Source organism: Leptidea sinapis, chromosome 34, assembly GCF_905404315.1.
Source record: "Leptidea sinapis chromosome 34, ilLepSina1.1, whole genome shotgun sequence".
Classification (NCBI taxonomy): domain Eukaryota; kingdom Metazoa; phylum Arthropoda; class Insecta; order Lepidoptera; family Pieridae; genus Leptidea; species Leptidea sinapis.
In genome coordinates, this window is record NC_066298.1 from 11180062 (window position 1) to 11252150 (window position 72089).

The following is a 72089-nucleotide window of genomic DNA, read 5'->3' on the forward strand; positions in this document are numbered from 1 at the left end:
GACATCGACCTATTGCTTATCCAAGAAACATTCCTTAAACCCGACGCTTCTAAGGGCTTATCGATAACTTCCTACTATCGGCCCAGCCATTTACTACAAGAGATCCCTTCATTGCTCGCATATCACTACTCCAGCGCTTACCAACATGGAAGCAACCATTTGCCAGTTGGGCATGTCAGGACATCCGTCTCTGATCATAGCCTCAATCTACCTCCCTACTCACAAGATACCTCTCCAGAGCGATGTTGAGACTCTTCTCTCACTAGGTGACTCGGTCATCTTGGTTGGAGATTTCAACTCCAAACACACTGACTGGAAGTGCCTATCCACAAACGGGAATGGCATCAAGCTCCGCCGTCTAGTTAGGTCTATGTACTTAGACGTCCTAGGTCCCATCTCTCCAACACACTACCCGGATAACATAGGACACTCTCCCGATATTTTAGACTTCACCTTGGTCAAGGACGATTGAACCACTCGATGACCTGGGCTCTGACCATCGTCCAGTCTTCCTCAAGCTCGGGCCTCATGCCCCCACCCCTACCACTCACCCTAAAACCCTCACCAAGTGGGAAGGTTACAGGGAATCTCTTGCCTCAACGTTTGATGCCCCCAATTCAACGTATGCAATCTCGTCCAACTATTTCGATAGTACGGATAAGATTGACATCACGGTAAAAGCAAACAGTGCAGTCCGCTCTCCATGACAACGAGCGGGTGGTTAAGGTTAACAACCATGAACTCCCGCTTGGCGTCATGAACCTCATTAGAGCCAAGAATGCAGCTCACAGAAGAGCTGCCAAGTTTCTAACGCCCAACTATAGGTCACGCGCTTACTTCCTCCAGCGCTAAGTTAGGTTACGTGTCTCCGAATTGAGGAGTTCTAATTGGGATTCACTCATGGAGAACATTTCCCCCTCACACCAGGCGTATTACAAAGTGGCGAAAGCCCTTCGTACTGACGCAATATTTCACACTCCGCCTTTAATACGCCCTGACGGCAGTACAGCTTTCGAGGACAGGGATAAAGCGGAGTGTTTTGCTGGAAGCATTGCTTTACAATGCTCACCCAGCACTTCTTCTTTTGAACCCCTCCACGTAGCGTCGGTGGAGAATGAGGTCAGTCGTCTGAACTCAATGCCTCTCACTGACGATCCCATTCGAACTACTGTAGAGGAGGTTAAATCCATCTTTTTCGTGCTAAACACTCTTGTCCACAACAAGTCCACCGCATTGTAGAGTTCATCTACAGCGGGTTCTATCCCAAACGTAAGAAGACAATCGCTGTCTTCTTCGACGTCGCCAAGGCTTTTGACAAAGTCTAGGCCTAATATATAAACTCCACGCTCTAGGCCTCCCATCCCAATTAGTCCGCATAGTGGCTTCTTATCTTCACAATCGTACCTTTCGTTTCAGACACGAAGGTGTCCTCTCCTCTCCTCGCTTGCTCACGGCTGGGGTACCACAGGGCTCAGTGCTCTCACCACTTCTATACATATCGTATACCAACGATATTCCCATCCCTAGTAATGCAGTCCAACTCTCTCTCTTCGCTAACAAACTGTCCCAATTAGATAGCACCTTCTGTGCTATATCCCAGCGGAAACTCATTAGGGAGTGCCGCTTGCGCCTCTCCCTCCCCAAGAGAAGGTCGCCTTCGATGTAGGCTTAGAGGGCACCTGCCCAAAGCCAACTGCAGGTGGTGTTCAGTGGGTTTTCACGTGAGTCCCACATAACCAACGCAGACTTAGGCTGCGTTGGTATGCATGAGCATTCACCACCTCCATTCCGTCGTTATCGCGGAAGGTAGCCCTTTCCCTTGTTTGGGCGCAAAAAAAAAAGAAAGTAAAATATATCATCTTCCACATATTCCTCACAGTCAAGCAGTTGTTTTATTCAATCGCCAAACGCTGAGTCTCTAAATATCTATTCACTGAATCGATTCAGTTAGTATCGATTTAAAAAACGATTTATTTGGTCCGCGGAATTGATACTTCGATGAATCTATTTCACATCGCCGTCCCTAAATCATATTAATTTAGTATTTACGCTTCACAGATGACAGAACTTAGAAGAAAAAAATTGGGTTTTTTTTATTCAAATGGACTTCATCTAGAGTTAAAGTGATAATGTGCTTACTTCTTAGTTGATACCTGATTAGTGATAACGATTAGAGTTTGTCCTGAATAGTATTCTCAGACTGAGTGATACCTACTCATTAAAATGCATAACAAAAGGAAGAGGAACCGAGAGCCTAATATAAAACCATTTCCAGCCTCCATTGGCGGTGATCAAAACTATGCGATGCAAGATTACAACTTTCATGATAATTACAACTCGGGCATTAATTCCTTTGGTTTCGGATATGATGCTTATGGATCTGGACACTCTAGGGGACACCCATCCTTTTATCGACAGAACAGTATGATTGTCGAACACCGACAATATTATCCTATTACCACTCGTGAAAAATACAGGTAAATAATAATTGTTACATATTATGTTAAATACCTATAATTTATTCCATAGTGTTTCCCGTTCAAAGTGGTGATTATAGCCTAACATTATCATACTGTACTTGTCCTCAATTGGTCAACACTACTCATCTTGAGAGGGTCAGTGACGTAAAGGCTGGGTTGATGCCTCTTATCTGAGAATTTAGAGACTATTGAACTCCTTGAACTCTTTCAGTGAATTTAAAGGTTGTGCAAGTTCACTAACACACAATGCCAGTGTGATTGGCTCAAAAAATACTGGTTCAAAAGCCTTGGATCTAGCACTCTTTTCACCAAAACAATAGACATCAAGTTGCAGAAAGTTGCCTGCACATACTTAACTACCTATGTACCAATCACTATTTCAAACTATTGATGCAATTACATCACTAAAATTCACATTCTCATTTGCAGTACAAATTGTGATATCTTCAATAGGCTATGTGACTAGTTTCTGAAAACCTTCTCATACTATTAAATAGTGTTTAAGAACCCTCTTAAAATATTTATTTTTGTTTAATTAATTATTAAATCAAATATATATTGTTTCAAGATACACCAAATAATTATGTTGTCAAAAAGCTTGCTCCAACAATATGGTGTCATGTCAATCTCGTGATGTCACATGTTTGTGAACAAACATTGGTGTGCATGGCAAATAGTGTATGTTGTCAACTTTTCCATATTTTGTTGTCAACTCGATCCATATTTTTGCTGGTATGAAAGAACAGGTTTGAATTCTATATGAAATGCCTTTTGATGGTCTCAAATCTTCTGGACTTTTACCATTGTAATGTAATATTTTTTTCTTACACCATTGGAAAGTAGAGATTTCAACAAACAGAAAGTACACCAACTTTGTGAATAAAGCTGATATTTTGATGGATTAATTTTCTATTTAAAAGTAAGGGTTCTTTTTCAATATTAGAGTCAAAATAAGGTTTAAAAAATAAATATTTCAATTCAAATAAATTAGAGTGTATTTGGGATATAAAAAGGTAACTTTTCACCAAGTTTAGTGAAAAGGAAAATTTATTTTGCCATAGATAAAAATAAAAAACTAAAAGCTTAGTTGTTTGAACTTTTCACATACATTTTTGAAGTAATTGTATTTATTCAAACAAAACAAATCCTCTAACTATATTTACAATACTATGACTACATAAAATTGAAACTGTCATTACAAGAAGCATAACAAGATTACTGACAGGATTTCCATGTTGAATAGCTAGGCCGTTGACCGAAAAAGCTGCCAGCACTTGAGTTTCCAGTAGCCTTAGTCAGGCGCTTAGTACTTTGTACATTCTCCTCGCCTCGGGGCCCCATGGGAGAAGTGTCTCAACACCAAACGGCACAAAGATGTATGAGACAACTCACTGAGACCGACATATTTGCGATGTTTGCTGTGGTCGGCAGTTAAAGCAGCAGCCCCAGCACCAACTGACGTAACTTGGACATGAGAAGGAGGCACCAGCGCCTTTCCCCGTGCCCAAGCCACCAGCGTCATTCCATCAGGACGCTAGCCATCGTGGCGGGTAATATTGCCATTTGGCTCTAAAACAGCTGGTAAATTAAGAGTGGAATATACCCTGCCAATGACTTCATTAATGTTTGCGTGACCTGCCAACTTTAGACAGGATAACCCGTGACACTCAAGAGCATCTACCTGAACGCCATATCTACATTGATGTGGTTCATTTGGATATTATAAATTATATATATTCATTCATTCATTCATTTTGAAGTTATGAGAAAATAGTAAAAACATAAGTTGTAGATCTTTTTACTACCTAAAACTTTGCCATTTGACTTTCAAGCTTATGCTGTGGTATTAACACATACAACAACCTTAAAATTTATTTTGGTTTTGTCATCACATCATTATATTACTTATCAATTTTGTTCACAGAAACTTTGGAAAACCTTCCAACAATTCAAGCGGATTTGAAAGTAGTAATTCATCACAATTTCAACACCAAAAACCACATAAAGCCAATAGTGGCTACAGGTAATAATGCTGTACTATTTGGTTACAGGCCTTACTTACGTAAAACTTTGCAGAGTGTGGTAAAATGCAAACTTGACTTTTGGATTAGGCTGTCTTTGCTTAAGCTCAGCATAATTTCATCTGTCACAAAATCAAACATTATTATTATTTATTTTAGACAACAATACGTGCATACATAAATGTTAGTGAAACAGTTAACCTATGTTAGAAAATTCAATAATAAATTACATATAGATGTTAGTAACAAAGTTATTCTATATTAGATGATATAAATAATAAACTTTGAATGTGCTGTCCTGCCTGTCGGCTATTACCTTCAAAATAATATTGGGACTCCTCTCCAACCTATTTTTGACTGAGGCGAATCCTTTCCGTATGATTGAGGAGAAACCATCGACACGGTTCTCCACAAACATACCGGACGCGCTACAATACCGAGGTAGTCCCAACATTATCATGAGGATGTTATTATATTGGACACAGAGAGCATTAACAGATTTTTAGGTTTAGTCAACAAGTGGTCTCTACATCTTTTGTGCATCATGCAAATCTGCGAGCACTCTAAGCGCCAAACCACACCTTCCTTAAGCTAAGCTGAAACTGAGCTAAGTTTTACATGAAAGTCTGTGCAAAGTCTTGGAATAATTTTGGGTTTTTCAAGAATTCGGATTGGAACTACATACATTGTTTAAATGAAATGACTTGAAATAGAAACATTGTAACGGCACTATTTCTCATAAAAAAAAAATTGTTTTTAAATACCTATCGATATTTATAATGATGGTATTGTAAATAATTTGCGTCTGTTCACTTTGTTGTCAAAAGTCTATATTAAAGTTAAAGTTTTGCACTATACCATATTTTTTTAATATAATTTTTGGTTTGGTCAAACACATAATAATATGGAGTTTTGTTTACAGACATTTTGGTAACACTTTCAACAAAAGAGGGCCGGAAAGCAATATAGTATCGCAATTTCAACAACAAAAATCAAGCAATCTTCATACAGGCTCTGGGTAATAACTCTGCATAACATATGTAATTTGTTCCTAATTATAAATTCTTAACATTTTGTTTTATTTTTGATCATACCATCAAATGAGAAATACAGAAAATAAAGGTGGCATTTAAAAAAGTATTTAAATTTTCTATAGTTTTGAAGTTTTTGAAGGATATGATTCTCCGAAATTTATTTTAATATAATAATAATAATAAATCTTACAAAATACTAGGTTACTTGTCATGAGCGGATGGAGGTGGCTCTCTATAAAATGTGTTCATAGCTGACCTCTAGTTGGCGATAGGAATATTTCTACCAAATTTCAAGCCTCTAAGCCTTATAGTTCCAGAGATATTGTGATGAGTCAATACATAGGTGGAAATCTCTTTTGTAACGGGTGATTTTGTAAGAGTTAAGTTTTTTAGGTTGGCAAAACTGGTTGGTAATGGCTCCCAAACGTCATCTGTCAAAGTGAAAAGTTTTCAGTAAACTCCGCCATTTTATCTTGGCAAGACTGCAAATTGTTGAAATTTTTTTTCAAAATTCGTGCTCTGTGAAAAATGTGCATCGTTTGTTATGACCATATTATATTCGTCATAATCGACCTGTTGAATCAACAATTAGTGCTGTTATCACCAAATTTACTTTGTTGGACATTATGGGTTTGAAAGCCTATAAAAATAAACTTCTGCAAGAATTGAAGCCGAATGGCCTACTACCACAACGTCAATTTCTGGTGAATGTTTTATCGAAAAATCGTGTTCAGTGATGAGGCTCATTTCTGGCTCAACGGATACGTAAATAAGCAAAACTGTCGCATCTGGAGTGATGAACAGCCACATGCCATACAAGAATTACCGATGGTGTGGTTTATGGGCTGGTGGTATCATTGATCCATTTTTCTTCAAAGACGACCGTGGAAGAAACATTACGGTCAACGGCGAACGATATCGAGCCATGATACGCGACTCTTTTTTGCCCCAGTTGGCTGAGTTGAACTTGGTTGACATGTGGTTTCAAAAAGATGGTGCCACATGCCTCACAGCTCGTGAGACAATACACATGTTGAAGGATGAATTTGGTGAGCAGCTTATCTCTCGAAATGGCCCTGTGAGTTGGCTGCCAAGATCATGCGATTTAACGCCTCTTGATTATTATATTACTTGTGGGGTTATGTAAAGTCGTTAGTCTATGTGGACAAGCCGAACACGATTGAAGCCTTACAGGATAACATAACATTAATAAATAAAAATAGTGACGCAAAATTGGATCTTCCGAATGGTCCATTTGAAACGGAGCCACGGACAACATTTACATGAAGTTATCTTTAAAACTTAAAATATGGTAAAGGCCAATTTATCGATTTCAATAAAAATTTTGAATTTATGATGCAAATTGAGAGTTTTATTCGATTTAAAAAGAAACTATGCTTAAAAAATCACCCTTTAATAAATAAAGTTTTTGTTTAAATCTTAGTGGATCACTTGTTGTGATAATCCGAGGATTGGCTTAAAACTCCTCAAAATCGGTCCAGTTGTTCTGAGACTTAGAAAAGATACACATAGATTTTTATAATATTATCATGGTATAGTAAAAAGCTCCGCCTGGTTTTCTATTCCCGTGACAGTTGGGTCACGTGATTGGCCTAAGAATACGTCATCAGTTGCGATGATTAAAACAATTTTCAAGTGAAACAACGCTATTCTATTCAATTCTTCCTACTATTGCTCCTGTGGAAGGTATATCACAAGTTTGCCAATGTCACGTTAAAGTAGACCACCAAGCTTAGAGAGTTTTTGTATTCTAATTTGATTGGTGCTAAAGATTGAAACAAGTTTTATTTTCTTATTTTATACCTGAAACAGATATACACGCTGTTAGACTAAAAAGGACATACACGAATATAATTACATAAATTATTGCAAGTATTTAATGATATTTACAACTTAATCCTATTCTTCTTAATATATTTACAAAAGGAGTGAAAACTAGGGAGAGGAGACATTTAAAGGAAGTTGGGCGGGGAATTCTGAAGTTATAATCACTCAATATAACTTGTTTTGGCATACTAAGCACCTTTTATCTGACAAACAACATGGTTTTGTAAGAAAAAGATCTACGACGTCAAACTTGTTAAACTTCACTAATAGAATTATAAATGAAATGAGCAATAATAATGAAGTTGACGTCATTTATACCGACTTCAGTAAAGCATTCGATTAAGTGGACCATTTCCTATTAATAAAGAAACTTAGGGACATCTGTGGCATATAGGAAGAATTACTCATATGGTTAACATCTTATTTGGCTTCCCGACCACTTGTGGTTAATGTTATTCTCCGGATTTTTATCAGCTATCCAGAGTACCACAAGGCTCACACTTGGGCCCCTTATTATTTTTCTTATATATAAATGATATCACAAAATTAATAAAATAAGAATATGAACTATACGCAGATGACCTAAAATTATACAGGACGGTAAAATGTTTTGAGAACCAAAAATGCTTCAAGATGATATCGACTATATTTACTTATGGTGTCAATATAATAGTATGGAATTGAACGAAGGCAAATGCAACTTTTTAAAATTTTCTAGAAAACATATTAAACTTAAAACTAGTTACAAGATAAATGACGTGTTTATTGCTGAAAAAATGGTTTTAAAGATTTAGGCATTATATTAGATAGTGAACTAAAATTCAACAAACATATAGATTACATTGTTCGTAAGAGTTTTAAAATGCTAGGTTTAATATTCCGTAACACGAAAGATTTTAAAAGTATTTTAAACTCAAGATAATTTTCAACTCTGTGGTCAGATCTAATCTACAATATAATTCAGCCGTTTGGTGCCCATATCACGAATAGAATCTGTACAAAAAAAAGTTTCTTTCAAAGTTAAATTTTTTTGCAAATAAATATAGCCGTAATGATAGCTATGAGAATAGATTAAATACATTTCAAATGAGATCTCTGCGAATACGTAGAATGCTTCTCCTTCTGGTATGGACTGTCCTTCGCTTTTATCACAAATCGGTTTACATGTGCCTGCCTTCAATTGTCGGGTTACTACTTTTTCTCCAATGCACATTAAATTCCACCATAGTAATTATGGCTTAAACTCTCCTACAGCTAATGTTACAATTGTATAAAAGTATTTTTAATATAGATGAAAACATTGATATCTTCTTTTCAAATTTTCTAAAAAAAAAAAAATTGTATTGCTCTCCAAAATTTATAGATTTTAGATATTAAAATATCCATGTATTTCGTATAGTAATGTTGTGCCTACCCTTAATTTAAGTACATTTAAACTATTTTATTATATTTATTTAATTCTCAGTGCATAAGTTAATAAATTGTATTTAGTTGGTAAGGCTTTATGAATAAATAAATAAGTAAACTTTTTTTTTTATGAAAATAAGAGACAAGACGAGCAGGACGTTCAGCTGATGGTAATTGATACGCCCTGCCCATTACAATGCAGTGCCGCTCAGGATTCTTGAAACCCCCAAAAATTCTGAGCGGCACTACAATTGCGCTCGTCACCTTGAGACAAGATGTTAAGTCTCATTTGCCCAGTAATTTCACTAGCTACGGCGCCCTTCAGACCGAAACACAGTAATGCTTACACATTACTACTTCACGGCAGAAATAGGCGCCGTTGTGGTACCCATAATCTAGCCGGCATCCTGTGCAAAGGAGCCTCCCACGGGTTCAAACTTCAGCAGGTATAAAATTGTTCAAAGGAGGTGGCATTAAGGGACAATTGAAGAACGGATGATCCACGTTACCCTCGTCTAGGCCACATTCACAAAGGGAATTTTCGCTAATCCTAAGTTTAGCTAAGAAAACTAGGGAACAATGCTATAGGTGTACTGATACGACAATAGCGATTTAATGTCTGTGTGACACTTGTCAATGCCATGTCTTGCCACTGTATGTCATTGATTTACCCGAGCATAACGTGTTTTTTACCTTAATAAAGACATTATGAACTAATAATACAATAAATTAATTTATATCTTAATAGATAAATCACTCTAGGTACTAATTAGCTAAGCTAGTTCGTATTTTATTTTCACTAACTCAATGAGTAGGTACCTAAATTTACTGAAAAGGGCAATCAATGGTAACATTTATCGTGACGTAGTCTTAAGCCATCGTTGGAAGAGAATACTAGGCGGAGTATATTATTATATCACGTATAATATATTGTGTAATGAAAGAAAACATTTTTGACGTGACCAGATACTTCTTTATTTTTATTTTGGTTTTGCCACACGCACATTAACAACATCAACTTTGTTTACAGAAACTTTGGAAGCACTTTTAATAACACAAGAGGACCGGAAAGCAATACAGCAACGCAATTTCAACAGCAAAAATCATTCAATGTCAATAGAGGCGCTGGGTAATAATTATGTACATACGTGTATATTGTTTCTTATCATAAATTCTTAAGATTTCGCTTTGTTTTTATTCTAAAAAAACTATTGCCATTATACGGTATTAGAAGTAGATTTTATCAGCTTTAGACAACACCGAAATTCAACCAATGTCAAATGTTGCACTGGGTAATAATTCTGCACCGTGACATTGGCCAAATTGTGGTGTATCTTCCACAGAAGCCACATTAGTATGTCTATCTCAACTCTCAGGTTGTGGCTCCATCTACAGGGTCTACTTGATAACATGCTCAACCCTAATAATAGCATATTAGGAAATTGACTTGACATGTCGCTCTTTCAAATCCAAACATCTTTTGTGTTATGTTACTTTTACACAACCCGAGAGTTGAACAAGACATACCAAGATTTATGATCGATGCGTGACTTTTCACACATTTCTCATAGAGTTAGTTTTAACTACCTTTGCATATGCTTAACTAGACATGCATACACGGACAGGAAACACGCGAGGAACGCGTAGTTGAAATGTTTATGTACTGTAATTAAATGTTAAACTTTTTTCCCAACCTTACCCATTACGTAATAAAGATCTTTTAATTTTGCATAACGTCATTCAGATATAATAAATAATTAGACTCACAACCGCGCTCAATAATTGTCTGAAAGAAAAAACAAAAGGTTTTGAGACAAAAGTTTTCGTTCAATTGTGTTTCGACTGCGCTTTGAATACAACGACACGCAATTACAAAGTGTTCAGTGAAAAACTGTCCAAATAACAGCATATCCAAACTTAAACAGGATGGAGTGTCGTAGGTAAGTGCCTCTTTAAATTAACAAAATCTAACTTGACGTTTTTAGTCATTTTGCGAACTAATTATATATAAATGTTCTTGGCTCGTGTTTGCGTCCGTCTCGCGCGTAATGTAGTGTTACTACTTTTACTGAGCGTATACAATAGACCTTGAACATTAGTGTCACGAAATAAGGTGTTAATTTGAATGAATGTTATCTGTACAAGTTAATGTATACGTATATACAACGCCGCTCGGAAATTTTTGACGACCTTTTATAGACGATTGGGAGTGAGGGAGTCTAGTTGCTCATAGTATGCGTCCATGCATGACGTAGTAATATTTATATTATTTTGTTCACAGAATCCGTGGAGATACATTCATCAACGGAAAGTTTTTGGAAAATAATAATGCATCACAATTTCAACTCTACAAACCTGATAGTGTGAAAAGTGGTTCCGGGTAATAATTAATACAGCACCTCTTTTTGGTTACAATTGTGATCTTTCAACTATTACCGATATCCTATGTTGGGAGTAGTGTAGTTTATCAGATATCTGAAAATAAAAATAACGGTTACTTAATCTTCCCAAATCGTCATTGCCCCAAGGCACTAGATTTTTTAGACACCAAAACCAAGTGTGCCGTACGACACCCTACTCCCTCACCAAGTTCTAACCCTTATAACATGGTTTATTTTGCATGGTCTTATAGCTTGTTTCAATAGCTTTCTGATACATTCACTCAAATCATTCTAATTATAAGCAATCTATTGCTACACTTAAAATAAAACGCATTGACAGAACGCTGCACGAGCCCTAAAATCACGCCGATCTGAGGCATACCGCGCGATCAGTTTCCCGGAACGGAAAGGTTAAAGTCAGTGTCTGTAAAATTGAAGAGTCCCTTTTACTGGTAGACTTTAATGTTATAGGTGTTTTAGGATTCTTTTATTTCAGAAAATTAAATGGAATTCACCATTGGAAGGCTCCTTTGCGCAAGATGCTGGCTAGATTATAGGTACCACAACGGCGCATTTTTCTGCCGTGAATCAGTCATTTGTAAACATTATTGTGTTTCGGTCTGAAGGGCGCCGTAGCTAGTGAAATTACTGGACAAAACTTAACATCTCATGTCTCGCGCTCGTCCCCGAGCGCAATTGTAGTGGCGCTCAGAATTTGTGGGAGTTTCAACAATCCTGAGCGACTCTGCATCGTAATGGGCAGGGCGTATCAATGACAATCAGTTGAAGGTCCTACTCGTCTCGTTCCTTATAGTCATAAAAAAATTGGAGAAATACGCTTTGGAGCCGGGTCACATCCCTTGTGTGGAGTGAAGTGACACGCACGCACTGTGTAAAACTGTAAAAATGCCAAAACAAATAGAGCCGCATGTAATTGACACAGTCCAAATGCAATAGTTACTTGCGTGACGCATTGTCTGCATGCGTGACGAGTGCTGCACGCTTTGTGACAGAATTTACACGCGCGTGCGCCGCGAATCCGGTCAGAAGCGGCTGCCAATGGGCAATTGCTATAGTCCGACAACTTCATGCGCGACCGTCCCACGGGGTGACTGACGGTGCACTTAGAAGACAGCGGGTAGCAAGAAGCGCAACAAGTTGTCAGACTATATCAAAAGTTTCGGATGGGCGATCCGCCCCAAAGCCAATCTGATCTTTTAAATTTTATTGAAGTTATAATTCTGGTGGCGCATTAGGGGTAAACTATCAGAGTGAATTTAAAATGCTCTCATACTGTCACGCCCTGACGTTAGTTGACCAGCTAGACAATTTGTATCGTACTTCGACTACCATTTAAGCATCTTGTTACTCATATGTGTACCGAACCACAATCAATTGACTAGAATTAAATAAATTTCAATCAAACAAAAATTTCAATTCTTTATATATGTATAAAAATAATTTATTGATATTTAAATAAAAGTTTATTAAGTAAATTACGCGGTAGAATAATATTTTCATTGGTTGCATTTAATACCTTCTTTATTACGATATTGTTCTTTAAAAACGTAAAATAGTATGAGGAATAAGTACCTTGAAGAATTTTTGTTTTGCAATATAACTTCGTGCGTATAAGTACAGACACATTTTTTGAAGTGAAAGTTCTTTAGCGTCGAGTCAGACACCAAAATTTATGAGTTTTAACGTGGGAGAGGGGAGAAAATGAGATAAGAAGCATTATAGTGCGTTGGTACCAGGCGATCATAGTTGAAGAAGATTGTCTTATGTATGACGCGAGTATACCTTAATATATTCCGACCTAATGGGCACAACGTATTTACTAAATAGACACCAGGAGAACATAAATATGGTAGCGATGATAGTAATGTCTTTCATAGCGGTTGAAATCATGTTTCATCCTAGCAACATGCACCAGGACTTCATATGCAGCTTAGAGGTTCATGCACAAAACAGGTTTCACTTCTGAAATGTTTACTTTGTACGCACGCAATTGTTTTTTAGTCAAGCATAATATTATTAATAATATCTATTTTGTTGACAGAATTTTCGGAGATGCCTTCAATAACACAAGACTTTTGGAAAAGAGTAACACATCAATGTCACTATATCAGAAAGCTGATTATGTCAAAACTGGAACCGGGTAATAAGATATCTCAATTTTTTTAAGCTCTTAAATACAAAAAATATATATTCTACTCTTAAATCAATTATACTTCTAGATGACTGTGACAGCTGTGAAAACGACAAAAAACTAACTAACTGGCGCATTGCTCAAAATAGAGGTTCTATTTTGAGCAATGCGCTTATCCACACAAAGTGACATACAAGCAGGCGCGAGCATTGGTTTTGCAGCGCGGTAGGCACTCGAAGTCTAACGAGTTGTATTTGTGATTAATATTTAAAAATTAGTACCTGTTTTATGGATAAACTAGCTATGAATACCCGCTTCGCTGGGTCATTTTTAATTGTATACTTATTTGTTAATGTTAATAATCTATCACTACTTACTTCACAATTTTTTCACATAAAAGACACATTTTCTTTTTTCTTATTAATTTATTGATCTTACTTATTTTTACATTAAAATCTTACGACTAAGTTGACATTAATATCTTTTATCATCTAACATTAACTGATATCCTAAACATTTTTATTGAAATACATTCTTATATACTACGTTTACAGTTTTGCATTCTGATGCATAAACAAATAAATTTTCTTTCTGTCCTACGCGTGAAAAAGCTACATAGAGTTGACCATGTGAAAAACAGGATTCTTTTAAATTAACTCCACAAAATCGGAACGTCTGACCTTGCGCCTTATTGATAGTCATACCATAAGCTAATCGTACAGGAAATTGTAACCGTTTAAAATAGAATGGTAAATCATTCGAAATTATTGGAATTCTTGGTATAAAAACCAAGTTTCCTTTTTCTTTGCCAGTGAGAACTTGCCTCAATGATGTTGTTCAAAATTTGTTTTACGCATAATCTTGTACCATTGCACAATTTTGGCGTATTAAGATTTCGCATTAATATGACTGGTGATCCAATTTTTAGCTTTAATTCATGAGAAGGCATACCAGGTGGGTTTAATGAATTTAAAAATTCCGTTGGAAAGTTTAAACTTTCATCTTGATTCATCATTGTATCTATTGATTTATAGATTTTTTCCTCTCCCGGTATCATTTCCTGTATTTTTTCATTTATTCGTTTTACTGCATCATTTTTTGTAACCAAAATTGTTCGCTCAGACAACCATGTTTTATTTAAATAATTTTGTTGTATGGATGGATAAATTTTGTCTATAAGGTGTTCTTCGGTGTCTACCACATGACATATCTCTTCAGTTAAAATTATTTTACCAGACTGTGGATCTAGTGGGTAGGTGCCATTCCCAATTTTCAAAAGATTGTCGGCAAACTCTTGTGCTTTTGGATCTCCAGTAATTAACGCTCGCATATTTTCTGTCAGTGATAACTTTTCAACATTGTTCCAAAAAATTGATCGCTTTAAACATGCATTTATTTCGTCAGCTGGTGTTGATTTTGGAATAACTGGTAACGTTTGTCTAAAATCCCCTGATAGTAGCAATAAAGCATCTCCCATTAGTTTTGTATTTTTCCGAAGATCCTGTAATGTTCTATCCAGCGCTTCCAGTGATTTTCGATGAGCCATCGTGCACTCATCCTATATTATAAGTTTGCATCTTATTAAAATTTGGCCACGTACAGAAAATTTTGTGATATTACAGACTGGGAATTCTTGTTCAGCTACATTTAATGGCAAATTTAGTGCAGAATGTGCCGTTTTTCCACCTTCCATTAATGTCGCGGCAATTCCAGAGGATGCCAATGCTAATGCTATTTCATTTTTCACCCGAATTGTAGCTAGGACCAAATTAATGAGGAAAGTTTTTCCAGTACCTCCGGGTGCATCTAAAAAGATTATTCCTCTTGCATGCGTCTCAATACGATTTATTATTGTGTTATATACTATTCGTTGTGTTCGTGTTAATTTTGGTTCATTTTCTTCAATGTAACGTTGCAATTCATCTTTATTATAATTAAGTTCTTTTAATAATTCAGAATTAGTCACGCTTAATTCGTTTCTTTTAGGAGATTGCACTCCGAGAGTAACTAAAGTTTGATTACATATTGCGAAACATCGATCTTCTAAAATTATCAAAGCTTCATTATAAATATTATCGTTGAATGTAATATTCATATCTTGATTTTCTCTACGTAGTCTTGCTAGAATATCATCACTCATACTATCACGATATTTCAGCCATAGTCTATTCGGATTTGAAGGATTACACGATGTTAGAATTATAGCAAAGAGTTCTCGCAGTTCATTCGCTGTTGCTGTTTCTGCTGCCTCTTTCATTGCCTGCTCCCATTGATTATCATTTTCTAATAAACCACGACGCTGGCATGCTTCACGATACGTTTCGCAAATGTAACCATCTACTGTTCGAAGATCTTCAAAAGAAGTTGGTCCACGTACTTCATGAAGTAGTAGACGTAAATAGAAACATTCAGCATTCTTTGGATGTACCGTATATACTCGACCAATAGCTTTATCTTTAAAGACACCTTTAAATCCTTCAACCGAAACTCCTTTCTTTCGTCGATTAAATACTTTTCGCGATGAGTCCCATGTGTAATAACTGGGAACATCACCATAAAGAAGAGTTCTAGCAAACAGATCACTTCGACACAATTCGAAAAATGCAGTTAACGTAGTATTAACAGGTTGGTTTGCAACTTTTTGTGCTGTTTGATTAGTAAAATATACCCGTTGCCCATTCTCAAGGTGAACTGCTAAGTGAAAAACAGCTGGATCCCTGCCATGAATCGGAAACCCCAATATACGCCAAGCTGTAAGTAATGAGGCATTACTATTTATATATCGTCCCATTTGATAACTTAAAATTTCATCATATCTATTTTCATTTGTAATTTCAAAGACAGCCATATCACTTCCTTTGTTAATATAGTTACACACATATTTAATTGACTGAACTGAACTGCAATATTCTACATTTATATGTGCATTAAATATTTTCGATAATAACGGATTATAAGGGACAACCCATCGATTATCAATTTCGATTTCTTCACCCCGTACTCTAATTTTTGCTGTAAATCCTCCTTCACTCGGTGGTCGACGTCGGTATTGCGGATATCCATCATCTCCCGTTTGCGTCTCACTCAAAAATGATCTTGGATATCGTTTTGAGCATTTATTATCTTTTATACAGGGTGATTGCATATTAAGTGCCCCGCAAGGTCCATGTATCATTTGTTTCACGATTATTTCATATAGAACAGGATCTTCAACCGGATTTGGGAATTCTGCTTTAATAACGTCATCGATTTGATTTGAGTGAATTTTTTCTTTCAGCCAAATTAAATTGTGTGAGTGTGGCAACCCTCTCTTTTGCCACTCAATGGAGAACATCCAGCTATTAACATTTCCGAAAATACAACTCTTCACAATTGCATTAATGAATTTTACTTGTTTCTGTTTAAACACGCGCGCAATTAAATCATGTCTGTCATGTGACTTTTGTCCAAATTGTAACTCATCTTTAATTTCCTTCCATGACGAATTGCACGTAAACGTTAGAATAAGTCAGGACGACCATATTTTCTCACATACGCCATTGCGTCTTGTGCATATTGAAGCATATGCCTAGGGCTACCAATGAATGTAGAAGGCAAAATTACTAATCGTCCCAAATTTTCAACATCCCCATCATTGGCTACCGCATCTCGTAAGTGAATATATTCATCCGTTCGTAATTTATTTTGATTTAGACGAATAAATAACAATCTTTCTGCTTCTATTTTTGCTTGCATATCAACAATAAACTGTAAAAACAATTTCCGACAATTGAGTATATGATTGTATTTATTCACTCTCTCCATTATCCGATATGCGTAAAATTCCTTGGAAGAAACTTTTTTGTTTGTAGGGCTATTTGTTTGTGGATCAACATGCTGAATATTAAAATGGTAACCGTCTTCACCATGACAAAATATTAGTGGATACTGTAAGGCGTCATACATGTGATGAGTTTCAGCGATGCGTTCCAACTTATTACTTCTTCGTTGTACCACAATATCCCTATAACTACTTTCATTGTCCACCATAACTACGGCTATTTCATTTACTTGAGGTGCATTAAATCGTCTTTCGTGTTCGCCAATTGGCTTTTTATCTGCCCGAATTATTATTTTATAATTATCCGAAACCATTTTTTCCATCGCAGTCTTAAATATCTTTATCAACTCATTATTTTCATGTAGAAAGCGCTGTAAATGAAGAATTATATCTCGACGCAATTCTGTAAAATTTGAAAGCCTTTGATCCAGTTCGTCTTCTTCATTTCCTACAAAGTAAAATTGTAAAAACTTCGGAGTATTATTTGGGAGTGACAATAATGATCCAATTTTATGATATACTTGTCCCTGTATTTTAAATACTGGATTAAATCCTTTTTCTTCAATTACTGCAGTTGCTCCAAATGAAGTCATTTGAAAGCATGCATTGTAATTTCTAATTTGTTGTAAGAATTCTTTAGAATTTTGTGTTTCTCCTTTCATATATTCTAGAAATTCCGGTGGCAGTGATTTTAACTCTGGTAATTTAATTTTGCCACTTGAACAGCATATACTTTGCGTTTCTCCTTTGAATTTTTTAGCTTCACAAAATTTGCATACTTCATTCATTCTTCCGATCACTATACTTGAATGTTCAAAATAATTTCTAGTAGGATTATAATGAAACGCCTCTTGTTCAAGACTGTATTTTTCCCGACGTTTTTGACGAACAGAATATACAGTTGTTTTAGAAACTTGAGCCTCCATTTGTTCATTTTGTCGAAGATCACGCATTCTTATTGCATTTTGTATTCTTCTATCATCTGCCTGTTCATTTGTCTTTCTTTTTTTTTGCAATCTTTTTCTGATTCGGTCCGTTTCTTTAGAATCATTAAGCTGCTCTTCAGTCTGATTATTTCGACTTTGATGATAATTTTCATGAAGTAATGTGAGACGTTGTTCTCTTTCGTCTGTAGTTTCATTTCTCCGTGACATTTTTTGCCTTTTCGATACAATTCGAGAACGTGAGAATACGCATTTACGTTTCGGCATCGTTAGTAATATTTTAATTTTTTTTTTCACCTTTTTCACACTGCACTAAAATAAAAAAACTAAAAAAAAAAGAAACAATATTGTGTATTACACTGCACGTTAAAACTTTTGATTCTTCACTTTAAAAAACACTATACGCTGTTATTTATGATTATTTAATTTTTAATGTTTATTTTTTCGTTATACAATTCTTATAAAAAATCGACTGAAGCACGGGTTTGACATTTCGGCTTATATAGTCGCAAAAATTATCCCCACTACCGACCAAATTTTACGTATTGTTCTAATAATTTCGACTTTTAAATTCTAGAAATTTCTCGGTGAGTCTAGAATTTTTTCGAACATTTCAAATATATTTGATCAATCAGAGCCTTGGAATACATTCCAAAGATATCCAAATTATTCTTGGATGTTCTAGATTATTCGATAAATTTCTAGATCATTCTAGAATTTTCTAAATCATTTTTATTCAATCAGAAACGTAGATTTTAGAACTCTTTATATAATTCTAGAATTTTCCAGATCATTCTAGACATTTCTGGATCATTCTAGAATTTTCTAGAACATTCTCATTCGATTAGAATCTAAATGTAGATTTTAGAACTTCCCAGATCATTTTAGAATTTTCTAGAACATTCTTATTTAATCAGAATCTAAACGTAGATTTTAGAACTCCCTACATCATTCCAGAATTTCCCAGATCATTCTAAACATTTCTGGATCATTCTAGAATTTTCTAGAACATTCTCATTCGATCAGAATCTAAACGTCGATTTTAGAACTTCCCAGATCATTTTGGAATTTTCTAGATCATTCTAGAATTTTCTAGAACATTTTCGATCGATCAGAACATTGGTATACATATTAAAGCTTTCTAGAACATTCCAGAAATTTCCTGAACAATCCAGACCATTTTAGATCAATAATAGTCACATTTTCAAAGTTAACATCTTTCAACCCCCGTATCTTTTACACCCTTATAATTATCGACTTGCAACCACCATAGTGCACAATGGGAACCTTGTACCTATTGCCACATACAAACACTTTTGGTCTGCGATGCGTAGTTTTGGCTGCAAGGTGAAATATAGGGACACACACCTCCAATTTTATATATATCTAGATATAAGTTCACTTACCAACATTTTTCTGCTGTTCTGTCAGATTGATCGTGTTTTTAGCAAGATTTAGTCAAATTATTCAAGTCAACGTAACCAGTATCATTCCACACAGTTTTAGTTGTAGAAAAGAAACAGAAGGGGAAGCAGAACAATAAATTGGAATCCAGCTAGCCAAGTGTATTTTTCGTAATACTTGGTATTGAAATATCTCATAATTTTACCTTTTTGTTGAGTTAAACTAATATTTTTGCATTGGTCTATAAAGAGAAACAATTTTTATTTTATCTACGAACGAAAATTGTGCAAAAGGATACATACCTAATTTATCCCGACACTGGAATTCCTCCATTATATTTTAATTCCTTACTAGTTACACACAAAACACACAGCAACTTCTTTTTTTTTTCAATACAAACACTAAATATAATTAACAATAAACAAATCAACACAAATCAAATAACTAATGTAATTAGTTAGCTTAATTATTCACGCCCGTTTATGTAGATACACGAATGACGGAAACACAACAACTAAAAAATGGCGCTGTCATTGTTGATTAGTGAACAATATATTTTTATTTCCGGAAATGTCATATTTTATATCTCACAATCATGAATCACGTCATGTAAGATGTCAACACTCTTATGAGAGCGCAATAAGGTTGAAACTCGGACACTAATCGAACGAGACACGTTATAATAATAACTCATAAATCATAATGAAGGTATAATTTATTTCATTGGTTTAATTCGTGACAGCTAATTGTCATTTCGAAGTGTCAGAAGCATGCCTACCCCGGATGTGTTAAAGATCTCAAATTGCGATGGTTATATACGGTATGGTCTGCATACCTATGAAATAAATAAAAATATAAGTAATACAAGTCCACAGAACTATCGCAAAATTAATTATTTGGTTAAAAAGTTTAAGTTGAAAAAGTGAAATTTTCAAACAAAATAAATATTTAAATAAATGTAGTAAAATTTAACAGTCTATATAGTCAACTTACCTTGACCCCGGAACGATGTGCGAAGGCGGCAAGTCGTCGGCTTTACCTTTGATTCGTTTGATAATTTGCGACGTAATTTAAATTCACTATGTTCGTTTATACGAACACTTTTTTATTTCGGGATATCTGAACTGAACTTTAAATTAAATATTGCGCATTCCAATAATAATGGAAGCCTAAATTTTTAAAATTTTCAAAATGTCCACCACATTCTTGAACACACAAGTTACATCGCCGTACAATGTTGTCCCGAACCCTGCTGAGCAAATTTCGTTCGGAATCAAGAGCCATGGCTTTTAATTTTTCAAAGGCGGCAACGATATGATTGCATAGTTCAGCTTCAGTTTCAGGGATTCGTGAGTAAACTTCATTTTTAATAAATCCCCATATAAAGAAGTCGAGAGGAGTGAGGTCGGGTGACCGAGCGAGCCATCTGCGGGGGCCATAGCGCCCAATCCATTGTTCGCCGAAAATCGTGTTTAGCCGGTCCCTCACGATGAGCACGGAGTGTGCAGGTGCTCCATCTAACTGGAACCATACCCGCTAATAAGCTGTTACAGACAATTCTTCTAAATATTTGGTTATTGGGCCATTAATGAGTTCTAGAAACGTCTGTGACTTCAGGTTTCCGTTGATAAAAACAGGGCCGATTATTTGGTCTCCGTGAATACCTGCCCAAACATTAACTGAAAAGCGGTATTGATGCGAAGATTCCCTCAATAAATGGGGATTCGTATGGCTCCAGTGACGCATGGTTTGTCGGTTCCACATGCCGTTTCGAGTAAAAGTGTTGGTCGTGAGACATTTTTTCTAGCACCCAGCGGCAGTAGGAATCTCTAATCGGCTTATCACGGGGCAGCAGCGCCTGCACCTTTTGATATTTATAAGGGCGTATTTTGTTCCTTTTCAACACTCGATGTATTGAGGTATGTGTCACTCTAAATATACGCCCAGCTTGTCTAAGGCTGCAAGCTGGATTCTGATAAAAGTGGTCTAAGACCCGTTGTCCAAAAGATTTGGAACTCGACGTGGAGCAACTCCTTCATGAGTGTTGGGCACTATGTGCTGGTTTTCCCTGATTCTTTGGACAGCTCCCAGGATTGTCCGGACATCAGTAGGGCATACGCGAGATGCGCCGTATCTCTCACGATACGTGCAAAGAGTTAAGGCTAACTTTGGCAGCATTCGCCATACAACAATACCATATCGGTGTACTCTGCAGCACTATAAAAATGCTGTTGTCTTGGCATTTTATTTTCAAAAAACTCGTAAAAATACGCAAACGTAAAAGAAAAATAAATGTCAAATTCACCGTAAAAATAATAATAACACTAACTTAAAAACACAATTTACACACACACAAAGTCAAGTACCTAGTTAATAAGTGTCTATTTCACCTTGAAAAAACTAATTGCATTTATTAATTTTACTAGCTAAAAGTTAAATTATCAAATACAATTACTTTTTACTTACTACGCTAGTTATCTAGAACTTCAATTAATAAGTACAATTAATTTTTCAAAGTCAATCGTTTGAGGCAATCGCGCAAAAAGTATGAAATCACTGCGAAATACAAATTAGCCTATTTGCCCAGAAGACTCGCGATAAACTAAAGTGGTGCTCAGTGCTCACTTAAAATAACGAAAAAATAATTCCTTAATAGGGAATTCCTCACAATTATAGTTTATCGACACTTTTTTATACTTATTTAGCAATCATCACCAAATACCTAAACATGGCTACTATTTTTGGGTTTTTCGAATATCTTAATAATTTTATTAAATTATTTATTAGATAATCTTTAAAAAATATTTTTGTACGATCAAAACCTTCGATGTGGGCGAGTGAGAGAGTTGAAACGCCGCTCAATTCTGTCTTCTACCGCATTTATCAAGGGCAGAGTTCGGAAGAAGCCGCTGGTTTCCACCATCGCACGACACGCCACAAATTAGGATGTCATCCCCACCATCGGGGTGTCTATCATTACTTTACAATACGGCTGGCAGGCTGTGGAATGAACGTCCTTGTGCGGTGTATCGTGGACAAATGTGAAAAAAAGTATGTACACATTTCTAAAGGTCTAGCAAAGCTCATTTCTCCATAAAAAAATCCTGAGTATCAAACGGGCAAGTTGGTATGATTTTTAACAATTAGATTGCTTTGTATTACGTAAGATGGAAGGCCTACCTACCCCACAATTCTATTTTATCGATACTTTAATACACATACACCAACAAGATAAACGAAGCCTACAAACTATAACGTAAAAAAGAAATTATTTTCGTAAGTTCAACTTACAAAACCACTGTTTTCTGAGTGATTTTTTGAGCAGGAAATAGGTAAGTTGGTACGATTTTTGTTTAGGTTGCTTTTAAATTACGTAACATGTGAAACAAGTAATAAATCGTTATTGTTAAGTTCTTCCTTATTCACAATAATTATCTCTCAACTCCTTTATAATTTATAAAAACAAAAGAAGCTGTTTAGTTTTAAATACCTAGGGTGTAGTGTATTTTTACAACAATTATTACAGAACAATTTTAAAATAAACTTAAACAACTTATTGTTTATCGATTACAACTCCCTTTGAAGAAAGCTAATTATCGATAGATGTCTTTACCCTACCCCGCCCGTACGAATTTCGAGCTTGCTTTGAATCGCGCCGCCCGCGACCATCAAAGAGACACCGCCGGGCGCCGGCACGTGTACGCTGTCAAAGAAAACCGCCACTGGCGGCAAATCCGTCTTATGACACTATTGAAATATTCAAGTTCATTGAACCATTGACCCAGATAACTAATACTACACAGTACGTATAAATTTGTGCAAAATGAAAAGTCTACTTTTTGACAAAACCAATGCACGGATTTCGTTAATTTTTGGTATATCGTCAGCAAATATGCTAACAAGTATGTACCTAAATTTAATTCATAGAAGTTAGTTCCATATTGTATAAGAACGATATACATAGTAACCTTGACAAATAAATTTTGTTATAGAAATTGAACGTATTCTACTAGCCTTTAGTAAGCATTATCGGAACTGCTTATTTAAGGTATTTAGTATATTATCGCGTAACGAAAAACTTACTGGTTGGGTGTTCAATAGAAGTTCGATTATACAATAAAAGAACTAAATTTATCTGAAGTAACCTGGAATCTAGTGTAGGTATATTATTCAGAATCTAAATATGGTAGGTAGGCTATCCTTATTGGCATATATGGAATGCACGACCCTGCATACAAGTAAGACATTTCTTGTCACGCACACTCGTTTAATAAACCTGGCCTGTTTTCATCGGTTGTCTGTTGTTGTGTCAGTTGCCTCAGCAAGAGGCTCTATCTCGTCGTATAAATAGGGTATATCCATGAATTGCCTATAAATTCGTAATACAACTAATTCAGTCCATGACATTTCATTACATATTATATTGATAATTCATACAATAAGCGGGCGCGGGGTGTTGTCGGGTCAGCACTTGTCATGTGTAAACAAATTTGTAATAATTCTGGTGAAATGTATAAAATTTTATTAAATTTTGTGATTTATTAAATTATTGATATGCATTTCTAGTAAAAAAAAAGAGGATCTAAATAATTAATCACCAACATAGTATATACTAAAATCTTCTCCGAAACACGCTGCATTTAATGGTACAAGAATTATTCTGATCGGTTCAGTAGTTTAAATAAAAAAAAAACTATTTAAGATAAAATAAATAATATAATGATTAGAAAAAATTATATTTCAACTAAATAATATAAGTTACATGCATATACCCTATTACCTAAGATTCTATTGATCATAAATGCTTTAATATTTTCATGACATTTCTGATCTTGACTTGAAAGTATTTTTTTTAAATACTCTTTGTCAGATGACTTTTTTGTATTTATTAAGGTTACACACCCATTATTATACAAAATAATACATTTTGTACACAGAAACTTTGAGAATGATTTCAAGAACACAAGAGATTTGGAAAGCAAGAAAGAAGCGTCGCCAGTTCAACAACCAAGAGCTGATAATGTCAAAACTAGCAAAGGGACTTATAATAAAAACGATAGAAAACAAAAAGCGAAACCTAATACTGTCGAGAAGAGGCTGAACGAAATGTTAGCTGCTCCTGTAGACATGACAAAAGGAGCGAGGTAAGTTATTTCATCACCACGCCATTCAAATTCAAATATTTTTATTCAAAATAGGATACGATCACTTATTGAAAGTCAAAAACTACCCATTCGAAAAAGTATGCATCAGACCTGAGAATAGAAGGGCGCAAGAAAATCAGCGGGCTTCTTTATCTTTTCAAAAAAATTATGGTTACAAGAATTCTAAAGAAATAAATTTTTAGAAAATGTGTACCTATTATGCATTTTTGTGCATTATTATTAATTATTCTATCAATATTCATTCTATATACAAAGGTCCGGCTGTAGGTTAATAGATTTTTGAAAAATCCTAAATACTTTATTATCATTTTTCTTTTGCAGTATGTTGCAAAAGATGGGATGGACTGGTGGTGGATTGGGGAGATCTGGGGAAGGTATTGTAGAACCCATAGCCCCAAATGCCGCATATGTAAGTACTCTTTATTCTTCATATGCCGCTTTTTAAGACATTGAAACAAAATGTCATCAATGCATTGACGTACCATAAATTACTAGAGTCCCAATCGCCTATTAAAAGATTGTCAAAAATGTCCGAGTGGCGTTCTTTATACGTATAGTAAAAGTTCTAAAAGTTTTGCGTAACTTAAAAAAACCACATGTTATAATCAAAAAATTTCGTTTATTGCTTTTCAAAATACTCTCCTTTACATTTCAAAAATTTTTTCATGCGATCGAAACATTTTTTAAAACAGGAGGACCACAGATCTGAAGGCATGGCCTCTTCGGAATGGGTAAAAGTGAAACCTCTCATCAAATCTTTGATTTTGGGGAAAATACAGAAATCACAGGGTGCCAGGTTGGGGCTATGTGCAGGATGAGTGACGAGTTGTACTTTTTCGGAAGCTAAAAATGACTTAGTTTTGTTGGCCGTGTGTGAAAAAGCGTTGTCATGATGAGAACGCGGCTTTTTGATCGTCTTTCGCGAACCCTTTCGACACCCTGGGTAAACAAATGGTAGAATGCCGGGAGAAACTTGTGTCTTCTATCGAGTCCTCTCTCGAGAAGGTCGCGGAATGGGGTAAATTGAACCTTGTCCAATTTAACCCCCAGAAGACTCAAGTTTGCGCGTTTACCACTAAAAAAAACCCCATTTGTCGTATCTTCGAGAACACTTCTCTTAAAGCCGCGCCTAGTTTCCGATACTAGGGTCTCGAAATCTCGAGCGATTGCCAATTCCGTGGCCATCTGGAGGGCAAAGCCAAATTGGCTTCGAAGAAGCTGGGCGTCATCAATAGAGCACGGCAATACTTCAAGCCGGCCCACATTCTAGCGCTCTACAAAGCGCAGGTCCGGCCACACATGGAGTATTGCTGTCATCTCTGGTCTGGCGCACCCCAGTATCTGCTCGATCCATTTGACCGCGTGCAACGTAGAGCAGCTCGAATTGTCGGGACTCAGTGCTCTGTGAACGGCTGGATCTCTTGGCGTTGCGTAGAGACGTCGCATCATTGTGTGTCTTCTACCGCATTTATCACGGGGAGTGTTCCGAAGAGCTGTTTAACCTGATTCCTGCCGCCGAATTCCACCTTCGCACGACACGCCACAAGTTAGGATTTCATCCCTACCATCTGGATGTGTGGCGGTCCTCCACAGTGCGGTTTTCAAGGAGCTTTCTCCCTCGTACTACAAAGCTATGGAATGAGCTTCCTTGTGCGGTGTTTCCGGGACAATATGACATGGGTACCTTCAAAAAAAGCGCGTACACCTTCCTTAAAGGCCGGCAACGCTCTTGTGATTCCTCTGGTGTTGCAAGAGAATGTGGGCGGCGGTGATCACTTAACTCCAAGTGACCCGTACGCTCGTTAGTCCTCCTATTCCATAAAAAAAAAAGAATACCACTTGGCATTAACACTCTTTTGATCTTCAAGTGGAATTGTGATTGCTAAGAAAAAAAATGCGGCCTTTATTTTACCATAATTTCTCGCCTGCCTCACTTTTCTTAGCCTGTTCTCATTTTTAAAGAGCCATTCACAAGATTGTTTTTTTCGGGTTCGAAACAATAAATTCACGTTTCGTCTCCTGTGACAATGTCATACTTCATTAGCATGTGTGAGCACCATTACACGCGAGCCCGTTAATGCTCCGCTGTCAGTTCGTGAGGGATCCAACGACATTAAAGTTTCCGAACTTTCAATTCTTCTTGTAAAATTTTCTGTATTTGGCTCATACCAATCCCCAATAGTCCTCGAATTGTCTAATAGGTAATCCGCGGGTTTTCTTCAATTAGCCGGTTAACAGTAGCCACATTATTTTCTTTGACGGCATAGACGAAATTCGTCATGTAAAGAAACCCGACCTCTCTCAAATTCAGCAAACCATCGACTCACGGTGCTCAAGCAAGGTGCTTCTCTCCCAAAAGCATTTTGAAGACAAGCGGCACAGTCTTGCGGAGAGAGAGAACTTTTAAAATTATAAAAAATCATCACTCTAAAATCTTTTCTACTTAATTCCATTTTCGTTGCGTACGTAGAACTTTGATGCGTGATAAAAACCAATCGACAAATAATTTCCCGCCAATTGTTTTATTTAATTACTAAGAATGTTGCAACGTTTCAATAAATATAACATTCGAAATTCAAATAGTTCCGATTAGCTAGAAGTGCAAAACTTTTAATGTGCCCCATGTACATTAACTTATACAGATAACAAAAAAAAAAAAAAAATTTATTGAATAAGGCGTTACTTTGCGGAAATCCATAATTATACAAATTATTTAAGTTTTCTTTAGTGTTAATTCCGCCAATATTTGTCTTTAAAACAATTCGACACGTGTTTCGCCTCTACACGAGGCATCCTCAGGACGTGTTGTCTCGCCAAAGTCTCGTGCCAGATTTAAAACTTAAATAAAACTTAAATAATTTGTATTATACAGATAACATTAAAACATTCATTCAAAAAAACACCTTATTTCGTTCCAGTAATGTTTAAAGTCAATGTTTTAGACTTTGGAAATGTATTATATATATTCTTTAGCAAAATTATTAAAAACGTTAAGTTAGTTACACAATTTTTTTATTTTAAAGAAGCATTTACCTGAAACACGGCACTCTATCCTTTTTAAGTTTGGATATGCTGTTATTCGGACAGATTTTTCACTGAACACTTTGTGGCGTTGTGTTCTTTAGTGTGTATATAGAAACACAACTAAACGAAAACTCTGCCTAATAGACGCGTAGGCAAAGTTTTGAAGCGTTGGCATAGATAGTTCTCTGGCCACCAGGATGTACCAGAGTCGACCTGAGTACGCTGAGTCCGCTGAGCGGAGTAGCAGCGGCCATTTAGCTGTTTTTTATTCCATTTCTAATGTCCTCCAATTTTCATGTAGAATAAAAATTATGGTAATATCACATACATAAATTGTTTTATTTCATTTCAAAGTCCGAACGATTTTAATGAAAAACTCTTTACTTACAGGTAACCGGAAAAGGATTTGGAACTGACACTCCGACACCAAAAAAAAATCGAAACCGACAAAAAGTAAAACTTCCAAGCAACCTAACCAAACAAGAAAGGAGAAAAATACACAAACAGAGAGAATCGGAACTAAGGGTAAAACAAAAAGCCGAGGCAGTAACGGTGCGGCGACTGTTTAAACAGGAAGTATTAGAGAAAATACTTGAATTCGTTCAAAGAGATGATCAGATTGAATTGTTCTTTGAAGAAAAGTTAAGTAAGAATGAAAGGAAGATCATCCATAAATTGGTTGAAGACATGAGAGAGTATGGTGAGATAATAGCTCAAGAAGAAGATGATGTTACTATGATGGATACAACGCAGAAAATTGTCCACGCTAATGATTATGTGTTGCAAACGCAAAGCGAGGGAGAGGTCCCGAATAGGTAACTATTATGTTTTTTGGTGCATGATATTTTCCATTCCAATCTAGGTCTAGATAAGAGAAAGCTAAGTTCTAGGGTCTGGGGTGTTTTTCTCTCTATAGTATAGTCATAGACAATTTCTGCCATGAAAGCCACCGCCAGTTATGGCGTGCTTCAATGAAATTGAGCTCCATATACGCGAAATTGTTGTCCGGAAATTGTTTCACCAAGATAATAAATTATATTCGATACCAAAAGTCATAGAATGTCCCTTTTAATTTATTATTGGAAGAGCTAGGTCTAAGAGTAAGCTAAGAGTCTGGAGTACGTTTCGGTTTATTAAATAACAGTAATTTTTTAACTTGGGAAATATCTATCTATGAGTACCTCAAGGACGACAAAGATATTGAACGGGAGAGACATGCTTTGTCTGTTAGGTGTAATATGCTGTCGCGTCGCTTTGCTAAGTGTACTGACCCAGTAAAGGTGACGCTGTTTAGAGCTTACTGTCTAAGCTTCTATATCGAGAAATATGTCCTGCCCATTGCCACTTAAGCTTCAGGGCTCGTGTCAGTGCTCAGTTACTTTTGTTTTTTGTCGTATGGACTCATTTTTAATTTCTTGTTTTTTGTTTATTTTGAGAATGCTTCTTTTCATTGCTCTGGGTAGAAAGTAACCTCTGTTTCACTTTATTTGCGTATATCCATGTTTGACACCCATATAGTAAACTCGGCAGGGGGAAGGTATACATTACAGTTCTCTTTATGTTTATACAAAATTTTTCCTTTACAATTTCTTTAAATGATCAAATCTTTTTCCATGTAATATTTATTCTTCTTTCTACCTCTTCTTCTTTGTTTGTTTTTAAAAACGCTATTTGATTTCCTAAATAGATATAGTTAGTTACATACCATAAAGTTATTATTTATCTTGATAGGTATTTTGAGGCTGTTAGTCATTGTTTTTGTTTTAGTTTTATTCATTTGTAGGCCTACTTTTTGACTTTCTTGATCTAGTGTACACAGCATAGCCTGTAGTTGTTTGGATATTTCAGCAAATGTAATTATGTCATCTGCGAACCTGAGGTGACTCAATCGACGTCCATCTATATTGATTCCAAATTTTTCCCAAAGTAAGCTTTTGAAAATACTTTTCAATACAGCTATGATAAGTTATGGTGATAAAGGGTCGCCTTGTCTAACTCCCCTTTCTATTTTTATCAGTTCACCTCTTCTTTCAAGTTTAACCCTGCTCGTATTGTTTATAGTATATTTGTTTTATATTATTAATGTATTTATTATCTATGTTTGTTTTTAATGCGCTCCAGATGGAGCTGTGACTGATGCTGTCAAAAGCTTTGCTATCAATAAAGGCAACATATAGGTGCCTTGCCCTGTACTTTCCCCTGGGCGTAAAAAGCATAGGGGAGTCCCAGGCCCATGGGTGTCGTAAGAGGCGACTAAGGGCTTTTTAGAAGTGGGAGAGTCACGCTGCCGTCTTATGACGTCAGCACCATCGGGCCAGACTCGTCCGGGTTAATTACCACACTCGCACAGAATACCGGCGTGAAGTAGCGGCCTAGTGCCGCTATGTTTCGCATAGGTTAGTGTCGAGGACCGGAGGCCATCCCTTCACCGTACGGTTCGTAAAAAGATATTACCCCAGGAGGGTACCGGCTCTACCAGAGCCGGAGAATCCCTCCCCGAGCACTCTCGCTCGGGCCGCCCTTCGTATTCTGGGGTGGGCACAGAACCGCGCATGACCGAGGACAAACGAGGCAGTAACACCACGGCACCCCGCTCCACCTCAACGTGGACTTTTGCAATATCAGGGGAATTCACTCCAATTTAAACGCCGTCCACCACCACCTTGAGACGGCGCAGCCGGCCTTGTGTTTCCTTACGGAGACGCAGATATCTCGACCTAGCGATACGTCATATTTAACGTACCCCGGTTACAAAATTGAGCACAACTTTTTGCCTCATGCCGGGGTATGTGTGTACGTTAGGGAGGATATCTGCTGTCGCCGTCTCGGCAATTTTGAGGGTAGGGACCTGTCTACTCTCTGGCTCCGCGTAGATTTAGACGACCGCGTCCGTATCTATGCGTGTGTCTACAGGTCCCATAGTGGTAACGCAGAAACCGATCATCTCATGGGCTGCGTTCAAGCGGCAATTGACGTCGTGCTTGCACAGCTCCCCTCCGCTGAAATCGTAGTCTTGGGTGATTTCAACGGGCACAATTCCGAATGGCTTGGATCACGTACCACAGACTACGCAGGGCGATCTGTGCATAATTTTGCATTGGCGTATGGTCTGTCCCAATTGGTTGAGTCGCCAACGCGGCTCCCGGATGTGGATAGCCACATGCCGTCCTTATTAGATCTTCTGCTGACTACACATCCCGATGGTTACCAGGTCTTTGTCGACGCCCCTCTCGGAACGTCCGACCATTGCCTGGTCAGGAGTGTAGTGCCTATCTGACGCCAACGTCGCAGACCACCAGCGACCCGCCGCGTTTGGCACTACAAGTCAGCAGATTGGGATAGGATGCGTTCCTTTTTTGCATCCTACCCTTGGGGCAAGGTTTGTTTCCCTTCGGATGATCCTAGTGCCTGCGCCATTCCAGAAGCCGATGTGATACTGCTGGGCATGGATATTTTTATACCAAGCTCTGTAGTACCGATCGGTGGCAGATCACAGCCCTGGTTCGATGCGTCAGTTAAAGCAGCATCTGACTGCAAAAAACAGGCGTATCGAACTTGGGTTGCGGCGCTGGGCACAAAGGATCCGAACTGCAAAGTTCTTAAGAGGAAATATAACGCCCGTGCGAAGTCTAAGCACGTTGTCAAAATCGGCGAGCAGCTTTCCAGTTACCCGAAAGTCGAAGTTACCGAACAGTTACCGAAGGTCGTTGTCGAAAGCTGCTCTTGGTAACTTCAACCAGCCGTCCATGCCGCTGTTGCACATGAGGAATGACACCCTGGCCCATACGGCAAAAGAGAAAGCCGAGCTCCTGTGCGCTCTTTTCGCCTCCAACTCGACTCTTGACGACAACGGAAAAACACCGCCGACCATCCTGCGGTGTCTGAGCTCTATGCCTGAAGTACAGTTCCGACAGAAGACTGTTAGGCGAGCTCTGTTTTCGTTGGACGTCAGAAAGTCGAGCGGGCCGGATGGCATTTCTACAATCGTGCTTAGAACGTGTGCCCCTGAGTTGACGCCGGTGCTAACGCGTTTATTCCGGCACTCTTATTCCAAAGGCGTAGTCCCTGACTCATGGAAGGAAGTAAGCCCTTGTCCATCCGATCCAAAAAAAAGGAGACAGTTCGGATCCGGCGAACTACAGGCCTATTGCTATCACTACCATGCTCTCCAAAATCATGGAGAGCATAATTAGCCGCCAGCTTTTAGTATACCTAGAGGGTCACCAGTTGATCAACGACCGACAGTACGGCTTTCGCCATGGACGGTCGGCAGGTGATCTTCTGGTATACCTAACACGTAAATGGGCGGCGGCTATTGAAAGCAACGGGGAAGGCCTGGCAGTTAGCCTGGATATAGCGAAGGTCTTTGATAGTGTATGGCACAAGGCGCTCCTCTCAAAACTTCCATCATTTGGGCTTCCCGAGAGCTTGTGCAAGTGGACCTCCAGCTTCCTCACTGGGCGTAGCATACAGGTCGTTGTCGAGGGATATTGCTCGAACCCGAAGCCCGTGAATGCTGGAGTGCCCCAAGGCTGTGTGCTATCTCCTACGCTGTTTCTTCTGCATATCAATGATATGTTGGACACCTCCAACATGCATTGCTATGCAGATGACAGCACTGGTGATGCCGTATACACGGGCCATGCAGGTCTCTCTCGGGAAATCGTCGACCAGTGCCGGGAGAAACTTGTGTCTTCTATCGAGTCCTCTCTCGAGAAGGTCGCGGAATGGGGTAAATTAAACCTTGTCCAATTTAACCCCCAGAAGACTCAAGTTTGCGCGTTTACCACTAAAAAAACCCCATTTGTCGTATCACCGCTCTTCGAGAACACTTCTCTTAAAGCCGCGCCTAGTATCGGAATACTGGGTCTCGAAATCTCGAGCGATTGCCAATTCCGTGGCTATCTGGAGGGCAAAGCCAAATTGGCTTCGAAGAAGCTGGGCGTCATCAATAGAGCACGGCAATACTTCAAGCCGGCCCACATTCTAGCGCTCTACAAAGCGCAGGTCCGGCCACACATGGAGTATTGCTGTCATCTCTAGTCTGGTGCACCCCAGTATCTGCTCGATCCATTTGACCGCGTGCAACGTAGAGCAGCTCGAATTGTCGGGGACTCAGTGCTCTGTGAACGGCTGGATCACTTGGTGTTGCGTAGAGTGTTCCGAAGAGCTGTTTAACCTAATTCCTGCCGCCGAATTTCACCTTCACACGACACGCCACAAGTTAGGATATCATCCCCACCATCTGGATGTGTGGCGGTCCTCCACAGTGCGGTTTTCAAGGAGCTTTCTTCCATGCCAGTAAGCTGATTGGTCTGTAGTTCTCAATGCTTAAAGGATTCCCTTTTTTGTATATCAGTATTATATCAGATGAACACCATTGCTTAGGTACTGTTTCAGTGTCGAGTACCATGTTGAAGAGTAGTGTTAAGTATTTGAGTATAATAGGGGCTCCTACTTTAAGAGATTCGTTTGTTATGCCATCTGGTCCTGGGCTCTTTTCATTTTTAAGCACCTTTATGTGTGAGTACACCTCGTCTTCTTCTATTAGTTTGAATGTGGTGGACTTATTGATCTCGATGTTATATTCACTCTGTAGGTTGTCATTTCTTTTTTGCTGTACAGTTTTCTATAAAAATTGGTCGCATGATCTATTACATCCCTTCTTGTCCTTGTTTCGCTAGAGCTGCTTTCTAGTTTTTGTATCCATTTCTTTTGTAGTGTCATTTCCTTATACACTCTTTTAGCACTTTTATTGTTGTTAAGATTTCTGTTTATAATATCTTTGTATTTTTCGTAATCGAGTTTTATCTATTAATTAGTTGTTTTGAATAATTTGGTCAGTTCGTGTTTCTGTACATTAGTTCTGGTTTTAGTGTGTATTAATTCTGACCTCTTCTTTATTATGTTCGCTAAGTTATGTATGTATCTTATTTTGAATGGCCTCTTTGCTTTGTGAACTGCAGAGTATGTTTTCTGACAATATGTCATAGTAAGTTTGAACATTTTTTAGCAAACTGATTCTCAAGTCTTCAAGATTGGCTTTTAAATAATTGAGGTAATTTTATAATTTCTTCAGGGTTTTAGGGATAAGAGTTATGGTTTTGAAATTTTCCTGCTTTTACTTTGCTGACCAATGATGATTGTTGCTCTTACTAATCTATGATCTGAAGGGAAGTTGACTTGGTTTAGAACTTCAGTGTTGCTCACCATATGTGGGTCATTTATCATGATAAAATCGATTTCATTTTTGATTTTTTGATTAGTGGATATCCAAGTCCATCTTTTTGCTTTTTTCTTGAATACTGTATTCATTTTTACGTAACTTGTGTTCTAGGGAATAATCTATTAGTTTTTGGCCTCTTTTATTTCGATCTCCATAACCATAGCTCCCTGTGCATAAATTTATTCTTCTTTCTTGGGGTGCCCTATTTTTGCGTTGAAATCTCCCATTACTATTAGTTTCTTATCAGCTAAGCGATATGCTTTCTCTATATCATTGTAGAATGCATCGATTTCATCTTCTTGTGATGTTTCAGTTTGGGCATATTTCCTTTTTTCTTGAACCTCTTTGGGGTAATCTTCAGAAACAAAAGTATTTTTAAACTTTTTCTTGTGCCTGAGTATTTCACTTTTTTTCCAAGCGTTCACGAAACAATCAAGTATTAGTCTGTTTGTGCTATTATTGGTAGTTTTTCTACCGATTCGACGTGTTTCATTGATATCTCTAATATCAAGGGAAATATTTAGATTAGTATTGATTTTTTTGTCGTCATTTTCATAAGCTGTAGTGCTTAGTTTCTTCTTATCTTCTTAAATTGCAGTGGTGCCCCCATATTGAAGGATTGGCGAATAGTCTTAGTTCTGCAGCATATGCGGTTAAGAAAATTAGACGGTTAACTGACACAGATACGGCGAGATTAGAATACTTTAGTTATTTTCATAGTTTTATGTCCTATGGTATATTGTTATGGGGCAGTGCGGCCGATATTAATACCATCTTTGTGCTGCAGAAGAGGGCTTTTAGCGCGATTTATAACCTAGGTCCTAAAGAATCATTAAGAGAAAAATTTAAAGAAATAAACATTTTGACTGTTGCTTCTCAATACATTTTTGATAATGTTCTGTATGTTCATAAGCACATAGAGGAATTTTCTAGAAACTGTGACATTCATAATGTTAACAGAAGAACAAACATAAACTTGTTATGCCTACTACTCTGTTGGGTCGAGTTAGTAAGTCTTTTGTTGGGCGATGTGTATGCTTCTAAAATATGATCCCAGAAAATGTACAAAACAAATGTGTTACGAAATTTAAAAGAATTGTTAAAAAACGTTTGTGTGGGAAAGGTTATTATAGCATAAACGATTTTCTTAATGACACCACAGACTGGGATTAAAGCGATCACCCTCAGGCTCTTTAATTATAAATGTTTATTGTATGTTGTTTCGCGTGAAAATGGAGCCAATTTTTCGTCCATTCTCGAGATGTCTTCGGTTTGTTTAGACATTTCCAATTTTATGCGTTCGAAAAAGATTTCTATATTATCCATTGTAGTGTTTTAATGTGTGTAAAGGGTTAGCAGCACTAGTTTGTAAATGTCAACACTTGGTATGTATTAATAAGAAGTAACACGTAACACCGAGATGGAGTTGGCAGTTCATTTTTGCGCTGGCGACACCGACAGTACGTTGTTTTGACGTTTATTGATTAATACGGCATATAGTCTATGGTCATCAGTACAATATAATAGGCTGTATGGCTACTGACCTTTGCCTGTCCCGGAAGGGACGAATGGAATAGCAATAACAAAGTCTGTGGTCTCTTCTGTCCAGATGGACGAACAGAACCAAAAAAAAAAGTCTGTGGTCTGTTGACACTGTTTTTAAATAATATTATAGGTTATAATCTTACTTATTGATCACTTTAATCACGTTAGTTTTTATATTAAATATTAAATTAATAGTTACACGTAATGTCAAACACTTGTGCTGCTTTTCAAAAGTTGTTCACTTTCACTGTTTACTTCACTTCAAAGTTCGGCACAATATAACACACAGAGTTGCACTTCCAATTTTCGTATTGAACCCAGTTATCGTGTTATCAAGAATTATTGGAAAACAACAAATATTGTTGTAGTGCAGATTTAATAAAGCGGTAACATTCAGCGGTTGGTCTTATAATTTAAAAAGAGATATTTTTACGGAGGCTGTTATTGACACCGGTCGCCATGTATAGCGGAAGCCCTCGTCGTAAAATTGTCTTAAGATTCATTAATAATAAATACGAAATGACAATTAATCTACAAATATTGTATTGTTATGTTTTTCGCAAGACATTCTAAAACCTCAATACTGAGTGTGCTAATATTTTAAGGAGTCTATTTTTAACAAAAAATAATCACTAGAAAACTTAAAAACACGGTTTCCCCCATACTTTTCGTTCTTCAATCGCCCAATTGATTCTAAAATCGCTGTAAATAGCATCTCAAAGTAGTTTTTAAAAATAGACAGTATTTCAATCATATTCATTTCAAACCATTCGTGATTCTATATTAACTTTCAGACGGATTTGTATATTTAAAGAAGCACCTGATCATGTGTATCTGGTTACACCAGACGATTTAAGATATGATGAGACCAGCCCAAATGCATGTGAACAGAAAAAAATGGATATAAAAAGAAACAACAAGGATATCAAATGTGCCAATAAACTTAAGCCTAGAAAGATTAAAAAAAGTAAATTAAAAAAAATTGAAAAATTACTAACAGAAAAAAATATTTCTGAAGAAAATTTACCGAAAGAAAAAGGATCTCATAATGAAAATCAGACCATAAATATAATAACAAATGTTAGTGAAAATTCTAAATCTCCTGAGAAAACTGAAAGTGACGACAAAATATTTTCTGTACCTCAAACAAGACTGGATGTAACTGATGTAAAGAAAAGTATTTTAAAAGAAAATCCAACACAAGACGGTATTGAAACATTAGAAAATAACTTTTTCTTAGCTAATATTTGTGAAAATCAAGATAAAGAAGTATTAAATGTGAATGAACAACATATTGACAATGTAGTTGAGGAAAATCTCGAACCAGTTGATGAACAACGTTGTGATATAGGTTCCAATGATTTAAAACAAAATGATGAAATAGACGAGGCTATTAATTTAGTCGAAGATTACATATCTTACGATAAACTAACAGAAGAAGAGTCAAATAGCAACACACAATACCAAAATAACGAAATGGTTGACGATAATGAAAATCAATCAACTGGAACAATTGAATCATTTGAAAATCTGGATTATATTGATATTACTCCTGAAGCAGATGCAACAGAAAATATTAAAGCTGAAAATACAGTTGTACTCACAGAAAATATGGTAGTTACAAGAATGGTGGAGTTTTTTATAGATTTCGATAATTCTGAAGAGCACACAGAATTTAGAATACTAGGAAAATTTAATGAAGTTGAATTTAACGGTTTGATAAAATTCTTCGCATTCTGTGCTCAAAGCGAGATACCATATTGTGAGGAAAGGAGGAAAATAGAAGAGGTGTGGAATAATGATAAGCATTATTTCGAGTTGAGGAATAATCGTAATGACACTATTGTGTAAGTATTTTATAATTACTAAATAAATAAATATAACTCTTACGCTATATTAGGAGATAAGCGTAGCAAGCGGTCACTTGATGGTTAATGATCACTGCTGCCCATATTTTCTTGCAGGAATGTTTCATACGGGTTTGAAGGTAAATTATGTCATATCTACTTTGAAAAACGTGCGCGGTGAATGCTTCATTGGTCAGGTAACAATTACAACATATTGTATTGATACCGAAAAATATATATCAATAATATATATTTTTCTAATTTGGTATATAGCATTGCCGTCTACATGTGTAATATAACGAACCGACGTCTATAAGGTATTGTCAAACATGGAAGTGCGAACCGAAGCGGAGACGTCGACCTAAAAAGCAGGCACAGCAGTATTCTGAATTTAAAACTTTTTAAACATTCAAACACAACGGTCGCGCTTCGCGTCTCGTATTCGCTCACTTTTGTTTGTATGCGCGTCAGCGTCACTTCACAACAGCTGCGTCTCTCGTACCTCATTACTCAGTGATTAGCGATATTTGATGGCCCTCGGACTTCACAGACATAACAGCTTCTTATTATTTTGCTATAAATGTATTTGATTGTCGTGGTCGCTATCCGTGCTGCGAAACACGGTGCCCACTGAAAATCAGTGTCAAGCCTCAGACGGCTCGTATCGACGTATACTGAGTGGACCTCCGATTGGTAACACTAAAGTGATTGCACTGGTCCCTAATGTTATTGTTTTCATATTCCTTTTTAAATTCCACTTGGTCTGTATTAATTATTCTTTATTATTGTTACACATTATGTTGAAATAACTTATTTTGTTAAAGGTTCCTTTATTTAATGATGTAAATTTCGACCTCAAATGTCCTGCAGTGTAATAATGTTGCTAATAAAGTTTATTATTTATTTATCTTAAGAACAAGCCAAATTTTAGTAAAAATATAATTTTGAATAATACATTTAGGACATTTTCTACATTTGGATGTCTACTGCGTGCCTATTTTGCGTAAAAACCCAAGAGCTTATAGCCCTTTAAAACCGAGTGCGAGTTGGTTAACTTCACACTTACCTCCATCTTAACAGGTGTGTTTAGATTTCATCACGATGTATTTTTTTTCCTAAATGATGAATTTGAAAAGCCTTTGCGTGACTACTCTCATAAATTTGAATATGGAGTAAATCCCAGAAGTGAGAGTAATTACTTAATATAATAACCATCGACTAAAATAGATCCGACCCCAGACTTAGAATATATTATATTATATGCAGAAGACCTTTTACAGCCCGATAAAGAGTAACCAATTTTGATTTTGTCAATTTCCTAATATGCAAATATTGGGGTTGAGCAGGTCAACTGTAAAGTAGATCCTGTAATGTGGATGTAACAACCTGAGAGTTGAACAAGACTTCAAGATTTATGAACATGACGTCACTCGAACGGTTGGCTAGGTGGAAGTGCGCTCGCATGGAACGCGACAGATCGCGGATCGAGTCCCGCATCGTTCATAAAAATGGTTTTAAATTTAATTTATGTAAACAGTAATATTTGTAATCCATACCACATTTTTAATGGTCTTATTTAATTTCAGGATATACAAAATAGCGAAAAATACTGTACAAGAAACTGATCCAAGCTAAAAGGGTTTTCGTTATTTCTATTTTAGGTCATGATTGGTTCTCTTCTATCTATCTCTATAAAAATCTATTCAACGAGACTGAAGAAAATATTAAATTAATTAAGTCAAGTTGGTTTTAAAATCAATCAATTTTGTTAGCAGTGGAATGGATTCGGGTCAAGGGTAACGTTGGGCTTCACAACAGTTGAGTCCCTCGTATCACATTATTCAGTTAGCGACGCACGGACCTCAGAGATAATGATCCTCAATGATCGTTTCCCAATCCACATCATCTCTCCATCTTTCAGAGCAAAAATTCTTTACATTTTCATAAGTTTCATTCATAGTTGCATGCATTGAGTGTTTAGGACATTCTTTATATAAAATTGACATCCATGAGTCAAGCAGTGTTAGCAGACATTAATTGTTTATAAGATCAGCCCGCTGACATATGGTTCTCCATGGACCCTTATGGTAGAAAACCGTTTTTGTTCTACAATTAATAATATAATCCCGGTAGGTGCAATCATTTATATGATGAATATGGATGTTTGTTTCCGAGTCATGGATGTTTATTTGTATTTATGTATGTTTAAGTAAGTATATTGTACGTATTAAATATATCCTTGTCTTGCACTATACCTAGTTTGGAGCAAGATAATTTGTGTAGGAGTGCGTCAATATTATTATTTGATCGCGAGCTAATACGAAGGCGTTTGTCTAAGGTCTAGTCACATAAGTTTATTTATTTTAAATTGTATATATTGTTTTTATAAAGATAATAAAAAATGGAGAATGAACATGAGTTTTATTTCATAATAATTAAAATTTTTAGCTTTATTTGAATTGCAGCATTGAAAACATAGACTTCAAAGAATAAAGTCCAAACCTAAAGTGTTTGGATACAGACACATTGACTGCCTTTCGAACTTTGTCGACGTCGATCGCCCGTTTACAGAGGAGTTCACATCCTTATGCTCCGTCGGAGGCATTCGTATCCGTACGCAGCTGTATGGAGGCGTATGCATTCGTACAGCTCCGGGAGACTCGTCACAAACAGCATGCGTTGTATACTGTTGTTGCCTCTTGAGCATGATGGACAGTTTAATTATCAAAGCAGTAATTTTTAATGGTAATTTGCAAGCAATTAACACATTGGGTGCTGAAATACAACAACTGAGGTTTATCGACTTTCAGTGTGGGGCGTTGTTTACACAACTGTTGCGTTAACAAAAAGGTCTAGGCACTCGTGCTTTTTAACACGCTCCATGCGTTGTTTGGGATAGCGAGGTCGTTATATAGCATGTCGCAAATTGCTCATTGCGGTATTTTGCAGTCTAGATAACATTAACATTTGAGATTTTTGACCCATATTATACTGTGAAGTGATTATCCTTGGAATTGAATTCACGCAAATTTATATACAAACACACTGCAAATAAATTATAACTAAGATATTTCGTTTTATTATAAATACCTACAAAAATTAATTTGATTCTTAAATTTTAAAAAAGGAAAGAAAATAATTATTGTTTCTTTATTTATATTATTCCTTTCTTCTTCCCCTTCCGCTTGGATTCACTCTATCGTCCAATTTTCATTTCCTATTCCTTTATCTAAAAGAAACTTCATATTAATATATCAAAAAAGATGCACTTTTACACAAAGTTAGGAACGCAACGATATTTTACAATACAAAGTACTAACTACAATTATAACTAACAATAAAACGATATAATTGGACACCTGGACTCAATAATATTAAAGCTTCAGATATTTAAATTGTAGATAACGATATATCTGTAGCAATAGCTCATTTAATTAATCAGATCGTAAAAACAGGACTGTATCCCGACGAATTAAAAGTTGGATGTGTCAGACCGGTTTACAAAAAGGGATCACGAAGTATCATTTGTAATTATCGTCCATTTACACTACTTTCTTGTATTGATAAAATTGTAGAAAAATGTATTAGTGATCAAATACATACTTTCTATGGAAAACAGAACGTGATTTACCCAAATCAGTTTGGATTTCAGGCTGGTAAAGGCGCATCTGATCTTCTGTCAAAATTTACAAATGAAGTCAACGATCATCTGAATAAGAAAGAACATGTGCTGGCTTTATTTATTGACTTTTCGCGTGCTTAAGAGATTTTGAAGCATAAACACCGGGTAGAGAAGCGTAATTGTGGTGTTCATGGACCTTTATTAAAATGGTGCGAAAATTACCTCCATAGTAGAACTTTTACAGTTAAGATCGATACTGCATATAGTAGGCATGTATCATCTACAGAAGGTACAGCGCAGGGATCAGTGCTGGGCCCTCTTCATTTTCTCTCATATATAAATGATTTGCATAAATTACTGCATGTGTTATCAAATTGCAGATGATACATGCCTTCTGATCGCTGATAAAGATCTTAAAAATGCTCGCGGCCACCTGCAGTCTGATTTTAATACATTGAATAAGTGGTGTCACGATGCTGGTTTGGTAATTAACCAAGGTAAAACTAAGCTAATAATCATAAGATCACCAAACCTCGCAAAACGCCCAATGGATGACATTCTTGCCCACGACCATAGTTGTTTGCACTCAAATAACAGCATTTGTAAATGCCCCGCTATTGAAGTAGTCGACTCTGTTACATATTTAGGCCTACATATAGATAGTAAATTTAATTGGAATAACCATATTGAATACGTCTGCAATAAGCTTAGGCAATTTTAGCTAATATGACGATTTTAAGAAATACTATTCCATTTAATGTTATACAATTCTCTAGCTCATTCTTATATACAATATGGTTTGAGTAGTTACGGACTTACATCTAACTCCTATTTGAATGAAATATTTAAGATGCAAAAAAGAATATTAAAACTTTTGCCTAGCAAAAATCATAGTGACTATTCCGAAACTGAACTTTTTAAACATTGCAAAATTTTACCGGTGCAGGTACTGATGAAATATTCAATGTTAAAAGAAAACTTTTTCAATACTTAATACTGGGATAAAGTACATCATGTATGCACTCGGGGCCGTTTATGCGCTCCGAGCGCGCTTAATAGATATGGCGAACGAACGCTTGCGTATGGAACTGTATAAATCCTCGTAAAATTAAGAAAAAACTGAAATCATACTTTTTAAGTCACTTAAAATAAATATATTAACACAACTAGCTGACCCGACAGACGTTGTTCTGTATATAATAAATAAAATAATGTTTTATGTGAATTTGTCAATAATATATCATAACAACAAAAATTACTTCGTAAAATATGCACCCTGCTGTCGTAATGAAATTGTTTCACAGCAGAACTGTCAAACCGTGCGTCAATAAATTCTCTCATAGAAATTATTATGGACACATCAAAGGAAAAACAAATTTGTTGTTTTTATTTAATTTAGCAGCATTTTCCTATTTATTCACCTTTTAAACCTTCTCTGGACTTCCACAAATAATTCAAGACCAAAATTAGCTAAATCGATCCAGCCGTTCTCGAGTTTTAGTGAGAGTAACGAACAGCAATTCATTTTTATATATATAGATTTATCTAACTGGCACTAATGTTCTGTAGTTAATGTATGTAGATTTAACTCTTTGTTAGCATGACCCCGTGTGGTTTTCTGATGCTAGCTTTAAGTATTTTCTTTTGTAAACTTTAATGTAAATAAATAAAATAAAAAAACAACTCAACAATTGAATGAAATCGTTTTAACATTGGTAGTAAATATAGCTGACGTAAAATTACCTTAAAAAGTTAATTTGTGCTTATTAATTATAGGTATGGGGTATATAGACATTTTCGTCAGTCCCTTTATGTTTTTGTCTGAATTTAAAATAGTTTCTCGTCAAAAGTAACATTTTTTATGACAATGAGGAACGAAACGGGCGTTCAGCTGGTGGTAATTGATACGCCATGCCCAATACAATTCAGTGCCGCGCAGGATTCATGAAAAATCCAAAAAATCTGAGTGGCACTATAAATGCGCTCGTCACCTTGAGACAAGATGATTGAAGGACTACGGCGCTCTTCACACCGAAACAATATTAGTTACACATTAGTGCTGCACAGCAGAGAAACTCCGTTGTGGTACCCATAATCTAGCCGGCATGCTGTGCAAAGGAGCCCCCCACTCCCCTAAACTAGCCAGTGTTGAAATAAAAAACTTATTACAAAGACCATATTTTATTGAATCACTTCATTACAATCATGTGGGCTAAGTTCCAATCATGTTTCAATTCGACAGGAGCGTCGATAGTGACACCTGCCTCAGTGACAACACCCAACTGGTAGCGAGGGAAGGACCGTGCGTCGCGGTAGAACAGTACTTCCATACATTTGCGAACAAGGGCTCTGAAAAACAAAGTAGTGTTTGATTACCAGGAGTATGAAATTATTACTTTTTAAATTTGTAACCAAAATGTATGAACAATGCGAGACTCGAATCGAGCGCTCTTCTAACTGACCTAACCGTTCGAGTGACGTATGGTTCGTAAATTTTGGTATGTCTCAGGTGGCTCCATCTACAGGATCTACTTTACAGTTGATAACATGCTCAACCCCAATAATTGCATATTAGGAAATTGATTTGAGATGTCGCTCTTTCAAACCTAAAGAACTAACACAGGGCTCGCATCGTAAAAATTCACACTGATAATTTTTCCCTATCGCGCCAAAAGAAGTATAAATTCAATAAGTACAAAGAGCACATAACTGAATATAACTTACTTGGCTTTCTCTTCATCAAGCGGGCCCTGTTCCAGAGCATCTCTTATCAGGGGTGTTGCCATGTAAGCACCAAGACCTGTAGCAATAGCTGCATCTTCATAAGCTGTACCAAGTTTATCAACTGCTCCGAGGAACGGTTCGCCATCCTGAAAAATATAACCATTTGTACATTGTTTAATTACTGTCAATAACTGGACACTATGGTCTTCTTTGATATCATGGAGATAAAGAGCTTCTGTGGCAGTTCCGCTCAGCTCTGGGGAAGATACAGTGAGGAAGATTAGAGAGTACACAAATGTTGCTACTGCTAGATTAATGTACATCAGTAATTTTCATAGCATCACGACATACAGTACTTTGCTGTGGGGTCATGCTGCTGACATTAATATATAGTATTTGCTCACTCAAAGAAAAATTTAAAGAAATAAATATTAAAAGGCATTTCTTTTCTCAAAATTGTTTCCCTTAGAATTCTTTTTGATGTAATTTCTAACATAACCACCGTTTCGGAGAAAAATGGCGCTCTGAGAGAGAAGAAGCAGCGCAAAAAAATTAAAATTATGACTGTTCATTGTGACAATTTAATATACGTTTACAAAAGACCCTCACCCTTTTGCTCTAAATAGTTATTTTTCATTATTATAACACTAGAAATAAGTGATGTCTTGTAACTAATTCTAGTAGGCTTCATAAAATACATAATAACTTCAAGGTTATATGTATACACTTTTATAATATGATCAGGCATTATCATTATTATTAAATGTTTTATTTAAAATGGCTCTATTGTAAGTCCCACTACTCCTCAGCTGAATATGTTAGTGATCGGACAGCCTGTGACTAGATTATTTTATAGCAATAACAATGACAGTACAATATTGTATATTTTATTTAAAAGAGCGCAGTAAAAGAATGCTGCGAGTTTCTTGCGCCGCTTCTTCTCCCACATAGTACCATTTGTTTTCGAAACGGTGGTAGTGCTAGAAATGACATCAAAAAGAATTCTAAAGGAATTAATTTTGAGAAAATAAGTTTTAGGCCTTTTAGCCAAATATGCATTTGTGTAACGGTGGTGTTCCTCAGGGATGTTGTGAAGAAAATTCAAATATTTTTATTCAATATAGGATATAATATCACTTAGTTTACGACTTTTAATGTAGTGATATATCTTATGTCGAATAAAAATATTTGATTTGAAAAAAAAAATAGGAATTTCAAAGTGAAGACCTAACAATGGCTTTATTTAGATGTCAAATCGAGCGCTCTTCCAACTCGGCCCACCCTTCGAGTGACATATACGTATGTATATACGAATATATTAAGTTTTGTTGTACACAGAATCTGTATACTATATAATCTGTATTACAGATTATTTGAATCTTGATTTCTACCTAGTGTTTGCTCATATAAATTGTTCCAATGACTTGAATGCTATTTATTAGTTAGTAGCCAGGTAGTCCATATGAAGTGATGCTATTAAAAAATGTATCCAGTGAGATCATTATTTGGAGATACACAGCAATAGCTTGTTTCTTTATGGAAATGGGGGACAGCCTATTCAATAATGCCTTGTCGTCGAGTAGTTTATCGTTTTCTTTTGACTACATCAACAGTGTTAACATACCTGTATCCCAGCTACAACATAGTTATTCCACAATGGATCCATCTTGCTCCTCTTATTGTACAGTACACGGGTCAGCCAACAGTGGAGAGACCGAGGTTTAAGGAGAAGGCCATCACCCATACATTGCTCATCAATACTGAAAACATTACAATAACCGTAACAACTGTTTCTCAACAATAAATTTGGCAAAATTTATTATACTATTGACAAGATTTGTAAATTATTAAATAAGGTCAGCTAAAGTCCACATCACAAATGATACCCATGACAATAGCTACATGTAACACTTTACTGACACCGGTAACATAATTCATAGAGGTGGGCGTTATAACACACAACACATTATATATTACAATATATTTTTACAACAGTATACCACGTTATAAAATTTGCCACTAGACTGTTATAATATAATTTATTTCCATTCTATTAAAATTCATTTGAAATTTAATTACAGTTTACATTACACATTTGAAAATTATTATTATCATTTTGAAGTAAAACGTTTGTAAAAACTATAGTAGGAATAGTAAATTAAATGGATATGTGTAATATATAATATGTCTTGAGGCATTTTTATTTTTTTATGTAAATAGAGAAGTGTTAGTGTAAAAATAAAAGTTTTGTGAATAGTGTAAATATATGTTTAGTTAATACTTAATAGTTTCTTTAACTCATTAGTCGAAAAGATTGTTCTGTACACACATACAAAAAAGCTTTCTAAAAAGTACAACAAAAAAAATACCATATACCTAGTACTTAGTGTTAAAGTAATTATTCCTCTTCAAATATGTTATATTATAACACTAAATAACTTCAAACCGCAACAACAACTATCAGCGTAAATAATTTCAATTAAAATTTATAACATCTTATTTATAACATTTTTTTTTTTTTTTTTTTTTATTTATTATTGAACCAACAGCACACAAAAATTAAACTAATAACAAAAATATTATGCGATGGCCGACTGCCAATTACAGGTTCACACTATATATGGTATAACATTTAACGCTCTAATTAAACTATGATTAAATCGCTATATCTATTTGTGATATTGATAGGTTATTCAAAAATATGTTTGTCTTTGTCCGCAGTCCTCTTACATTTTGATAGATTAAGTTTAAACTTTAATCCTATATTTTGCCTATTCAGTGTGGAAGACATAATGAATAAATAAATAAGTAATTATTTTAAGCATTGTCACGTAAAAGTTAATGATAAATTGAATAGAAACTAATGATTTAAATTTTATTTGTAATTTTATGTAATTATTAGTTGATTGTAACCGAGAGTTATCAGCACTAACTAATATGTGACGGGAATATACAGTATCTACTATCAGGAAAATAAGTATAAAAAATATAGATACAAAACTTTTTGCAAGTGTTTGGAAATACATTATTATTTTTGAAAATTGAAATTACTGTAAAAGAAATTGTTTTGTGAAAGAGTTGTGATGTATTATGTGTGTAAAACAGTTTTTTAGTGTGAATGTGAGCTATTACTAAGTTGTGTAGGTATTCTTTCGTATAGTTATTGTATGTGTTGTTGTTGTGATAAAAACGAGTAACAAATTAAAACTAAACAACTGTACATATAAACTAATTAGCATATTTTGATTAAATCCCCCGAGGTCATAATAGAGATAGGTGGCGAGGTTTCGTTGCGACGTACAAAAATTCGGCAGTTTATTGTCCAAATAAATTTAAAATTCATATCTTTACATTTTTGTTTGCATTCTCTGAACAGTGTACGGTTATTCTTAGTAAGATGTTCATTTATGTAAATTTTGGTATTATCTAATGTACTAACCTCGCCACGTATTCCAACATCAGACGGTTTAACATTCCGGTTTTTACGGGATGCTGCTATGATCGCGTCCTTAGTACGACGATGACGGAAACGAGCAATGATGGTGCGACCCTTAGCGGCACTACTTGTTCGACGGGCCTGGACTCGGTGCGCAAATCTTTTCAGCCAGTTTAAGCACTATGTCAGTAGTATCTTCATCTTTCGATTCTGGTACACCCACCACCTCAATATTCTGCAAACGACTCCACTGTTGTTGGCTTGCATTTTCTTCCTCCAAACGTTTTATACGCGTGGTATGCGTGTCGACATCTGCTCGTAGCCGTTCGTTCTCTTCTCTCAGGCGTTTTAATTCAGCAGAAGTGGTGCTCAGATTTTTTATCAAATCGTCATATTGATTACTTATGTAAGTGAGAGTTGATTCTATAGATGAAATTTGGCTTTTAACCGACGACAGTTCACTTTTTATAGCATTAGAAATTAATAAAGGTAGCTCGTCTTTTAGCGCACTCGGGCTGCCCAAACTATATTGTATTCCGTGGACTGAGCAGTTGATGGATTAGCCTTCCTGGTTGTGATATACGATACATCCTCGAGACATTTTACCGGGGTATCTGTGTTGTCACCAGCTCTGGGCAGTTTGCTCACACATAATGGACACCGTCCACGAAGGTATTTTCTTAGCATTGTCTAAACTCAATCCGACGCATTGGTAGTGATAAGATCTCGTACAATTAGGACGACAGCAGATGATTTTCTCAGATTGGCGCACTGATTTTTTACATGCGTTGCAATTAGACATTTCAATAGAAATCAAGTGTAGCAAGCAGTATTAAAAAACTGACGGTAGGCGTCAACCGGTTTGTCCGCTAATGCGCAACGTGCTCACTGCTATTCACACAATGATTCTTATATTCACGAAACTTTGCAATTGTTTATTTATTACAACATCATTGTTTGAATTGTATTATCTATAATTAATTTTATTAACTAATTAACAATTGAACTGTGTACAATTTGACCACAACAAAACATTTGAAACCACTTATTAATAATTTAAATTAGGAGATACCGAAAGAGCGTCTTATCTAATCCGCGACGGTAAGCGATGATATATTATAACAGTTTACAACAACAGTTAGAAAAAAAACACAACAGTATAATTCATTGAAAAATTATAACAGTTTAGCCCACCTCTAATAATTTATACGAGTGTTCCTGTTTACTTTTACTATTAAAAATATTGTAATATATGAGAATAAATTTAAGTTTAAAAAAATGATTGCAAATTAATGTAAGTTTACTAACTACTATGGTTTATGAGATACTGCCCGGCTGCATAGCCTTTGCAATAGGTTTTAAATTGTTTCCTCAAAATCTAATAATCACAAACTTGTAGTATGCTATATTTAGTTTTAAATGTAATGTGTCCACACACATTAAATAATAATGTAGTATGTGCGTAAAACCACATGACAATAAAGCACTTACATTTTCTGCTCTATTATGTCTTTTAAGTATTGGAAGTCTGCATAATCTCCACCGGAACCAAGCATAATCAGATGGTTCACTTTCATGACCCTGGGGCAATCTCTGAATCTTGCCAATGATCCATATGATCCAAGTGTATCGGCAGCTATCACACATCCCTTATCAAATTTCACTGCTATTACTGATGTGGTGGTTGTAATTGGTGCTGCAGAACTGAAACAATGTAATTTTGTCACTCATATATAAGTAGTGGAGTTTTTTGAAGTTATACTTCTTTTGGTGCGGCAAAATAATCAGTGTGAATTATAACGATGTGTGCACACCTTCAAGCAAATTGGACACCCTGATGTTACCTGGTGAACTAGATCATTTGTATGATACTTCGCCTTCCAAACCTCTTGTAACTCATATGCCTACTGAACTACAACCAATGGATGAGATTTAAATATATTTCAATGCATAATATCAATTTATATACAGTTTTAAAATAAAAAAATATTTTTCTCTAATTGTATAAAAATAATTTAATGATATTTAATTACATGTTGTTTCACTAAATAATGTGGTATTATACAATTTTTTTGGTGATATTTAATACTTTGTTAATTATAACTTTTCTACAAACATGAAATAGCATAAGGAATAAAGTTTTTATGGATTTTGTCTTTAATTATTATGTCAAAGAAGAATAACTTCTTGCATGCATATTTATTTTTTGAAGTTCAAGCCTATAGTTATTAGTCAATAATTTAGTATGTTTATGATTGTGAATGATTTATTAATTTATACATATAACATTTATTTACAGTAACAACATGATTTAACATCATAAGATATAGTGAATTCAAGTAAATACCTAACAGGTATAATCAAAGGTGTTAGTTTTTGGAGATTTTAAGTCTTTGGGATACTTGAAGCAATAATCATGTCACCAGACTTATGATTGGCTGTAATAAGATTCATAATGTTCAATTAGGTTACTGAGTTTCTAGTGTTACTCTTCAATGATCCTTGTACTTATAGTTTCATATTTGACATTTTTGATGTTGTTTCATATTTAACCTATTTGATGTTTGAGTATGTTTGTTTTATCACTTTACATATTATATTGTATTTGAAATGATTAGTAAAACGATGAAACTTGTAAGTCATGCTTTAAAAGAGTGGCAATGAGATTCTTGCTACTTCTTCTCATTAGCTCAACCCTTTACAAAGTAGCAGTAGATTCAATAAGAAAAAAAATTCTTATTTTTTTGACATTCATAGGTGTAATTTCCGTGACCTATATGAATAAAATGATTTTAATTTGATTTATTCTATTATTTCAATTGTGGCTTTTGTTCTAGGGTCACAACAATGCCAATGACAAGCTCAAAACTTTAAGTTAAATTTTAAGAATGTCTTACTGAAATTAATACATTCTTACATGTCATTACTCCAGAAGTACTACCCCACACTTGATGTGATGTAAAAAATAAATAAACCACCGGAAATTAATTAGTCTTTAATGAAGATTTGAAACCTGCTAGAAAATTAAAGCAAATGGCTCAATTAGGCTGTGTTGTGTCTACTCATTTTTATATTCACACTTAGCTTTATTTATAGCTATATATTGATTTGGAGTTAGTTTGAGATATTTTAATAAAAGCTTTTGCAAGTTTGTGAGGATGTACTTGGGAGATGTTGGTAGGGAAGGTAGTGTGTCCTCATGAAGATAAAACAAATAAAAGATAGATTTAGTGCACAAAGTTATAGTCAGAAGGGGTGGATGAAAGAACAGTTTGTCCAAGATGTAGGTACATTTCTTAATAAGTCACCTTTATGTACAAATATAACATTGCTATGTATTGTTGCATTTTATTTTCAGATTTTGCATAATATCTGTTAATATAGTACCCAGTAAGGGAACGAGCGAATTAATATAGGACTTGAATAGAATTGTCGATCATGACGCTCTGTTCGGAGCGGTGATGAGGATAACGAAAGCAACACTTAAATAAAAAAAAGGTTGATTGTAAGCGTGCCGGCCTAAGAAAATCCGTTAAAAAAATAAATTTCTTAAACTTACTGGGTTCTACAATCTTGAACAGGCCGCGAGGCAGGACTAAAATTTGATTGATTTGCTGGGAAGTTATAAAATGATCCTGGAGACGGTCCATTGTGCCAAAGAGGAGCTGGGCTCATCATGTCTCCCATAAAAGCCATTTTCATCAAAGTTATCACAACAATTTGAAAATACAAATGATATTTTAAATTGAAACTCCAATGACAAAACACTTTTCCAATATTTATACAGAACACAGATAAATAAATATTATTTGATTCAGATTATAGAGCCACAGATGACAGAATAATAATAGACATAGTTTTGATATGAGTAGCTTAAGCCGGGTTCCCACTATGCCGGACCGGCAGATTTACCGGCTCGGTAAAACTGCCGGAAGAGCTAATGGCTAAAGAATATATATGAAGCAGTTCACATTAGGCCGGATACGGAAAAAATACCGAGCTTATCATTTCTACCGTGCGTTTAGTCACTGCGAAGTGCCGGTAAAACCAACAGACCGGAGTAATGTGAAATTTTGCGCCGGTATCTGTCCCCCGCTCGCCCCGTCCGCGCTCCCCTCACGTCATTCGGCTCGCATTTTCTGATAAAAGTAGACAAGTTTGGACATTCAAACGGAAACTTTAATTACGCTTGTCCAAGAGAGACCTGTTCTGTGGGATAAGACCGAAGTAGATCCGGGATCCGGTGTAATGTGAACATTCTGTACGGTGTCTGTTTTCCGTCAGATCTACCGGTCCATGCTCCAGCATGGTCACGGTCCACCGTGGTCCACGGTCCACCGTGCGAACAAGAACTAAAATTACCCAGGTCACGGAAGTAACATATGGTAGGACACAATGTCACATGTGTCGTACCTTATTTATTAATTGTTTTTATATTAATTGTTGGTGAATCATTTGGCTGACATTAGGTTAGACTTGTGACCAGTGAAAGTACGTATTTTTGAAGTGAAACTTCTTTAGAATCGTTCTGATTTGAAACTCCATGAAACGAAAAAGCGAGACGATAGAGACACAAATAGGAAAATGTATACGTGGTCTCCTCTTTGTGTGACACTTCGTAGCACTTTCGTCAACTAAGTAGTATTTTTTTTTAATTGTTTTCAATAATCATAATTCTTTTATTATGTATCTAAAAATATACAGCTGAAATGAAGTGACATTTTGTAAATATTTATTTAATGAAAAAAAATGATTGGAGATGTTCATTCGTAAGTCTTGTGCTATGTTTATTCTCATTTATTTTCATAACGGAACATTAACTTATGTTAGCAGATGTTCCGTTATATGTGCTACCAAACATGCAAAGAATGCATGCTGCATGTCGGTGCTAATTCCGGGCTACTATCCAATCTCTTGAAATATTGTGTATAAAATGTAAGAGCTTTTATCTCATTATATTTATTCTTTCAAAATACTCTCCGATTGAATTACTATCAACTCCATTTGCAAATGAACTGGTGCCTGTGAAGCAAAATTGTATGGATTGCTGAAAATCGAGAATTCCATTTCATTCATTTTGTGAAAGTATTCAAATGATTGTAAAATTCCGTAGTCAAATTTTGCAGAAGTTGAGAATATGCATCAATTTTTTTTTGGTTCACTGTGCCAATGAATTTTATTTTTCTGCTTTTCCACAGCCTCGACTTTGTTTCAAATGTTTGAATATATGACTACATTTAAGTGACAATCAGAGTTTTATCCTGTAACTTTACATTCAGATCAGTCAAGTGTTTATTCATATCTACAAAAAAGGCACAATCAATCTACCAGTCATTCTTATATTCAAATTCAAATTCTAGTAGTAATCTTTAATTCGGGTATAGAAAATTTTGGATAATTTAGCTCTCGGATACTTATAAGGGGCCTTAAGTGCAACGCGACTGAGCAGGTACTCACAATTTACTTTATGGTTAATAGTGTTATAAAGAAAAACCGATGAATATTACTCGTAACAATAATATAATACGTACAAATTATTTGTGTTATTTTCTAGTACTACCCTTTCCGCATCGGCGCGCTCCGGATCTCGCTGTACACTGTAGATCGGCAAGCTTCCGGCATTTTCGCGGCATTTTCCCCGTGTGTATTATTTTACGTGTAGTTATAAAATGCTTATAACTAGGGTGATTTGAGTGACTGTCACTGAAAGCTATTGAAACAAGCTATAAGACCATGTATAAATTATTCATATTGTCTTTCTTTTTTATTTCACAAAGACTTTTGATTCGAAAAAAAGTGTAAAAATAGGTATATTTTAAAATAAATATTGTAATTATTGTTAATTACTTGTTTTATTTATTTCCTTTTATGTTTTTGTAATGAATAGTATATGTTAATTATAAAATTAAGCTTAAATCTCCACAAAGAACGATCTTCGTGTAAAGTCTTGATAACGACCGCTCGCTGCGCCGGCCGGGAACAAGTGGACACATAAGTGCTTTGTCCGTAAAGCTATGACGTCGAATATTGGTGGCCTTGAATCGTAACGGATCGAAATGTGTTTGGGAATTCACTCGTTCATAACTGCGTAGGCAAATAAACCATCTTGTACACCTAATAAGGGTGAAAACTGGATGAGGTAAAAGAGTGCCCCGCGGCACAGCCGCTCTCATTGTATTTTGAATTACCAGTGCCCGCGGGCACGGCTGATGCGGAAAGGCTACATCACCATACCTCAACTTGACCTGCAAAATTATGATGGCCCTTACGTAGGTAAAGCATAGAAAAAATACAAAGAATAGAGTAGACAAGAATATGACATTTGACTTTTGAGTATGACATTACTTTGATGTAAACTATACGGAAACCTTTCTAGCTCCTTTTCCCAAAATTATCACAACAAAATGTCCAAGAGAGGTTCGTGAATTAAATAAATCCGTTTTAATCCAAATTGAATCAACTTAAATATGGCATTTCGATGCACACATATCATCCCGCTTATATTTAAAGTGAAAATTTTAATTAATTTTATATTACTTTCATGAATTTGTTTCATGTTAAGTGTTAGTGAAAATATGTTTTCAAAATGTGTATTTTAAATTTTAAGGACGTGGAGGTTCCGCGGGAGCGAAGTTTCGCATCTCACTGGGTCTGCCAGTAGGAGCAGTAATAAACTGCGCAGATAATACTGGTAAGATATTAAAAATGTAACCTATAATTCCATATTATTTTGAAGTAGGATAACCTACAATTTAATTACTTGGAACACCATGATGTTTTGATTATAAATACTTTTATTTGCTTGTCTATTGTGATGTACATATAACTTTATACACAATTATTGTTAAAATTTGCCATGATAATATGGTCACATTTGGCTGTTTTTATTGAGTTCTCAATTCAGAATATCTCAAACTGGTGTTAGGTTAGTGATATATCGCTAATGTTTGTTAAAAATACTTTTCTAATATACAGTTCACTACATTACATTGTTAACATGTGTTTTCACAATTTCCTATTTAATTTTCAGGAGCAAAGAACTTGTATGTCATAGCTGTCCAGGGTATCAAAGGACGCTTGAACAGACTGCCTGCTGCTGGATCTGGTGACATGATTGTTGCTACTGTTAAGAAGGGTAAACCAGAACTCAGGAAAAAGGTTTGTACCATTTAAATATCAAATGACAAGTAAACATAGTTCTGTAACAAGCATTTGTTTGATGAAGAAGTGTAGTTTTAATTGCAATGATGATACACCAAGGGTTTCGCTAATATATTCTCCAGAGCTGTTTAAAAACAGAATGTTGATATACTTGGCTGACTGAGCAATTGGACTACACTACACCATGGTTGAGTCAGAGATAAATAAACCATAATTTCTGACTATATATATGACATAATATGACCACTTCTTTGTCAGATTGTTAACCTTCCGAAATTGGCAGTGCCCCATTGCAATAGATGCACCAAAACTGAGAGTGCTGTAAGGCAAACTATTCCTTCACCAGTGTTCTATCCATTATTTAATTTATAAGATGGTTTATTTTGCATGGCATTATATATCATTCACTCATAAGCTATCTATTAATTCATATAAAATAATAGGCATTGACAGAACACTGCCTGCGCCAAAAAGTTGCTGATCTGAGGCATGTGTGCATTATCAGAGTTTCCCGGAACACAAAGGTTAATTCAAATAACCTTAAAGATTTACTCTTAAGCAAAAATAATCAAATTACTTAATAGTATTTCTTATTTTGCTAGAAGTGTCATGTCAACTTTGTGTGTATTTTTATGTATTTCCCTCTTTCACTGTACCTGTAACACTGATTATGATTTATTTTATTATTATTAATAAGATTATTAATATATACTTACCTTACTGTTGAGCTACATATATCTTGTAGTTGTGGATATCTAAAGGTGTTTAGTAGGTATTTTAATACTTCAAGCTATAAAAATATTGACCTATTAACTAGTTATTATAATTTGGGAACTGAAAGCTATTCTCTCAGAATGCTTAATGTACTTCAATGAATTCAACTGTCGTGCTGGCTATGCGTTCGAGTTGATAAGAGAAGTTACTTTCCCCCTTTTTCCTAGAGAGTAATTCCACATGCAACAGCAATCTGTAATTAATTGAATTTAAATAATACTTAATGGTTTATTCTTAAACATAATTGTGTTTCACATAATTTTTCTCAAACGGTTAATTAATGATGTGTGAATAATAATCATAAACAATTAATTAAGCAACACAGATCTTGTTTGTTTACATAACCACATGGTATAATATTATTGTGGCTAGTTTTTTATGCAGACAAAACTGAACTAAATTATTTTAATTTTAGAGATAAAACTAGCCATTGAAAAGTCTTGCAGTGTAACAATAACATATTATATACAATCAATTTATTTATATGTGTATGTTATTAAATTTTTATTGGTAAGTTGGTAGATAAGCACACAGTCCTTCATTTAATTATAATAAAAAAGTCTTTCAAGTTATTTCTCATTCAACTTGTATTTAAAATCTGTGCAATTTGCTTAGTAATAATAACCATAACAATTATAGTACCCATACTGTTGCTATTAAAATAGGTAAAAAAATGTAAACAGTTTAGTTATCTATAGTAGGTTTAATGTAACTATAATATATAACTGTGGCAGTATATCATAAGATATACCGCCACACCCATAGGTGTTTCTTTTGGAATTGCAGGAAAGTTCATAATAGTCTGAAAACAACAAATAAAATAAACTGACTGATTATTTTTACAATGACAATAGTCCATGCAGTCTAAGAGTTGTATCAGTGTCTTGATTGTTGTGATTTTGTGTTTTTGAAATAAGTTTTTCGTGAAATTCATTACAAAAGATAAGATATGCTTATAAAGCTCGAGCAAGACAACATGGCAGCCTGTTTAAAACAGGAGGTGGACCTTCTTCAGTACCTCCACAGACACCACAACAGAGATATTTATTACAGAAATATACATGTTAATCTCAAAATTTACCCTTAAAACCATATCAACTTCAATGAGTGCTGGGGCCCTAGGCTGGATCTTCCCTTTAGGCTCTTGGAGAATATGGATGTAGTGTTTTGAACAACTGACCTAGGGCAAACATTTTACAATAAAATTGAGGATGTACTGAGAAGGCCTAGTCTGGACTAGAAATTGTGTGAAAGGATTTATGCAAGAGGAATAAGCTAAGGAACAAGTGACTAACTTAGCTCTGTAATTTGTGTGTAATCTGACTGCCCCTGTGAAGGAAATATTTGAATTTTTTATTGTTTTGATACACAACAAAGTGGGCTTAAAATTGTGTGAACAATTATGACACAAAAGCATAGAAATCACGACAACACATCTCTTATTGGGACAACTTCACAGCTCACCATGTTAGAAAATGATAACTTATAAAATTATAATTTTACATATTGTTACTAGGTAATGCCAGCAGTGGTAATCAGGCAACGAAAACCATTCAGAAGGCGGGATGGAGTGTTCATATACTTTGAGGACAATGCAGGTGTTATAGTGAACAATAAGGGAGAAATGAAGGGATCTGCTATCACAGGACCTGTAGCAAAGGAATGTGCCGATCTCTGGCCCCGTATCGCGTCTAACGCGAGTTCTATAGCCTGAATATATGTTAAGAATTAAAATTGTTTTTTATTTTATGTCATGATATACTAACAGATTTAATAACCAACTGAGTTTCTAAAAGTAAACAATAAACTGTTTTTGTATGTAAGAAGAGGATAATTAGAAAGGAGTACGCGTTTTTTTGAACGTATGTACTTATGTTGTATCGTCCTAGAAACACGGCACAAGGAAGCTCATTCAACACATGGACGAGTAAAAAAATAAGGAGTCAGAAGAATCATCTCGTGCCAGATTTTAGCGAGACAACACTTCCTGAAGATGCCTCGTGTAGAGGCGAAACACGTGTCGAATTGTTTTAAAAACAAATATTGGCGGAATTAACACTAAAGAAAACTTAAATCATTTGTATAATTATGGATTTCCGCAAAGTAACGCCTAATTCAATAAATGTTCTTAAATCGATACCTGTTTCAATTTATGATAACATAACATATTATGTTATCATAAATTACTGCATCTTCAATGACATATCATTATTCATATTTTTTTTAAAGTATTGTCGAACACTACTTCAATACAAATATCGTTCTCATCTTTGATCTGGTACATTGGGATGCCCAGTATCACTACTAAACATTAAAATCGTGGCAACGCAGAGGAACTCGAATTGTGGAGGACCCAGTACTCTGTCAAAATTTCCATCACTTGTGTATTTACCTAGCAATCAAATCACTATAAAGCACATAGTTATAAACAGCTTTTTGGCGATTTTCTTCGAAAATATAATTTTTAGCGAAAAAACATTCAAACAAAATCGATAGATAATAAAAGAATCTACATATATGTTTATTATCACTTTCCTCGTAAATGCAATAGAAAAAGAGATATTTGCATCTAAAACTTTGGGACTCGGAATAATAATTCATCTCTGTCACTCCTATTATGCATAAACTGTCTCTGTTACTCCTACAGCAGTTGTATTGGACTGATGCGCGGAAATGCTGCGCGTTGATCGGACTGTTTTGGGCATTGTACATTTGTGTATGTTTTTACACTCTATTGTTGACTATAACCACGTTTTTTTTATAATATTGCTGATATCGTGTTGTTATTCTTGTTAACTATGAACTCCAAAAAATATTGTAATAACGCAGTCAAGTAATTATATATTTCGTATAGGTACTTGTAAGTTATTTATTTGATTTTTGAAATGTGTGTTATTGAAACATAAAATGGAAACTGAGGATCATGTTGATTTATTTTGTAATTAAGAAATTTTATTTTTTATTAATAAAAAAATTTCAAAAGATCAAATAATACTTTGTACTCAAAGGTGGAAAATAAACGGTTTAAGAAATACATACTCTGCGCATGCATTTCCAGGCTGCGACACCCGTCACCACTAGTGCTATTTTCGGGAAAGGTAAAAAAGCTATTATTAAATTATTAGAAAAGAATGAAGACTTAAGAATAACTGCGAAAGAATTCTGCAACTTCGATGTTAGTACTAAAAATTTAGAAGAAGCTGCAAAGAAAATAATTTTGAAATTATATGGGATAAATGATGATGACATGGATATGGGTAATATTCGTTATAGACGTGTTGTTGCTTTATCAGCTCAATCACAAGCTGAAATTCGACTTTCAAGCTTACCTCCAACTACTTCAGCTTTAACTCAACACGCAAAAAGAGTTTATTATCAAATGCAATTATGGTTAGGTAATAATTTACAACCACAAGAATGGGGTTGGAAACGGCTCAACATAATGATGGTTCCAGTCATGACCACTGATGATGCGGCTCCGAAGGAATTATTGAATCAGGTAAAAATAAAATTTCAATAATTTATCATTTTCTTTTGTACTAAAATTGCATTTATTAACGAAATTTTATTTTCAGATGTTCTGTGGCTGCACCGGTAATTGTACAAACAAGCGTTGTACATGTCAAGAAGCTCGTATACGCCGTTCCAATTAATTATGAAAATAAAATTATAAATAATCCAACTAAGTTGCTACTATTTTTAATAATTATTTTATAAATACAGTCATTCAAAGTCAAAGTCAAAATGTGAAAAATAAAAAACCTGCATATAAATTAAAACATAACAATTCATATATTTTCTTAATGCCAACTGATGAAATGGAGATAATAACCGTTATTAAGTCACTTAATAATTCAAATTCCACGGGCTGCGATGAAATTGCAACAAAGGTAATAAAGGAATGTGCATAGGAACTAGCTCCAGTCCTAGCCTACTTAATAAATCTATCTTTTGAAGAAGGTAAGTTCCCATCAAATTTAAAAAAGTCAAAAGTAACACCTTTACTCAAAGCGGGTGATAAAAAGGATGTTAACAACTATCGACCAATCACACTCATTCCTGTTATCTCAAAAATTTTTGAAAAGATACTGCACAAGCGATTAACATCTTTTTTAACAAAACATAATATTATTTTGGAGGAACAAAATGGTTCCCAAAAAGGAAAATCAACAACTTTAGCGTGTGTTTCGCTAATAAAAAAATATCTGAATGCATGGACACAAAAATTCCAATAACATCAGTATTTATTGATATGAGCAAAGCTTTTGACAATGTTTATCATGAAAAACTATTAGATAAATGCGCTCAATATGGTATTCGAGGTCTAGCAAACGACTTAAAAGTTATCTTTCAAACCGTACTCGATACGTTGAAATTGCTAAATTAAATAATAAACAAGAAGTAATACCTTATCGATCAGAACTTAGACTTATAACAAAAGGTGTACCACAAGGAAGTATATTGGGTCCACTTCTATTCATAATCTACATAAACGACTTACCTAGCATTACTACTTTTAGCTGTACTCTTTTTGCTGATGACATCTCTATTGTAATTAAATGTAACAATGAATTGACATATGATATAGAAATTAATAAAACAATAAAGGACACAATTGAATGGCTTACTGAAAATAACCTGACTGTAAATATAAAAAAAACAATGTATATGCAGTATTATAATAAGAATGGGAAAGGAAAAGATATTAATGTAAATTATCATAATGAGAATATTAAAGTAGCACAACTTGTCAATTTTCTTGGTATTTCTTTAGACAGCAACTTGTCCTTCAAGTCACATGTTGACAAAATTAGCAAAAAAAATTAACCAACATGTATTTGCCCTTAACGCGTATCAAAAACGATAGGTAAAAAAACAGCGCTAATGGCATTGTTGTTGTCGTGCGATGTCAACAAGTACTTAGTTAACGTTAAGATAAATATTTAACTAATGATATTCATGTGAAAGTCTTACCTTAAATTTTAATCGATAGTACAGTCATCCTAGTGCATTAATTATTATTTTTAACTTATAGTTTTTTAGTTAAATACAACATAATCCAATTAATACTGTGGCACTGTTTGTTATTAGAAAATCAAACATATTAAATTCAGTGATCGTGCTCAAGTTACACTTCAAAATATCATTATATTGTTTTCCACACTTATAATTATAATTCATAGCGTAATGATTAACATTAAAATACAATAAAAGTGAAGTGTCTAAAATATACAACATAAATAAAATCTGGTGCAAGAAAGTGAAAAGTAAAGTGGGTACTTACAAAATAGTAATCAGCTGACAGAATAATAAGTGGTGACCGTAATAAATTATCGTTTGCCCATTATTCCAATGTAAAATTTCAAACAGAACTGTATGTTGTGAATAGCCTATTCACTAACATTGCGTGTCGTCTACTATACTTCATGGGATACGAGTTCGAATACCAGAATTTTCAATTTTTTTTCTGTGTTACTTTTTTATTATTATAATCATTTTTAATTTAATTTATAAAAAATATTTTAAATTAATATAATTTTAATGTTATTACTATTCTCTACTCAATCTAGATATTGAACACTTAAAATCTCACTCATTGCCGTTTATGTACCTGGCTTCCCCAATATATTTTATTTCTGTTGATGCAATTTATTCATAAAGTATATACTTAGTAAGATGTCTAATGAATGTAATGTTTGCAAAATTAACGTGCTCGTTACACAAAAAAGGATTAAATGCGTCAAATGTCAATCGCTATATCACTTTGAATGCATTGTGCCATCTGGGTCTAAATCGCCTGTGACTCGAGGGCAGTGGATTTGCCCGACCTGTCAAAGTAAATTGCCCTCGACAACACTTGAAAGCATAAATATTAGCGAAGGCGCGGTGGATTCTAACGACTGGTTATTGGCGATAAGAAAAGAAGTGAAGGAAGTTATTTCTCTAACGGTCAGTGTTGAATTAAGGAAAATTCGCGAAGAATTAAGCGGTTTACAAAACATTAAGGCATCCCTAGATTATCTGTCAAGTCATTTTGATACAATAAAACAGGAGCTAGAGGAAGCAAAGAAGGAGATTGTATCATTAAAAAAAGACAATAGTGAACTCAGGGAACTTGTAAAAAGCCATACTAATACAATTAATATACTCGATAAAGAGGCTAGAGCAGGAAACATTGAGTTGCATTGTATTCCGGAGTTTAGAGGAGAAAACTTAGTCAAGGCTGTGCAACAGATTGGGAAGGTTATAAACACTCCATTAACGGAAGAAAGTCTCATAAAGTGCACGCGTGTCGCTAAGCTGAACAAAGATTCCTCCCGCCCAAGGTCTGTTATTGTCAAATTTAGTTCTCAACTACTGCGTGATAAGTTTTTGGCTGGTGTAATTAATTTTAACAAAGCAAATAAAGAAAATAAATTAAATACAACTCATTTTGGAATATCTGGTGATAAGAAGCCTGTATACATATCAGAGCATTTGTCATCCACAGCAAAGGATATCTATGCAGCAGCACGTTTATTTGCAAAAGAAAAGCAATATCTAGTGACGTTATATTGGTGAAATCGAAGAAATTCCTAGCCACATTAACCTAAAGACATTATTATACACAAGATTATTTATAATCTATATCCCTGTGTCCATAGTAAATAAACTCTATTATTTTTCATGGTAAAACATTTAAAACTATTCTATCAAAATGTAAGAGGAGTACGTACAAAAACGAATGATATTTATCTTGCAATTCTTAACTCTGGACTTTGACATCATTATATTTACTGAAACCTGGCTCAACAATGGCGTTTCAAATCATGAGTTCATTGACGATAGGTATAATGTATTTCGTCGCGATCGTGACACCACCACTACAAGTAAATTGGATGGTGGAGGGGTTTTAATTGTGGTATTGAAAAAATATAAATGTTACAGAGTTCATTCTTGGGAAACTAAATTTGAAGATCTCTGGGTAAACTTAATAGTAAACTCAAACACAATTTCTATATGTGCTGTATATATTCCCTCGCCACTTAAGTATGACACTCTTCTAAGCTTTGTACAGAATGTCGAAACGATATTAGTAAATAAGCAACTACAAACTGTAGTAATTGGTGACTTTAATATACCATCAATTAAGTGGGATAATGTAGAAGATTGTCAAAAAAGAAATATTCAGATTAATAATGGCCCAGCAGCTGTTCTTATAAATGATTTCATGGCACTGACTAATTTATCTCAATTTAATGGGATAAGTAATGCGTATGGCAAAATCCTAGATCTTGTTTTTAGTACATTAAACAACATTACTGTAGAAAATAGTGATTTTAGTGCTTGCTCTATAGATAAATATCACCCACCACTTGAAATTAACTTTGAAATTGATTATAAAGATTCATTGTTTATATCTAATGTAATAATGAAACACAATTTTAGAAATGCTGACTATGAGGTTATTAATAGAGAGCTTGCTGAAATCAAATGGGAGATTCTTTTTAGTAGTTTTGATGACGTAAATGAATTGACGGAAATATTTTATACTGAGTTATATAAAGTTATTGAAAGTGTATTCCAAAAAAAAGGGTGCTAAACAAAACTCGTTATCCAGTGTGGTATTCTAAAAACTTGATTGGCAGAAAAGAACAAATATAGAATATTATTTAAAAAAATACCGTAATCCGCTAGATGAAATAGAATTTAAATTATTAAGAGATAGATGTGAAATTATTATAAATATGGACTATAAAAGTTACCTAGAAATGGTGGAGAGTAGCATAAAAATTAATCCTAAATATTTTTTCACGTATTTGAAAAAAAAGCGTAGAATAAATGCGATTATCCAGCTTTAATGACGCTGAATGATTGTTCGTTTTCAAATGGTTCAGATAGTTGTAACCAGTTTGGTATTCATTTTTCTAGTGTGTATACATCACCCCAAAGATCTGTATTGCAAACAACTACAAACATTAATTATTTTCCCATTTGTTATTTGGATAGTATAGCTATAAAGGAAGAAGATGTAAAAAAACAACTGAGCAGCCTCGACATTAATAAAGGGCCGGGCCCTGATGATATACCAGCTTTATTTATTAAGCAATGCGCGGCTCTGTTAGCAAGGCCATTAACGTTGATATTTAATAAATCATTAGCAGAAGGCGAATTTCCTAAAATATGGAAAAAGGCTAGAGTAGTCCCTGTGTTTAAGAGTGGTGACAGAAAAGATATAACTAAGTATAGGCACATTTGTATATTATCAGTATTTTCAAAGGTATTTGAATCATTAATCTGTCCGATATTATCATGGCACTTAAGATGATACAGAACCAGCATGGCTTTCTTAAAAAGAGGTCTACTATATCTAATTTAGCATTGTTTGTCGATGATTTATCAGTTGCCATAGATAGTTCAAATCAAATTGACTGTGTTTACACAGATTTAGCAAAAGCATTTGATGTCGTTGATCACCGCATTTTGTTGGCAAAACTTGGGGCATACGGTATTTGTGGGAATCTTATTCAATGGATGGGCTCATTTTTAAAAAACCGTGAGATGAGTGTTGTTATTGGAGGGTACCAGTCAAATACTTTTATTGCGACATCTGGTGTTCCGCAGGGTTCCAATCTGGGCCCCACGTTGTTTGGTATTTTCATTAATGACATAGTCAAATGTTTTAAGTTTTGCCAATTCCATCTTTATGCAGATGACCTCAAGATGTATACTGAAATAAATAATATTGAAGACTCGATTAATATGCAACAGGATTTAGATAGACTTTCGGTTTGGTGCAATGAAAATAATCTAAAATTAAATCATTTGAAATGTTACAGTATCACCTTCAGCAGAAAAATAAGAAATATTAATTTTGATTACAGTATAAATGGCAACATATTAGAAACGGTCAATCAAATAAATGATCTCGGGATCATTCTAGATTGTAAGTTGAGTTTCATACCACACATTGATAATCTGGTGAGTAATGCTCTTAAACTTTTAGGTTTCATAACAAGAAGTACAAAAGAATTTAAAAGATCATCCACAAAATTAACGCTGTTTAATTCAATGATTAGAAGTAAACTTGAATATTGCTCTGTTGTATGGAATCCTAACTATCAAGTGCATAAAGACAGAATAGAAAGAGTACAAAAAAAATTCTTACGACACTTAGCCTACAAGAACAGTATATTAAAAGAAATTAATAATACCAACGATCTCTTAAAACATTATAAAACTATATCACTATGCAATCGTAGAAACTCAATAGATCTCTGTTTTTTGCATAAAATTGTAAATGGAGCTATTGATAGCCCGAACTTATTAAACAGAATAAGGTTAGCAGTTCCAAGACAAAATGCACGGTCACATATTAAAAATAAAATTACTTTTATGCCAATAATTACAAAGAGTAACCTAGGTAGGGCCGCTCCTATTAACAGAATTGTAATGTCCTATATCAATATATTTAAAATAGCAGAGTTGGACATATTTTGGAACTCTGCATCGATTTTCAAGCGCAAAATTAAAAATCATTTAATTAAATAATATCATCCGTTTTTTTTTTCGTATTTAATAATAGTTGCTGTATTTTAAATTTAGTTTATATAAAATTTAGTTTTTTTTTTGTTTAGAGTGATAAGTTTTTTATATTTTTGTTTAGGTAACCAATTTATTGAGTAAATTAGATAATTAGTAAGTAAACGAAGAAATTGTCATATTATGTTAATAATGTTTTTGAGTACTTGTAATTTAATTAAGTAATTAATTGCATGTCGAGTTAGCCCGTAAATGGGGTATACGATGTTAAATAATATAAGTAATTAATGTGTAAAATACTATAAGGTAATACATTGTATGCAACGTGGGCTTCCTATTAAATAAATAAAAATAAATAAAATCATGCATTCGTGGTTTCAGCTTTAAGATATGGATTGGTCATATGGGGCAACTCGGTGAGCATAAGGCATTTATTTATTGGACAGAAGAAGTGTATCACGGCGGTTTGTGGAGCCGGCCCCCTAGATTCTTGTCGACCGCTATTTAAAAAATTGAAAATTCTATCGCTGCCATGCCTATACATTTATGAAATAAGCCTATTTGTTCAAAAACATATGTGTGATTTCTATACAAAAAAAAGCCAGAAGGTTTTAAATACAAGGTATCCAAATAAACTCATAATGCCCTTCTGTAGAAATGCATCTTTTAGTAGAAATTGTTACAGCATGTCTGTGAAAATAAATAATAAACTGCCCAATGAATTGAAAGATTTACCGTTCAAAGTTTTTAAAAGAAGACTGCATCAGTGTTTAACAAATAAGTGCTTCTATAGTTTAAATGATTTTTTCAATACAAAATGAATTAGTCGATTTGATAATAATATATGTAAATTAATATACTTTTATGACATTGAATTTGTTAATATTATACATAGGTACTAAATGAATTATTAAGTTATTTACGTCTCATATTATAATATCTTAAAATTTCATTTTATAAATATTATTAATATCATTGTGAAATCCGACATGTTTCGGTATAACAGTACGAGTAGTGTTTAGACAATTTTGTAACATATTTTGCATGTCAATTGACGAAACATATTGGATTATCCATTATATTGTTAACATCTTAAGTACAATGTTTCCTACAAATAAAATTTCATTTCATTTCACTGTCGTAATTGTAATGGAATCACTTGTAGCCATGCATCGGACATTTCTAAGCAGTCTAATGCAGAAGATCATGAGCATGTTCCTGTTGAAACTCTTCATAATGAAGAAACTTCTGATCTTCCTATTGAAGATGATAGTGATAAGCTTCAAGCAAGCGATAATCCAAATGAAAATGAAGATAATTTTGATTACCACAGCGACAATGATTTCAGTTCAGATAGTGATGATGAGTTTTGGGAGCGCGAACGATTACAACGAGAGAGAAGATACATGAAGATCCGTTAAATGTTATTTAATGATGATTCCGAAGAAGAACTAGAAGATATTGATGGTACCCAACTTGATTTCAACAGTTTTAGATTTTTCAAAGAATGAAGTAGACTCAAATAGAAGTCCATGTAACATTCTTATTACTTCTTTTACTATAAATAAATTTATATGTATTTTAATAGAATAGATCATATCCTTGTTTTGTTTATCTGATAAGAAATTTTTGTAAAAAATAAATTAATAAGTAGACGTATTATTAACATTCAACTTTTGGTGATATAGTGTAAATTTAGTTTATAATATCAGTACCAACATGCTCTACTTAATTAATCATGATTTTATTATAAAAATAATCATGATTTTCTCAAAAAAAATGTATGATGTATGAATACTAAAACTTTAATTTTTTTATTCAAAAAAAAAAAAAATTCTTAATTACAAAATAAATCAACATGATCCTCAGTTTCCATTTTATGTTTCAACTAGCTATGAATACCCGCTTCGCTGGGTCATTTTTAATTGTATACTTATTTGTTAATGTTAATAATTTATCACTACTTACTTCACAATTTTTTCACATAAAAGACACATTTTCTCTTTTCTTATTAATTTATTGATCTTACTTATTTTTACATTAAAATCTTACGACTAAGTTGACATTAATATCTTTTATCATCTAACATTAACTGATATCCTAAACATTTTTATTGAAATACATTCTTATATACTACGTTTACAGTTTTGCATTCTGGTGCATAAACAAATAAATTTTCTTTCTGTCCTACGCGTGAAAAAGCTACATAGAGTTGACCATGTGAAAAACAGGATTCTTTTAAATTAACTCCACAAAATCGGAACGTCTGACCTTGCGCCTTATTGATAGTCATACCATAAGCTAATCGTACAGGAAATTGTAACCGTTTAAAATAGAATGGTAAATCATTCGAAATTATTGGAATTCTTGGTATAAAAACCAAGTTTCCTTTTTCTTTGCCAGTGAGAACTTGCCTCAATGATGTTGTTCAAAATTTGTTTTACGCATAATCTTGTACCATTGCACAATTTTGGCGTATTAAGATTTCGCATTAATATGACTGGTGATCCAATTTTTAGCTTTAATTCATGAGAAGGCATACCAGGTGGGTTTAATGAATTTAAAAATTCCGTTGGAAAGTTTAAACTTTCATCTTGATTTATCATTGTATCTATTGATTTATAGATTTTTTCCTCTCCCGGTATCATTTCCTGTATTTTTTCATTTATTCGTTTTACTGCATCATTTTTTGTAACCAAAATTGTTCGCTCAGACAACCATGTTTTATTTAAATAATTTTGTTGTATGGATGGATAAATTTTGTCTATAAGGTGTTCTTCGGTGTCTACCACATGACATATCTCTTCAGTTAAAATTATTTTACCAGACTGTGGATCTAGTGGGTAGGTGCCATTCCCAATTTTCAAAAGATTGTCGGCAAACTCTTGTGCTTTTGGATCTCCAGTAATTAACGCTCGCATATTTTCTGTCAGTGATAACTTTTCAACATTGTTCCAAAAAATTGATCGCTTTAAACATGCATTTATTTCGTCAGCTGGTGTTGATTTTGGAATAACTGGTAACGTTTGTCTAAAATCCCCTGATAGTAGCAATAAAGCATCTCCCATTAGTTTTGTATTTTTCCGAAGATCCTGTAATGTTCTATCCAGCGCTTCCAGTGATTTTCGATGAGCCATCGTGCACTCATCCTATATTATAAGTTTGCATCTTATTAAAATTTGGCCACGTACAGAAAATTTTGTGATATTACAGACTGGGAATTCTTGTTCAGCTACATTTAATGGCAAATTTAGTGCAGAATGTGCCGTTTTTCCACCTTCCATTAATGTCGCGGCAATTCCAGAGGATGCCAATGCTAATGCTATTTCATTTTTCACCCGAATTGTAGCTAGGACCAAATTAATGAGGAAAGTTTTTCCAGTACCTCCGGGTGCATCTAAAAAGATTATTCCTCTTGCATGCGTCTCAATACGATTTATTATTGTGTTATATACTATTCGTTGTGTTCGTGTTAATTTTGGTTCATTTTCTTCAATGTAACGTTGCAATTCATCTTTATTATAATTAAGTTCTTTTGATTATTCAGAATTAGTCACGCTTAATTCGTTTCTTTTAGGAGATTGCACTCCGAGAGTAACTAAAGTTTGATTACATATTGCGAAACATCGATCTTCTAAAATTATCAAAGCTTCATTATAAATATTATCGTTGAATGTAATATTCATATCTTGATTTTCTCTACGTAGTCTTGCTAGAATATCATCACTCATACTATCACGATATTTCAGCCATAGTCTATTCGGAATTGAAGGATTACACGATGTTAGAATTTTAGCAAAGAGTTCTCGCAGTTGATTCGCTGTTGCTGTTTCTGCTGCCTCTTTCATTGCCTGCTCCCATTGATTATCATTTTCTAATAAACCACGACGCTGGCATGCTTCACGATACGTTTCGCAAATGTAACCATCTACTGTTCGAAGATCTTCAAAAGAAGTTGGTCCACGTACTTCATGAAGTAGTAGACGTTAATAGAAACATTCAGCATTCTTTGGATGTACCGTATATACTCGACCAATAGCTTTATCTTTAAAGACACCTTTAAATCCTTCAACCGAAACTCCTTTCTTTCGTCGATTAAATACTTTTCGCGATGAGTCCCATGTGTAATAACTGGGAACATCTCCATAAAGAAGAGTTCTAGCAAACAGATCACTTCGACACAATTCGAAAAATGCAGTTAACGTAGTATTAACAGGTTGGTTTACAACTTTTTGTGCTGTTTGATTAGTAAAATATACCCGTTGCCCATTCTCAAGGTGAACTGCTAAGTGAAAAACAGCTGGATCCCTGCCATGAATCGGAAACCCCAATATACGCCAAGCTGCCTCATTACTATTTATATATCGTCCCATTTGATAACTTAAAATTTCATCATATCTATTTTCATTTGTAATTTCAAAGACAGCCATATCACTTCCTTTGTTAATATACTGAAGTGAACTTAATTGACTGAAGTGAACTGCAATATTCTACATTTATATGTGCATTAAACATTTTCGATAATAACGGATTATAAGGGACAACCCATCGATTATCAATTTCGATTTCTTCACCCCGTACTCTAATTTTTGCTGTAAATCCTCCTTCACTCGGTGGTCGACGTTGGTATTGCGGATATCTATCATCTCCCGTTTGCGTCTCACTCAAAAATGATCTTGGATATCGTTTTGAGCATTTATTATCTTTTATACAGGGTGATTGCATATTAAGTGCCCCGCAAGGTCCATTTATCATTTGTTTCACGATTATTTCATATAGAACAGGATCTTCAACCGGATTTGGGAATTCTGCTTTAATAACGTCATCGATTTGATTTGAGTGAATTTTTTCTTTCAGCCAAATTAAATTGTGTGAGTGTGGCAACCCTCTCTTTTGCCACTCAATGGAGAACATCCAGCTATTAACATTTCCGAAAATACAACTCTTCACAATTGCATTAATGAATTTTACTTGTTTCTGTTTAAACACGCGCGCAATTAAATCATGTCTGTCATGTGACTTTTGTCCAAATTGTAACTCATCTTTAATTTCCTTCCATGACGAATTGCACGTAAACGTTAGAATAAGTCAGGACGACCATATTTTCTCACATACGCCATTGCGTCTTGTGCATATTGAAGCATATGCCTAGGGCTACCAATGAATGTAGAAGGCAAAATTACTAATCGTCCCAAATTTTCAACATCCCCATCATTGGCTACCGCATCTCGTAAGTGAATATATTCATCCGTTCGTAATTTATTTTGATTTAGACGAATAAATAACAATCTTTCTGCTTCTATTTTTGCTTGCATATCAACAATAAACTGTAAAAACAATTTCCGACAATTGAGTATATGATTGTATTTATTCACTCTCTCCATTATCCGATATGCGTAAAATTCCTTGGAAGAAACTTTTTTGTTTGTAGGGCTATTTGTTTGTGGATCAACATGCTGAATATTAAAATGGTAACCGTCTTCACCATGACAAAATATTAGTGGATACTGTAAGGCGTCATACATGTGATGAGTTTCAGCGATGCGTTCCAACTTATTACTTCTTCGTTGTACCACAATATCCCTATAACTACTTTCATTGTCCACCATAACTACGGCTATTTCATTTACTTGAGGTGCATTAAATCGTCTTTCGTGTTCGCCAATTGGCTTTTTATCTGCCCGAATTATTATTTTATAATTATCCGAAACCATTTTTTCCATCGCAGTCTTAAATATCTTTATCAACTCATTATTTTCATGTAGAAAGCGCTGTAAATGAAGAATTATATCTCGACGCAATTCTGTAAAATTTGAAAGCCTTTGATCCAGTTGGTCTTCTTCATTTCCTACAAAGTAAAATTGTAAAAACTTCGGAGTATTATTTGGGAGTGACAATAATGATCCAATTTTATGATATACTTGTCCCTGTATTTTAAATACTGGATTAAATCCTTTTTCTTCAATTACTGCAGTTGCTCCAAATGAAGTCATTTGAAAGCATGCATTGTAATTTCTAATTTGTTGTAAGAATTCGTGTTTCTCCTTTCATATATTCTAGAAATTCCGGTGGCAGTGATTTTAACTCTGGTAATTTAATTTTGCCACTTGAACAGCATATACTTTGCGTTTCTCCTTTGAATTTTTTAGCTTCACAAAATTTGCATACTTCATTCATTCTTCCGATCACTATACTTGAATGTTCAAAATAATTTCTAGTAGGATTATAATGAAACGCCTCTTGTTCAAGACTGTATTTTTCCCGACGTTTTTGACGAACAGAATATACAGTTGTTTTAGAAACTTGAGCCTCCATTTGTTCATTTTGTCGAAGATCACGCATTCTTATTGCATTTTGTATTCTTCTATCATCTGCCTGTTCATTTGTCTTTCTTTTTCTTTGCAATCTTTTTCTGATTCGGTCCGTTTCTTTAGAATCATTAAGCTGCTCTTCAGTCTGATTATTTCGACTTTGATGATAATTTTCTCGAAGTAATGTGAGACGTTGTTCTCTTTCGTCTGTAGTTTCATTTCTCCGTGACATTTTTTGCCTTTTCGATACAATTCGAGAACGTGAGAATACGCATTTACGTTTCGGCATCGTTAGTAATATTTTAATTTTTTTTTTCACCTTTTTCACACTAATAACTAACTAACTAACTAACTAAAAAAAAAGAAACAATATTGTGTATTACACTGCACGTTAAAACTTTTGATTCTTCACTTTAAAAAACACTATACGCTGTTATTTATGATTATTTAATTTTTAATATTTATTTTTTCGTTACACAATTCTTATAAAAAATCGACTGAAGCCACGGGTTTGACATTTCGGCTTATATAGTCGCAAAAATTATCCCCACTACCGACCAAATTTTCCGGATTGTTCTAATAATTTCGACTTTTAAGTATCTCAAGAAATTTTAAAAGTTTCTAGAACGATCCAGCATATTTCTAATCTATCAAAAAGTTGAGATACATTTTGGAGCTTTCTAGATCATTGGAGGAATTTCCAGAACATTCTATATTGATCAGAAAATTAGCATACAATCTAGAACATTCTTAATCGTTCAAAACCGTGGCATATAAATCATTTCTAAAACATTCTGGAATATTCTAGATCATTCTAGAAATTTCTAGGTGATTCTAGAATTTTTTCGAACATTTCAAATATATTTGATCAATCATCTTGCCTTGGAATACATTCCAAAGATATCCAAATTATTCTTGGATGTTCTAGATTATTCGATAAATTTCTAGATCATTCTAGAATTTTCTAAATCATTTTTATTCAATCAGAATCTAAACGTAGATTTTAGAACTCTTTATATAATTCTAGAATTTTCCAGATCATTCTAGACATTTCTGGATCATTCTAGAATTTTCTAGAACATTCTCATTCGATTAGAATCTAAATGTAGATTTTAGAACTTCCCAGATCATTTTAGAATTTTCTAGAACATTCTTATTTAATCAGAATCTAAACGTAGATTTTAGAACTCCCTACATCATTCCAGAATTTCCCAGATCATTCTAAACATTTCTGAATCATT

The 72089-nt window shown here is 34.8% G+C and overlaps 3 protein-coding genes and 1 long non-coding RNA gene across 7 annotated transcripts; 3 read left to right on the forward strand and 1 right to left on the reverse strand.

Annotated features, from left to right (window-relative positions):
* Positions 1-1871: 1871 nt before the first annotated feature.
* LOC126975047 (uncharacterized) lies at positions 1872-39711 on the forward strand. Of its 4 annotated transcripts, XM_050822836.1 has the most exons (12): positions 1872-1946; positions 2059-2477; positions 4405-4503; positions 5424-5519; positions 9821-9919; positions 11072-11170; positions 13234-13332; positions 24429-24635; positions 24978-25065; positions 28071-28495; positions 36246-37298; positions 38885-39711. In XM_050822836.1, the coding sequence occupies exons 2-12, from the start codon at positions 2224-2226 to the stop codon at positions 38931-38933; spliced, it is 2568 nt and encodes an 855-aa protein (XP_050678793.1). In that variant the 5' UTR covers positions 1872-1946; positions 2059-2223; the 3' UTR covers positions 38934-39711. The 4 variants fall into 4 exon arrangements, with proteins under 4 accessions (XP_050678793.1, XP_050678792.1, XP_050678795.1 ...); XM_050822835.1 differs by lacking the exon at positions 1872-1946 and having other exon boundaries at positions 2005-2477; XM_050822838.1 differs by lacking the exons at positions 1872-1946; positions 13234-13332 and having other exon boundaries at positions 2005-2477.
* Positions 39712-43082: 3371 nt separating this feature from the next.
* Positions 43083-50878, reverse strand: LOC126975094 (proteasome subunit beta type-4). The gene is made up of 5 exons (XM_050822909.1): positions 50640-50878; positions 48572-48784; positions 45269-45404; positions 43645-43790; positions 43083-43269 (listed from the first exon to the last, which is right to left on the reverse strand). Exons 1-5 carry the CDS (start codon positions 50780-50782, stop codon positions 43110-43112), a joined length of 798 nt encoding a protein of 265 aa, XP_050678866.1. The 5' UTR covers positions 50783-50878; the 3' UTR covers positions 43083-43109.
* Positions 50879-53413: 2535 nt separating this feature from the next.
* LOC126975108 (60S ribosomal protein L23) lies at positions 53414-56749 on the forward strand. The gene is made up of 4 exons (XM_050822934.1): positions 53414-53497; positions 53688-53771; positions 54111-54238; positions 56532-56749. The coding sequence occupies exons 1-4, from the start codon at positions 53485-53487 to the stop codon at positions 56727-56729; spliced, it is 423 nt and encodes a 140-aa protein (XP_050678891.1). The 5' UTR covers positions 53414-53484; the 3' UTR covers positions 56730-56749.
* An 824-nt stretch (positions 56750-57573) lies between these two features.
* On the forward strand, positions 57574-58699 carry LOC126975130 (uncharacterized). Its single transcript, XR_007731640.1, has 2 exons — positions 57574-58514; positions 58591-58699. It is a non-coding gene; the product is annotated as an uncharacterized LOC126975130 (long non-coding RNA).
* The last annotated feature ends 13390 nt before the right edge of the window (positions 58700-72089 follow it).

Bases quoted from the DNA above. Each gene is read 5' to 3' on its own strand.
- LOC126975094 (XM_050822909.1), bottom strand. From the start codon at position 50,782: ATGAAAATGGCTTTTATGGGAGACATGATGAGCCCAGCTCCTCTTTGG. The intron at 45,405-48,571 runs GTAAGTGCTTTA...TAATGTTTTCAG, and splicing joins GACATAATAGAGCAGAAAAT to TATTGATGAGCAATGTATGG. The intron at 43,270-43,644 runs GTAAGTTATATT...TTTGTTTTTCAG, and splicing joins CTTGATGAAGAGAAAGCCAA to AGCCCTTGTTCGCAAATGTA.
- LOC126975108 (XM_050822934.1), top strand. The intron at 53,772-54,110 runs GTAAGATATTAA...TTTAATTTTCAG, and splicing joins AAACTGCGCAGATAATACTG to GAGCAAAGAACTTGTATGTC. The intron at 54,239-56,531 runs GTTTGTACCATT...TATTGTTACTAG, and splicing joins AACCAGAACTCAGGAAAAAG to GTAATGCCAGCAGTGGTAAT.
- LOC126975047 (XM_050822836.1), top strand. From the start codon at position 2,224: ATGCATAACAAAAGGAAGAGGAACCGAGAGCCTAATATAAAACCATTT. The intron at 4,504-5,423 runs GTAATAATGCTG...TTTTGTTTACAG, and splicing joins AAAGCCAATAGTGGCTACAG to ACATTTTGGTAACACTTTCA. The intron at 5,520-9,820 runs GTAATAACTCTG...CTTTGTTTACAG, and splicing joins AATCTTCATACAGGCTCTGG to AAACTTTGGAAGCACTTTTA.